Source organism: Arachis stenosperma, chromosome 10, assembly GCF_014773155.1.
Source record: "Arachis stenosperma cultivar V10309 chromosome 10, arast.V10309.gnm1.PFL2, whole genome shotgun sequence".
Lineage (NCBI taxonomy): Eukaryota > Viridiplantae > Streptophyta > Magnoliopsida > Fabales > Fabaceae > Arachis > Arachis stenosperma.
This window is the reverse complement of record NC_080386.1, coordinates 127,410,053-127,471,000: the sequence shown is the minus strand read 5'-3', so window position 1 is coordinate 127,471,000 and position 60,948 is coordinate 127,410,053. Positions and strand designations below refer to the sequence as shown.

At 33.7% G+C, this 60,948-nt stretch overlaps 5 protein-coding genes, 1 non-coding gene and 1 pseudogene across 8 annotated transcripts; 5 read left to right on the top strand and 2 right to left on the bottom strand.

Moving 5' to 3' along the window:
• Nucleotides 1-547: 547 nt before the first annotated feature.
• On the bottom strand, nucleotides 548-6,519 carry LOC130954902 (centromere protein C-like). The gene is made up of 11 exons (XM_057881676.1): nucleotides 6,173-6,519; nucleotides 5,548-5,771; nucleotides 5,351-5,439; nucleotides 5,154-5,265; nucleotides 4,886-5,046; nucleotides 3,210-4,723; nucleotides 3,058-3,130; nucleotides 1,954-2,039; nucleotides 1,538-1,643; nucleotides 1,347-1,454; nucleotides 548-877 (listed from the first exon to the last, which is right to left on the bottom strand). The coding sequence occupies exons 1-11, from the start codon at nucleotides 6,353-6,355 to the stop codon at nucleotides 753-755; spliced, it is 2,781 nt and encodes a 926-aa protein (XP_057737659.1). The 5' UTR covers nucleotides 6,356-6,519; the 3' UTR covers nucleotides 548-752.
• Nucleotides 6,520-8,789: 2,270 nt separating this feature from the next.
• Nucleotides 8,790-11,634, bottom strand: LOC130954648 (protein SPIRAL1-like 1). 2 transcript variants are annotated; one of them, XM_057881404.1, is made up of 4 exons: nucleotides 11,464-11,567; nucleotides 10,610-10,628; nucleotides 10,129-10,460; nucleotides 8,790-9,148 (listed from the first exon to the last, which is right to left on the bottom strand). In XM_057881404.1, the coding sequence occupies exons 3-4, from the start codon at nucleotides 10,426-10,428 to the stop codon at nucleotides 9,059-9,061; spliced, it is 390 nt and encodes a 129-aa protein (XP_057737387.1). In that variant the 5' UTR covers nucleotides 10,429-10,460; nucleotides 10,610-10,628; nucleotides 11,464-11,567; the 3' UTR covers nucleotides 8,790-9,058. The 2 variants fall into 2 exon arrangements, with proteins under 2 accessions (XP_057737387.1, XP_057737388.1); XM_057881405.1 differs by lacking the exon at nucleotides 10,610-10,628 and having other exon boundaries at nucleotides 11,464-11,634.
• An 11,775-nt stretch (nucleotides 11,635-23,409) lies between these two features.
• On the top strand, nucleotides 23,410-26,813 carry LOC130957683 (glutathione S-transferase T3-like). The gene is made up of 3 exons (XM_057884527.1): nucleotides 23,410-23,438; nucleotides 26,052-26,271; nucleotides 26,370-26,813. Exons 1-3 carry the CDS (start codon nucleotides 23,410-23,412, stop codon nucleotides 26,811-26,813), a joined length of 693 nt encoding a protein of 230 aa, XP_057740510.1.
• Nucleotides 26,814-26,895: 82 nt separating this feature from the next.
• LOC130957682 (uncharacterized) lies at nucleotides 26,896-28,779 on the top strand (annotated as a pseudogene).
• Nucleotides 28,780-29,758: 979 nt separating this feature from the next.
• LOC130957681 (uncharacterized) lies at nucleotides 29,759-31,538 on the top strand. Its single transcript, XM_057884526.1, has 3 exons — nucleotides 29,759-30,586; nucleotides 30,635-31,458; nucleotides 31,514-31,538. Exons 1-3 carry the CDS (start codon nucleotides 29,759-29,761, stop codon nucleotides 31,536-31,538), a joined length of 1,677 nt encoding a protein of 558 aa, XP_057740509.1.
• A 6,282-nt stretch (nucleotides 31,539-37,820) lies between these two features.
• Nucleotides 37,821-42,979, top strand: LOC130955867 (uncharacterized). 2 transcript variants are annotated; one of them, XM_057882852.1, is made up of 8 exons: nucleotides 37,821-37,882; nucleotides 39,394-39,467; nucleotides 39,632-39,920; nucleotides 40,020-40,101; nucleotides 40,336-40,402; nucleotides 40,883-41,068; nucleotides 41,178-41,238; nucleotides 42,593-42,979. In XM_057882852.1, exons 3-8 carry the CDS (start codon nucleotides 39,659-39,661, stop codon nucleotides 42,751-42,753), a joined length of 819 nt encoding a protein of 272 aa, XP_057738835.1. In that variant the 5' UTR covers nucleotides 37,821-37,882; nucleotides 39,394-39,467; nucleotides 39,632-39,658; the 3' UTR covers nucleotides 42,754-42,979. The 2 variants fall into 2 exon arrangements, with proteins under 2 accessions (XP_057738835.1, XP_057738836.1); XM_057882853.1 differs by having other exon boundaries at nucleotides 39,601-39,920.
• A 1,561-nt stretch (nucleotides 42,980-44,540) lies between these two features.
• Nucleotides 44,541-44,614, top strand: TRNAI-AAU (transfer RNA isoleucine (anticodon AAU)). Its single transcript has one exon. It is a non-coding gene; the product is annotated as a tRNA-Ile (tRNA).
• Nucleotides 44,615-60,948: the final 16,334 nt, after the last annotated feature.

The window sequence follows — 60,948 nt, the reverse complement described above, 5'->3', positions numbered from 1 at the left end:
CCAATAGGTATTGCTCAACTGGACCAAACATATTTAACCCATATAATTTTGATTCATTTAAGAGTCTATCATTGACCAATAGATATTGCTCCACTAGACCGAACATATTTAACCCATATAATTTTGACAAACTGCTAACCTACTCCGTTTTTTAGTGGGTGACCACAAGACAAGGCAGATAAACTGCTTTGGCACTATAAACAAATAGAGATGTATTTTCTTAATTTTTTTAATTAAATGTGTAAAGTGTAATTTCTAATTTTTTAATTTTTTTTATCTCTCATATTTCTTTCTTAGTTCCATTTATAGAATATATGGTAAAAGATCACATTTTAAACTCAAGTGAAAAAAATTAAAAAGATGGAATTCCGAAAAAAAAAATACCCAAGTTTGTCTCTGTCAATTTTCGCCAAAGATCACCTAACTTCTAACAAAAAAATAAATGATAAAACGATATAATCCTTTGCTTTATAAGACGTATCGATCTCTTCTAATCCAAAGCAATATACTTTTGTTTAATAAAAGAAAACACAGGACTATCGTGCAATTAACAAGTTAAGATCCATTTATACATGTCCGTTTTCCCAATGATAGTGTTTCAACAAAGGGGAGGGGTAACTTGAGAAGAGGGAAGGTCTTTCTTGTAATAGTAGCAAGGCGAATTAGATAGTATACATTCTCCCCTCTTTGTTACAAGAGCAAAGTAAAATTAAGGACGTTCGAAAACATAAATCGACTAAACTCGTATACTTTCAATATAGAGAAGCCAGCTCCAAAAGATCTTTGTGTTCATCGGATACATAAGATTTCACCTTCATAGTGGGTTTCCCATCGCTTCCTGGTGAAATGCACTTAATCCCAATGACAGTGGCCAAACCTGCACAGATAAATTTTTGTCAACCCAATGAACAATGCCAAGGACAAGTAAAAAACATCTAAGGACACTGACTTTCACAACTTCACCTCACACACAAAGCTAATTGATACAGCCAATAATAAATTCTCAGCTTTTTACCAATAATGCAGAATCTTTGACCCATTTGCTTGTTACTAATCAAAATAGTTAGTTACATACTAAAATGTTACACTAATTGGCAACAGACTATTATACGGTGATTTCATAACAATTTTTGGAAGCGAGCAAACAACCCAGTGCAGTGGTTACATTTGTAACTGTAAAATATTTTACACTGGAAATGTTTTAGATTAGATTGTGGACTTGACAACAAATAGTAAGGGAAGAAATCAAGTATAGCAACATTTCCACCATCAATAAATAAAGGATGAAGCTAAATTCCAGCTTCACCGAGTGTGCTCCCATGATAAAGCATTACGATTATACTCACTATTATGTACGCGACCATACACCATTCTTTCCCCTTTCCAATATTCCAGAGGCCTTGTCCTGATCCTGGTGCTTCTCCTTAGTCCAGCCTCCCATGATGTACCGGCAGCTGGGAAGATAAAGCATAAGTTAATGACTATAACAGAAATATTATAGAAAATAAATTGATGAGATCAACGAGCAGTAGAAAACCTGCAAGGGACTGCCTCCGAGAAAGACTTCTATCTATATGTTGTTTTCTCGAACACCTATCTCTCCTTTGTCTATTATCAGGCAAAGAATTACCATATGTCTTTTCCTGTAACCAGGGACAGAGATTCAGCTCCAAAACCATAACTTTTGTAATTATTATATTTAAATGCACCCTGTCTATTAATAGTCTTAAATGTATAGTACAATTTGGCTTTTCCTTTAAGATAGGGAAGAGTGTAGGGAAATGAAATTTCTGTAAATAAAGCCCAATACATCATTAGTTCAAGACAAGAAACTGTTTGAATAGAGGCTACTATCTACCTTGCTAATACATGATATAACGAATAATAATTGAAATGAGATTCAAATACAAAGACTGAAAGGGGAACAAAAAGGAAAGCAGCAAAGTTGTTAACCTGTAAACATTGTTCTGAACCATCATCTGATCTTCTGGAATCTTTATCACAATCATTGGCTTGAAACCCAGTGGTGTCTGACTGATCTGCTAATCCATACAAACAACTGACTTAGAACTATCAACAGTAAAGCTAAAGGTAATACACAAAAGATGTCCTCCCTTGATTTCAGATCAAAATAATTTATCAGGGAAGTACCTGAATTGTCATAATGTGTAAACAACAAAAATTAATCAAAACTTATCCCACTAAGACCAACGACATTGATAAAATTAATGGCAGCATTCAGCTCTATCGAAAAGCGAAAACTGGCAGTTTTCAACAAATCCACACACACACACACACACACTCTCTACAACAGGTAAATTAAGTCTATGAATCCTTAGAAGAAAAGATTAAAAAACCATAGGTTAAATGGTGAAGTATGACAATTTTTTTGCAGAAAACAAGGGATCAATAAAGTTGTTTATGCATTTAAGATAAAACTGGCTTAGTGTACCAAACTGCTAAAAAAAGGTGCATTTCATTTCAAGTGAATTGATTAAATGACTATGGCAAAGAGATCTCATGGGAAGAAAATAACAATAAAAAATATTTTTTTGAGTAATAGGAAAAGTAGATCTCTAAAGAATTTTGCAAATTTATAGGTCCTTAAATAAAAATAAAATACCAAGTAAATCTCTCAAATTTTTGTAATGGAATTATAGGTCTTGAGAAAAAAAAAAGTACCAAATAAATCCCTGGAGAAAGGAGAATTGAAACACTAGATTTATAAGTCCCTAGAAAATTGAAATATTAGACACAATTCATCCTTCTAACCTATAAGTCCACCCTTGCAAATTTTCAGGATTTACTTGGTAACTTTTTTTTCTCTCAGGGACTTATAAGTTGATCGTAATGTTTCTTTAAAAATCTACTTGATACTTTTTTTCCCTAGGGACTCAAGCCCATAAAAAAAAACTTCAAGAACATACTTGTCTTATTACTCTATTTTTCTTAATTAAAATAACAAAATGGAAACATTATAGAGATGGCTTGGGGTCAGCCATGAATTAACCAGCCATTGTGCATGTATATCAGAACCAGATGAAAAAATGTGCATACCTGGAGGATTCACCAGGTTAATATTAGAATCATCTGATGGCACAGCAGCTGCATGTGCCTGCATATTCTCTGCCTGTATCAAAACATAGATTGATTCAGAGCTACAAAATTTGCCACAATTCAGGATGAAAAAGCTTGAAATATAAACATACGTCATCCTCGATTTCACAGGGTCCATTTGTTTCAATATTTGGCATCCCTACTCTGTCATTCATACCACTGTCTCCAATACCCACATCCATGTCAACATGAGGACCATTTGACTCAGCATTAGCATCAAACTCAGGCTGCCTTGGGTTATCCTCCAGAGACTTTTGGGGTGTACTAGCACAATCTCTAATGGCGTCTTCAACTGAATGCATCTCACTGTCTCCAATATCCACGTCCATGCCAAAATGAGGTCCTTTTGACTCAATATTAGCATCAGGCTGAGGTTGCCTTGAATTATCCTCCACGGACTTTTGGGGTGTAATAGCACAATCTCCAATGGTCTCTTCCACTGAATGTGTCTCAATTGTTGCAATTATTTCTTCAAGTAAGGGTATATTCAGTTTAGTGGGTACCATCCCAGAACGATCTTCCTTGGATTCTCCAGAAGAACTGGAGCCATTCCTGACTGTGTCACCTGCTGAATTTGCCTTACTAATAGCAACACCATCATCAATTATGTTTGCAGAGTGTACTAGCACATTCATACCACTGTCTCCAATATCCACATCCATGTCAACATGAGGACCATTTGACACAATATTAGCATCAAACTCAGGCTTCTTTGGATTATCCTCCAGAGACTTTTCAGGTGTACTAGCACAATCTCTAATGGTGTCTTCAACTGAATGCATCTCACTGTCTCCAATATCCACGTCCATGCCAAAATGAGGTCCTTTTGACTCAATATTAGCATCAGGCTGAGGTTGCCTTGAATTATCCTCCACGGACTTTTGGGGTGTAGTAGCACAATCTCTGACGGTCTCTTCCACTGAATGTGTCTCATTTGTTGCAATTATTTCTTCAAATAAGGATTTTTTCAGTTTAGTGCGTACCATCCCAGAACGATCTTTCTTGGATTCTCCAGAAGAACTGGAGCCATTCCTGACCATGTCACCTGCTGAATTTGCTTTACTGATGGCAACACCATCATCAATTATGTTTGCAGAGTGTACATTTGACAGCTTCCCAGAAGCAATAAGATTGGGCTCCTGGTGTATCAGAGGGACTGGAGAATTTGTTCTGTTGGATAAAGGATCACTTCTGTCAGCTGCAAATGGATCCACTGATGGCTCTGCGCGTGAAATGTGCTGCTGCAACAAAGGTAATAGAGCAAATGGACTTCTTGGCGGGGTAGGTGAACCTGATTGCTGCAAGAGGCATCCTATGTCCTGTCTAATAGGCGTCCTATTATTAAATCCTGTCAATAAATTATCGAGGTTGGACAAAGGTTTCCTCTTCCTTGGCTTTGATGAGTTCCCATGCAATGATTTCATATCAAGAATTTGGCTATTATTTGGGAACTCAGGAACAACTAATTTCTCTAAAGCAATTGGTTTGATCTGTAAAGTCTCCTGTAAGAGAGTCATTGCTCCATCCCCTTCTAGATCTTCAGAATTGCATTGAAGCAATCTATCCAGTACGTCACTGGTCTTGTTCTCTTCAATAGCAGGTGAATCTGCAGCAAAATACATCATATCAATATCTGAAGTCTAGAAAACCAGAGAAATGTAAAGCAACTAATGCTAGGAGGGAAGGCCAAAACTCATTGACGAATAACATATACTCAAGAGAGATTATAAAAAATCAACCCGTGCTCTGTAGAGTGTCATTCACTTACCAATTACTTCATTTTCCAGCGGAGTAATACAAGCTCCACCTTCGTCTGCGCTCTCACCAACAGAGTCAAGACAAACAGATTCACTTGCCTCTTGAGAGGGTGGACCATAATTGTTATTGTCAAAAGTTTCTTTTGGATATCGATGCTTGTATTTGACCCGCCTGAGCCATATGATATTATGACGAATATTAACAAACTAAAAATAAAAGGATGACAAACATCAAAAACAAGGCAATGAGAGTTGATTATTTAACAATTAGCATCGTACCTCTCATTATTCCCTGAAAGTCCTGGTCGACGTTGTCGCGGATTAGTGGTAGTATCAGACGGATTTGACTCAAGTGACACACCCGTCAGCTTCTGTATCTCTCTTTTTGCATCTATCCATCAAATGCAGACCGAACAAGAGAAAACGTTAGAAACAACATCCAATGTGTGCACAGGAAAAGAAATATGGTGACTTACTTTCTAGCCGTTCATGGGCCAAGAAGAATTCCACTGGATCTTTCAGTTTATCAAGGTCCTGCCTTGGTATCAAACTCTCAACAGATTGACTGTCAAAACAATAAGAGAGAAACAAATTCAAAAAAAAAAAAAAAATCAGCATGACAAAATGGGGGAAGGGATGGGATTGGGGGTGAGACTGGAGAAGGTAATTTTACATTTTAGTTGGCTTTAAAGAGAAACGAGCACGCTTCAGGCCTAAAGCAGGTCTCCGTTTTCGAGGAAACTCCAAAACCTCTTCAGCAACAACATCATTTTCTTCATGACATGCTGGATTATCATTTTCTTCATGACATGCTGGATCACTCGAGATTTCAGAGTCAAACAGTCCAGGATTTTCACGTATCACAGCCTTCAACTCGTCAGCAGGAATCTGCAGTATCTGTGAGAGGCATGGATGGCAATTAAAATTATGGTTGCAACATCCATTACAACCACTCTAATTCTTCTGCTTTTTTCATTTTTTATAAAAACTCAAGTCAAACAATGAACTCAAATTTTGAAACCCAGCATCACACCATCTATTCATACATAAAAAAGTAGCAAAGTAACTTAATCCCGTCGAATTTCACCCAAAAGAAAGGAACAAAAATTGCCCACACACAATGCACTTTGGTGATTTACTCAAAACCCTAAAATTCCACTCTTAGCTGGAACAAAAGATCGGACACAGACACAATAATTGGAAAATTGACAACACTTAGTAAATAAATTCCGACCTGCGGAAAAAAATTAAAAATAAAAAGTGAAAATGAGCTGAAAGGAGTTGAAGTGGAATTGTACCGTGGATCGGAGATGGTTATGGATGCAGTCCAGATCGTAGTTGGGATCGTAGGGCTTCGAAGAGGAAGAAGCAGTGACAGCAGCAGAAGAAGATGATATTATTTGGGGAAAGAGGGAGAGACCCCAATAGTTGGCGAGAGGATCCATCACTTCACACACACAACTTTCTTTCTCCATTTTCATTCATTCTTTCAGTTCAAGATTTTCGGCGAGTCTGAAAGGTCTTTGTTGCTTTTGTTGTGGATTTGTGATGGCTGTGGCGGCAGTAACGGTGGCTGTGGTGGTGGTTGTGGTGGAAGGGTAATGAAGATGATGAAATTGGAAGGATGATGATGAGTGATTTTCAATGTGCTTTTTGAATGAATGAATTTCCCGGTTCAATTCCGCTACGGAAAACAGACACCAAATCCAGAAACAAACAAAATTCAAAATCATATTCTTCAAAATTTAACGACGTCGTTTCGTAGTATATTGATAGAAGCTGTTAATTCTCTTTTTCGCTATAAATTAAATTGGTGTAATTATTAAAAGAATTTAGTTTTTAAAAAATGTTATGTGTAGACTAAAATTAATTATTATGTATTTGTATATAAAAATATATATTGTTTAATTTATTTTTAGTATGAATTTTATATTTTTACATATATTTTACAAAAATATTATTTATACACTAAAATTAGTTATTATGTATTTGTATACAAATATATATGTTATTTAATTCGTTTTTAATATATATTTATATTTTAATATATTTTTTATATCAGTGATTGATTTTAGTATATATTTAATATAATTATATATTTTATTTTAATAACTGATTTTAGTGGTTAATTTTAATGTACATCTAATATGATCTTTAATTTTGATATATACAAATATCTAATTGTATATTGTCCCAAACATCCAATTATATGCACAAATATTTTAGTAGTTAATTTTAATATACATCTGATATAATTATTAATTTAGGTATATATCTAGTAATAATAATAAATACCTAGTAATAAATATATAAATTTGCTTGAAGTATCAAAATTAAACTCCAAATTTAGACAAAAAATATTTTTTTATAAAAATATAAGTATTTATGCTGATGACTAAGCTCTTACTTATAATTAAGTGTGTATTAATCTACCTTTAAAATTAATATAAATTGAACTCAAATAAGAACTTCTTCAAAGTAAAATACATAAAAAAACCCTGAATATTAATGGTAATAGTAATTCTGGGAGCTAATCATCGGTAGAATACTCAGACACTATGGTGAGGCTAGTCAATAATTCAATATTACATGGATTAACCAAAAATGGTAGAAGTGTAAAAGAACAAATTACAACCTTTTGCTCTCACTGGTGCACAACACCCATGGAATGGAATTTAATTATTTTCGTCGGAGGAGTATGAGGCTGAGGGAGTGAAAGGGAAAGATGAAAATGTGGACCATTGTGATTTTTTTTAATCTACTTTTTTTTTCCTTACCAATTTCGAGTTGCTTTGTTTGAGTGCAGTTTTACTTAAGAGTGACAAACGGACATAAATCTATCGGATCAATCCGTAAAATTTGTCAAAAATAGGTCGGGTTAAAAAATTGAGACAACCACACATCAAAAGCCTGCCTAATCGCATTGCTTAAACCGTGAGTTTTGGTGGAACGGACTTTTTCACCGAGCTCATGATTTTTTTGAAAATGCTCTAATTTAATGTTTTGGATTATATTTTACATTTGATTGATTATGTTCTAAATTTGTAGATGTTTAATTATATGTTTTAGACAATATTTATTTTACTTTAGACAATGTTAGTTTTATTATTTTATTTCAAAAAACTTAGTTTATGATTATGTTTATTACATATTTATAATTATAAAGACTTTAATATTTGTGAATTTAAAAATTATAATTTTGTTATGTCTTTAAAAACTATAAATTTATTAAAATAGTTGTAAAATTATATATATTATTTAATACTTAATAGTAGTAAAAAAAAAGATTTGACAAGTTTGACTCGCCAATCCGTTGTTAAGCAAGGCAAAATAAGATTTCAGGATCGCTTCATTAGGTAAGGCGGGACAGGCCAGCCCACTAAAGGGCGGGCTTTTGGCGGATGGGCTTTTCCGCTTGCCACCCATAGTGCTACCATAGATGAGAAAAAAGTTGTGGGTTGGTGTCTCTCTAATTGGTAGGAAGGGAACAATGATTGGGTTTAAAAAAAGAAAAGACTAAAATTTAAGAAAACTTTTTTAGTTTTAAATAAAAGAAAATATGATTCAAATCATAATTATTTTTCAGACTAAATTCAGGAGTCCAATTATCAAACACACTCTTAAGTCTAAAGCGGGCAGAGAACAACTAATTATAATCCTTAATCCTTGTGAACAAGAGATATCCAACCCTCCTCTATAACGGTTATTCAATTTATTTACCATTATCACATAGGAAAAAGTTGACACAATTTAAAACCAAAAAGGAGGGGGACCTACTCTTAACCCAAAAAAATTATATTTCCCCTCATTGCTGCTTTGCATAGCAATTTCACTATATCAGCAAGACATAAGGATTTGATTGCAATAATTGCGATGAAACTTTAAGATAGCCAAATAAAGATGAAGTTATAGAGGTAGGACAACAATTAGGGGGATACTATTTGCTCATAAGCAGAGTATTTTACATTAAATGACACACACATAATTGCACATCACAATAAACCTATGAATCACCATAGTTTGGGCCATTGGCCACTCCAACATTGTCAAGGAAATGGGTTTATTGTTGCACAAGAAACAACTCATGAGTCTAAACATAGGGAAATACTATCTATTTCACAAAAGGGTAAGTCACATATGAAGGACTTAACTCTTGAATGAAAAGCATTCTTCACAGTGATGAATTACTTGTTCTCAGGAGGAGGACCACCAAAGAGGTAATTCAAGGAAGACCCTCCACCTGGAGCCGCATGAACCTTGGTAGATGGTCGATCCTGCAACCAAAGGAATCCATGATCAACAATAGATGATAACTCAGCATATCGAACAAAGCTTATAACCAAGGAAGACAATGTACACTAGTATGGAAATTATCAATCTTCACTCCTAAAGATAATAAAATGAGATGTAATATTACTCATTTTGGCCAAATTCACTGAGCTGACCTCCACCATTAGATGGAATGTGAAACTTATATGGTGTATGAGATAAGCTTTCTCATATATAACTTATTGCATAAAAATGAAGAAGGAATTAGGGACACAACAAGGCAGGAAGAATTGATGTATGGTGCAAAAGCTACTACTAATATGTCAGTAATAGTGAAAACTATAATTGCAAATGCACCTTGAAACACATTGGCTGAGATCTTAAAACACATTAAGTGATAAAGTGTGTTTGAGGTCAGCAGATCAGCATCATACACAAATAATTCAGTGAAATACCATAAAATTTTATGGAAATGATATAATATCAAGAAAAGCACCATATGAAATTGCTAGTACAAAGATATATCACTATCAGAAAACTTCTTTATCATGTGCCACAAAGTGTAAGATACAACTCAAGCTCATGTACTGAGAAAGAAAGTTAAAACAATGCCTTATCTTATGAGGTGGGGTCGGCTATGAGAAAGAAAGTTAAAAATAAAATAAAGGAAACACAATACATATAAAGCTAAAGATGGTCAAGGATAGAGGGCAAGAAATGCCAATCCTTAATATGGATAATTCAGAATTGCATGATGAGATATCTGTCAATCGAAATCCCATAATTAGGATTAACGAAACAGCATAATTTTAAGAAAATTCTACAGCAGTTGGAAGTGAAACACCCTCCTCTTGGCCTTTGAAATACTAGAAAAGGCTAAAGGATATAGCAACAATATTGAGAGCATAAACAACAAGGAGCGCAAGTATGCAGTACAAATCAAATGACCACATCGACAACAAGAGATGTTAACATGGGTTAATACCGTGAGGAAGTTGCCACAGTTTTGTCCATCAGCACGATGGTAATTGTTTTTGAGATTCCCAGGAATTCCAGCTGGAATTTGCTTATCAACTGGTGATGTAACAGTAGCATTTTCGGTATGACCACCATCTGCAGGCTGACGTTCACGGCTTGCAGCTGGTGCAGCTGGTGCAGCTGGGGCATTGTTTACAGCCGGGGCATTGGCTGCAGCTGGAGCTGGGGCATTGTTGGCAGGTTCATTAGTGCCAAAGAGATAGCCCAAAGAACTCTGACCTCCACCGGCGCTGACACCACGACCCATTATCTGTCAGTTTAGAACTTGTGCGGCTAAACCTACATTGCAGCATTGCATGTAGCTTTAGTGGAATGACAAGAAGATAACTTCAAAGCAAATTGGATAACAGAAACCACCAATAATAAACAACGGATATGATAATCAAACCATTAGAATGTGTACGCAGTCCAAAAAATAAGTTGATTACCTCTTAGTGCGGCAGATAACTGTTTTAACATAAGAAAAATATGAAAAACATCAATCATATATAGCTAACACCGACAATGGAATCTTTTGCGGGCCAGCAAGTTCTTATTCATATTTATAGAGGCCACCATAAAAGTTTAAAAGCTTTTCACTCAGTTAACTAGAACATAACCCACAGAAGTTCCTCTCCAATTACCATTTCTTATGCATGAATCTTATGAGCAATTTCTGGAAATATACTTTAATTATGTAAAGAAATCTATCAAAATTTCATCTCTTTTGCTACTATCTTTAGACACTGTTCACAATACAGATCTAAAGAAAACGAAACAATTTCAGAGCCTGTAAACCACATCACACTCAAGGTACATGCAATCAATGATAAAGGGTATCAAATGGAATTAAAAAAATCTAAAAGCAAGTGATCCCATGAACAAATCAAAGCTAAATAAACCAGTAGCCAGTAATTTTTTATATTTCCTTTTGTGAATCAGAAACCAATAACACAGAAAATAGCAAGCCACGAGAGTAACTTTGCAATGTGATTTCAATAATAGTTAATCCAAATCTCCAACCCCACATTCACACAATTAACACCGGTTGGGCCATAACAAAAGCAAAAATTATAAGCAATGCCTTTTAATTATTAAAAAAATACCGATCAAGTAGAATTTTACAACATGTAATCAAGAAAAAAATAATAATCATGAACAATGTGAAACTTCACATCAAACTCAAAAACAACACATAAGATTCGATATTCGATTTGGAAACTCAGAAAGGAGAATTAAGCTCGTTCACTGTGCAGATCGAAATGGAGAAACAGAAACAAGTGAGATCAGAGATTTTGCTTACCTTTCTTTTTCCCGAGATCAATTCACCGGAAGATGGTAACAGAGTCGGTGAGGTAGTAAGAACTAAGAAGAGAGGCACACACTGTGACTTGAAGATAAAATGAATATGGAAATGGAATATTTAAAATGGAGCCTTTTTTTTTTAAACCTCCGAAAAATAATATAGTAAATATTAAGTTATTTCTTATTGTTATTTTGTTACTAAATGGAGGAAAAAGGCAAAAAAAGGTCAGTGAAGGGAGCTGGCCAATGGGTCCCACATTGTGTATATGGATTGATTGGCCCATGCCGGCCAGTTACTAAATAATTGCGCTCACGTGCATATGCATCGCTTGTTGTTAACGCATTTTACATTTTTTTATTTAATATTTAAAGTAGTCTCTCAACTTTCGAACGAATTTTAAAGTCGTCTCTAAACTTATTATAATCTCGATATTATTCTTGAATTTAACAAAAATGACTTATGATTGTTTCTGAAGTATTTTTCAACAGAAAGATGATTTGGATTAACATAAACCATGCTAGACTTCCAAAACGACGTCGTTTTTTATTTGGCATCCAAATAGAATAGAAATGTCGTCGTTTAATATATATAGAGGGGATTTAACATGTTTAATGACTATTCTTCTCTCAATCTAACGTCGTCTCTTCTTCTTCTCCTTATTTTCTTCAATGCACCACTTTGAGAGGAATTTTCTAAAGCATTCTCTCTCAAAGAAAACAACCGCACTATAATTGTCTCATCTCTATTGCACACGTAGTGGTCTGACGAAAAGTATTTTGGTTGTTAGAAGTAACTAAAATAAAGAGGAGAAACAAAATAGCCACTGTCTACTCCTCTGTTTTTCTTGATCATGGCTTTTCTCTATATTGTTAAGTCGATATTCATTCGTTCATCCCTTTTGTAGTGTTCTATTTTTTCTGGATATTTTTGTTTGGATTTTATTCGTATGTTGTTGTTTCGTTTTTTATTGTTTGTTTTTGTCCGTGATGATAATAGTTATGGTCGGAATGTGCTAAAAATAGAAGTATGTATGTAGTTTATGTACGTAATTTATGTGTTTTCATGGTGGGTTAGGGTTTGGATTTATTATGCCTTTCTGGTTGATGGTAATTTTGATGATCATTTGTTGTTTGCAGATGACTCTCATTACTATTGTGTGTCCCCATGGAGATCCTTTGTGACGAGTGAAAACGGTGTCGTCTCATACATCAGGAACTATATTTCAAAGATTTCGAAACTTGACCTAGATTGATTGTGTTTTTCATTAGGGAGTACTACAAAGAGCTTGGATGTGATAAGGTAGAACACTGTTGGTGGTTGGTTCCAAACAGGCCTTTAGAGACTGGTCTAAGGGAACTAAATTCTTATGCTGAGCTCGTGGAGATGTGCTTCTATGCTGAAAGAAACCACAGAAAGGTGCATGTGTACTATGAGCATGGAGTATCTGTTCCAACGTATTTGGAAGAACTACCATCCAAAAAAATAAGGAGGTGGTGGTTGAAATCCCTACCCAACCAGTTTTACTAAGAACATGACCAAACTCTAGGGCCATTCCTCCTAACTCAGTTCCAAACTCATGTATCAACCAACCTAAAACTACTGAAATTTTAAAACCCACCCAACAGCCAACCTCTACTATTATGAACCCAATTTTTATGGCTGCTACCCTTGCTCTACCCAACCAAGTTATGAATCATATTCAAGTACCACCTCCAACCACCAATTCAACCTAATTTCCAAATGTACTCCAATATTAGTGCCTAATTTAATTATTATTCTTTTTTCTTGTTGCTTTATATATATTTTTTCATCTAATTAAATATTGTCTTACAAGTTACAACAGCTGTTGTGCAACCCCAGGCAAGGCCAGTAAAGCTCCCACAAAAATGAAGTCAACCTCATCCTTCAACTATTTCACCATCACCAACTGTATAAGCTTCAATTCCTCTACCAGCCACCAGTGCTCCTCCACCAAATATTTCAAATGCTCCTCCACTACTCACTATTCTAGTTTCAAATACTCCACCACCAACAATTGCTCGTATTGATCCAAGGGTTGGTGCATCTGCAGCTATAGCTTCAAGGTTGCGTAGCGTTCTGTGATTTATACCAACCTTGGAGTTCAAACCACCAAGAAAATTCAAGAATTGAAAATTTAAATTTTTTCATTGAGATATTTTGGTTTTAAACATTGAACTTTATAGTTTTTGAGTTTCATGTATCAGGATGTATGTGTTTTGGTTTGAGTTAAATACTTTATGTTGTTTTTTGATAGTGTTTAGTTTGACACAGATAAATTTAAAAATAATTAACATAAGCTGAATGTTATAATTAAATGTTTAAAATTTTATTATTGTTCTTTACCTTCATATTCCTTCATTTCTAAATTACAATTAGCAACAACAATGACAAAATAAAATATTGTGTTATCATTTCTATTCATTTGTTCATAGGGTACAATAATCACAACCACCACATTTATGCTTTTCTATTACACAATATCCAAATGGTTTTTACTATTTTCATGCTACACAAACAACAATCACAATTACCAACATAACAATAACCAACAATAAACAAAAAGCCAGTTTAGTGTAAAATCCGAAAAATTTATAAAAGGATTAATTAGATAATTAATCATTAAATTAAAATAGTTAAAACGCGCCCGGACATGGTAAAAAATTAAAACCTAGGAATTTGAAATTTTAATGATAATAATTGGATTCGAAGAATTTTTTTGAGTGGAACATGTAATATATTTCGAAAAAATACATAAAAATGCATATTGGTATTTTAACCAGTAGTATCAGTTTAAGTTTGTCTGACACTGCAATTGAGACAATTAATTATGAGTGAAGAATGTTAAGAAACTAAAATTTATAATTTAGGAAGTAAAAATAATTGGAATACGAATTAAAGCACTAATTTTTAAAGGTTTTGACCTAAAATTAAGCCAACAGGTTAAAACAAATGAATCGGGACCAAGGTGGGCCACAAACCAACCCTTACCCTCACCCAAAGCTTATTTGAGAGCCATTTTTATTATTCATCTTCTCATTCTTTTGCTCATAACTTTCTCTCTGAAACTCTGATTGATGAGCCATTTGTGGCCACACGTTCGTCTCGAAATATTTTTTAATTTTATCTGAACAAAGTAGTAAGAAATTTCAAATTCTATGATCAGTTTTTATTATTTCTAATTTTGCATTTTTGGGGTTTAAATATTAAAGGGTTTGATTTTTGGTGTTTAGGGACGGTCCAACCTTAAGTGCTATTGAGGTTTCATCCCAAGGTTAAGTGAAGCAAGGTAAGAAATCTCAATTCCTCCTATTTTTCCTATTTTATGCGAAAATCCTAGGTTGAGACTATGTGAATTATGTAATTGGATGAATTAGAGCTTGTTGGATTGATTTTGGGCGTAAGGCGGAGCTTGCTCAACGTGATATTGGTACGGGAGTAATTACAAGGCTCCGAGAGTTTGGAAATCACGGACATTAAAGTATGATTTGAATTTCATTTAAATACCATGTAATGTGATATGAAGTCCTAGGCTAGGTACCCCTAGGAATAAGCTTCAATTGTGTAATTGGATGGAATTGATATGTTGTAATTGATGCATTGTTGAAATTGAATTTGGATGGTGATTGTGTGTTTATGATTCAGCAGTTAAATAGATGAATGTTGGGTCAGAAGCTGTGAATTTTGGGCCTAAGGCCATGACCGGGTAAGTCCGAGTAAGTGTGATAGAATGGAATGTGTGATTTATGTTTGGATTGGTAATTATTAAAATTGTATTGAATATGTAAAAAGTTTTTGGGTGATTTAGGTCATAAATTATTTTGATATAATTTGAGAATGATGATGGGTCATTGAGGAGGTTTAAAATGTGGTTTGAATTGGTTTTTGAAATGAATAAGTTGATGAAATGCATTAAATGATAAGGCATAAAATTGAGGTGTGAAAATGATGATTTAAAGTTGTAATGTGTAAATTAAGTAAGCTTTAACTTGGTTGATAGTAAAGGAGTGAATTGGGATCGTTGAGAGGTATTATATTGATAAAGAAACTGATATGGCTCGTGAACCCCTTGAAAATTGATAAATTTTGTAAAACTGGTTTTTGGCCAACTTCGGTGAGCCGTAATCGGTCCTTCGAGTTGAAAATTCAATGAAATAGATTTTTATGAAAATTTATTTAATGATATTTCCAATAGTTCAAGAATGGTTGAAAATGAGTTTTGTATAAAAATATAAATTCCTACCACATAGAGTCTTATGCTTAACACTAAAAACCTACCATATCACAGCAACACAACCTTATTTCCTACCATAACCAATCATACCTCAGTTTTAAACAATTTCTTACAAGAATTTCTCAATCAAACAATCAAAATCATCAATTTACCACCACATACATATCGTTAGCTAACACACCAATGCCAAATTTGCTTCCTTTAATCATTCAACAATTCACACACTCATTCAACAATTTCCTCACCTAATTACTCAATTATATATACTTCATATATATTACTCTATCTCCATCACAACCAACATCATACAACACTTCTTTCATTAAATTATCAACCTTCACAATTTGTTATCAATCATCATCAAAATCATCGATCATCAACGTTTATATTTAAATTACTAACTTTTAACATACATACATACTTCAACCTATCTTACGGTCAATTAGCCTAAATTTTCACACGACATTATATATTACATACGAGAAATCAAAACCATACCTTGGCCGATTTTTCAATAAACTCGAAACACCTCAAGTGTTCCCACACCACAAGTTTCTAAGATTCCAAAACCTTGCCAACGAAACCCGGCCTCCGAAACTTGACCTCAAGCTTCCAAATCCTCAAATTGGCTCCATCTAACACTCAATTTCAATCTATTATCATAATTACCACTATAATAAAAATAGATCTCACTAATTTAACATATATACCAAGGGTTTGAGGGTGCTTACCTGACCCACAGCTCAAACGAGCTAAACCTGATAATACCTGCAAGTTAACTTGAACCTAAACACCAAAATCATGCAAAATTTAACATAATTTTACATTGAGTTTCGAATTTGGGGAAGAGAAAATTGAAAAAGAAAATGTGGCTTTCTTACCTTACAATGTACTAGACTTTGTAGAGCTCGATACGCTGGTCGTGTGGCCGCAAACGGTGCGGCGATCGAAACTCCGGATTGAAAGTTAAGTGAATTTGATATTGGATTAAGGGTTTTGGTATTTTTGGCTTCTCCCATGCAAGCTTTAGCGTTTCTTCCTTGCTTTGGGAAGAAGCATAGCTGATGCTCTTCATATATAAAGGGTTGGATTGGGTCTTGGGCCTAATACATATCCGGTTCGCCCAGTTCGGCTTAATCTTGGGTCAAACTTTTTAAAATTAGTGTCAAAATTTATATTTTAATTAATCCTATCTCATTAAACTATAAAATTCTATTTTATAATTTCTTGGATTAATAATTAATTTATTGACTAATTATTTACAAATTTTGTGGGTTTTACATTCTACCCCCTAACAGAAATTTTTGCTCTCAAAAATTTATTTCTTTAAACTCCACATATACTTCCTTTTTTCCAATGAGCAACTCCATGAGTCCTCATTCGATAGAGTTCAATGGTTATACTAGAGGTCTCAGGCTCAACCTTTAAGTTCAACAACAAGGGTTTTTTTAGCTTTATCTGACATCTACATTCAAATTTTAGAATCCAAAGGCTACACACTTCTCACTATATTGATGCTTCAACCTACTTTTCCCGCGTCACTCTGATCATTTATCATTACGATCTTATTTATTAATCCATTCAACCGGAAACCGGCTTGAATCTCCTTCTCACACTAACTAGACGACATCAACCTTTACTTCAGCTGCACAAGTTTTAATTCCGTTAGTTGTCTCTACCACCAGGTTCATTACCGCCTCCATCACTGTTCCTAGTTTGCTCACTCCATCCCTTCAACAGAAGCTTGCACAGCAGTAGCAAATAGCATGTACACATAGCTGGAGTATGCTCAGAAGCATAGTCAGTCCATTCCTCAGGCTCTACAGGAACAAACTGTTCTGATATCATAATGTAACATCCTACCACACAGAGTCTTATGCTTAGCATCAAAACCTACCATATCATAGCAACACAGCCCTATATCCTACCACAACCAATCATACCTCAGTTTTAAACAATTTCTTACAAGAATTTCATAATCAAACAATCAAAATCATCAATTTACCACCACATACATATCATTAGCTAACACACCAACGCCAAATTTGCTTCCTTTAATCATTCAACAATTCACACACTCATTCAATAATTTTCTCACCTAATTACTCAATTACATATACTTCATATATATTACTCTATCTCCATCACAACCAACATTATACAACACATCTCTCATCAAATTATCAACCTTCACAATTCATTATCAATCATCATCAAAATCATCAATCATCAACCTTTATATTTAAATTACTAACTTTTAACATACATACATGCTTAAACCTATCTTATGGTCAATTAGCCTAAGTTTTCACACGACATTATATATTACATACGAGAAATCAAAACCATACATTGGCCGATTTTTTGATAAACCCGGAACACCTCAAGCGTTCTCGCACCACAAGTTTCCAAAATTCCAATACCTCACCAGCGAAACCCGACCTCCGAAACTTGACCTCAAGCTTCCAAATCCTCAAATTGGCTACATCCAATACTCAATTTCAATCTATTATCATAATTACCACTATAATCAAAATAGAGCTCACTAATTTAACATATATACCAAGGATTTGAGGGTGCTTATCTGACCCACAGCTTAAACGAGCTAAACCTGATAATACTCGCAAGTAACTCGAATCTAAACACCGAAATCATGCAAAATTTAACATAATTTCACATTGAGTTTCAAATTTGGGAAAGAGAAAATTGAAAAAGAAAACGTGGCTTCCTTACCTTAAAATGTACTGGGCTTTGTAGAGCTCGACGCGCTGGTTGCGTGGCCGCAAAAAGTGCAGTGATCGGAGCTCCGGATTAAAATTTAAGTGAATTTGAAATCGGATTAAGGGTTTTGGTGTTGTTGGCTTCTCCAATGCAAGCTTTAGTGTTTCTTCCTTGCTTTGGGAAGAATGAGAGCTGATGCTCTTCATATATAAGCGGTTGGATTGAGCCTCAAGCCCAATACGGGCCTAGTTCGCCTGGTTCGGCCTAATCTTTGGCCAAATTATTTAAATTTAGTGTCAAAATTCATATTTTAATTAATCCTATCTCATTAAACTATAAAATTATATTTTCTAATTTCTTGGATTAATAATTAGTTTATTGACTAATTATTTAAAAATTGTAGGGATTTTACAAAAAAGCTATGAAAGTTCAAAGTTTGGATTGAAAAATTGAATTTCTGAATCATAGCAGCTTTTCTGAAAATCTGCATTTGTGTGTATGCGACATGTCATGCGTACATGAACAACAGGTTCTACAAAGTGCTCTCGCATACGCAAACATGGTTTGCGTACGCGACAATACCATTTTGAAACTCATGCTTACGCAGAAGGCATACACATGACCACCCTGTTTTGCTAAAAATAAATTTTTAACTTCTCAACCATTCTTCTAACATTCTAAACCTCTATAAACCCCTGTTATGAGTCTAGAACCGGTGTAATAGAGGAGCTAGAAATGAGATTTAATGAGACGAGACAATGAATTGGAGAAAGATAGATTAAATGTAATGAGAGATATGATGAGGATGATTATGATAAGGAGAAATGATGATGATTGATATTGATTGAGGATGATGATCATGATTAAGATAATGAGAGATAACAATGATTGAGTTTGAATATGATTTTGAATGAAGTGAAATGAGATTGAGGGTGAATTTGATAAAGAAATTGACTATGATTGAGATATACCTACCTGGGTAGATGCAGTGGCATTGTTTCACTTGCTTCAGGTTAGGGTTTGAGCTCCCAGGATAAATGCAAAGGTGTGGTTCGCCCCACTTGCTCCTGGTTGAGAATGATACCTCTGGGATAGAGGCAAGGAATTATGGTTTTCTCTTGCTTGCTCCCACTTGGTAATTGAGATACTGGGTAGATGCAAAGATTGTGGTTTTATCCCGCTTGCTCTCAGTTGATGTTTGAGCTTCTGGAGTAGACGCAAGGATGGTGATTTTGTCCCAATTGCTCCCAGTTGGAATGTTGACCCTCCGTCGCAAGATGTGGTCGGGCACTTAGACTTTCCCGAATGTTTCCCTATGATATTGATATATGATTATGATATCAGGGATGCGCGCATGCAGGGACCATCCAGGGTTAGCTACCGAACATGTTGGGTTTGACTGTATAACTGACAAATGATATCATTGGCCATAGGACAGGCATACATCATTTGCATTTGATTGAATTGTTTGGGTTTTCTACTTGTCTTGGCTTGTTTAACTGCACATATTATTTGACTAAGTGCTAGTTGTGTTACCTGAATTTACTTGTGTATTACTTGTTTGCCTTGCTTGTGTTTGAATATCTGAGAGGTCTCTCATGCTGGTGTCAGTTGACATCTAGGGTTGTTCTGTTTGGAGTTTGGAGAATTGTGGAACTTTGAAAAAGGTGAAGTAGATTAGAATCCCCTATGATAGCTACCTAATTACGAATTAGTGAGAACCTAGGATGGAACGACTGATGTATGGGAGTTTAAGATTGCTTAGAGAGTTCCTCTTAACTTATATTGTATATATTTGGCATTTTTACCGTACTGAAAATTCATGGGTTGTGGTTCTCATTCCGTATGTATTCTTTGTTTTTCAGATACAGGTCCTGGTACTCCGCAATAAGCTGGAGTTCGTCTAGAAGACGGCAAAGTTTAGTTTGAATTCTATTTTGTATTTTACTTATAGAGATTTTTATGTATATTTGGGAGAGATAGGAACTATTATCAACTATTTTGTTGCTGTAACCCTAGTCGACCTAAACTTTACAGGTCGTGACTTTAAGTTTTAAGTTTTTATTTTATCCCGCCTTTCTGAATGTGCTATATTCGATACGTGTGTGTTTTCGCTTGCTATTTTCTTTAATTCCTTTTCAAGCTTTTCATTTAATAATTTCTTCTAACTATGTATATATTACGACTCCACCTTGAGTCATACCACCTTGTCATTGACTTATGACTCGGGCAGGATAATATGAAGGGTAGGGTGTTACATTTAGAGCCCTAACTTCAGACTCCAAGCTTCCAATCTTTCAGAAAAATTTCATTCTCCAATCCTCTATTTCAAATATAGGATTATCTCTGCCATTTACTTCTTCTTCATCTGGAACTTTGTTAGCCCACATAAAGAGACCACATCACCTCTTGCCAACACTTTGCAATCACATTTCATGCCCATGGAGAAGAAATGATACAAATTGAATGAGCAACGACACCAGCTATATGCATTAACAAAAATCACCTACATTACAGTTAGGACAACCATAAAATAGTCTTCCTGGAGTCAACTCTGTTCCTGACCATGTGAGGACGGGTCGGCTACCACACCCACACCTATCTAGAAGTTGTTCGTAACTACTTCTGGTGGTTCTTCTCCCACAGCTTCCCTTGGATCATCAGTTACTAGAGCTACCAGCAAGGTTGCTGCCTCCACCCATCATGACCCATTCAAACCACGCTTAACAACGGTAGATAAGAAGGAGAGCAGAGAAGAAGAAAGAGAGTGGTTTCTAATGGTGGACACAACTATTTGGAACTCAAATTGAGAATTAGGTTATAAACCACTTTAGGGATTAAATTGAGTTAAATAGCGATAACAGCCACGTCATATAGTCGTTACCTATCCAGCATGGCGTCTCTCCATACACGTCATCACGTCGTTAAGGTATATTCCCAGAAAATGCTTCAAGGACAATCGTGAGTCACTTTTGTTAAATTCAGGGACAATATTGGGGTTAATGTTAGTTTAGGGACGACTTTGAGGCTTAATTGCAAGTTCAAGAACCACTTTGAGTATTAACTCTAGTTTTTTGCCCCACGGTACCTGACCTGACAGGATAATGACTAATCTGTCACAGATCTGAGCTCCATTTAAGGGTCTACATTCAAAATCCCGACACTTGTTTAAACAAATGAGTGAGCTGACCACTTGACCAACCCAAATTAATTACATTTTACATATTTTTGTCCTGGTGTCAAATGCACTAACCCGCCCCATTTAGGCCCATTTGTTATGTATGTTTCCCGTTTGTCTTTGGATTAGACTCTGCTTGGCCCAAACTCTAACAAAAAATAGGCAGGCCGATGCAGCAAGGCTTTCATCTAATAGTGATTATTTTTGTCTTGCAATATGTGTATTCAAGTTCAAGATTCAGCTAAGGCTAAGTAGATGAAAATTCTTAGTGTTGTGTGTGTGAATGGCACTAATGGTTGGAGTTATCCAATTCGTTATTCTGACAAAAAAAAGATGAACCAATTATATAACTATTTTGTACTAGGTTCAAACCCATAAACTGAAGTCATAATCAATTTTGATCCCAAAAATATTCGAGAAACAATCTTTGGAGATTTGCATTAGTATGCAAGAATCATGGAAAATATGGCAGCGTTTGTTTAGTGTCCATATCTATTGACATACGTCCACTATTTGTTTGATGAAACACAAATTTTAATAGACACGGTGGTACACAAGCATACATGAAATACATGTATTTGGTGTCTCTCTTCTCAGCTGAGACACTAATCTTAGACATAGACATAGATTTTTGTTTACATTTTTTCCCTCTTCCTCTTTCCAGATTTCCCTTCTCCATCTTCCCTCCTCCTTCCTCCCTCTTCTTCTAACACTGCCTCTCTCCGTCACTGCTTCATTTGCGACCGTCACCGCCATCGCCACTGCCTTTGTTGTCACTATGCCCTTGTATCTTCATCTTCTCCTTCTCGGTTGATTGTTCTACCCTTGCTTCTGCGATTTTACTCTCTGAGCCACTACCGCCAGTGCCACCGATGCGATGTTGCCTCTGCTCTTCTTCTCTCTCGTCCGTCTCCTCTCTCAGACATTTTTTTCCAGATCTAGCTAGGCCAACTTTTTTTTATCCATCTCTATCACTTTCTTTTTTGCTTCTGCTGTTTTCTTAACTTGGCCTTTTCTACATTGCTCTCAAGTCTCACTTTCTTCTTTGTTTTTACTATTTTTCAGATCTATTTTTTTTATTTTGCATCAATTTTTGTTATTAAAAGACAATTGTTAAACTGATGATTAAATTTTATTGGTGATATTCATTTGGATTGAAGGTTGAAAAGTTAGTTGTGGTTGAAGAATTCAGAAATAATGACGGTGGTAGTGGTAGTTATATTTAAGATAAAATAGACATTTGAATTAGATGACTATGTCTTATATATCATCACTAAACATGTTACACAAATTTATGTATATTTGTGTCTATGTCTATTTGTGTATTTGTATTTATGTCTTTGTGTTCAAAAAACACCAACCAAGCAGAGCCTATCATAACAACTACATAATGTCTAAACGTATAACCGATATATTTGTTGTCACTACTACCATCACTACCTTCTCCTCTTTTTCTTTCATTTTTTTCATTTAATTTTTTGTTTTCATTTGTTTTCCTCCTCCTTCTTCTCTATCATTATCATCATCATTATCATTATTTCGTCATCGTCATCTTCTTTATCGCTATCGTCGTTATTATTATTGTTATCGTTGAATTTTTGTCATATTAATGACGTTGTCTGATCCAAAATTAATCTGGATGTGTTTTTGTTCATGATTTAGTCTTGTTTTGAACCGAGTTTGCGTGTCGCAATCATTAAGTAATTTTGGTGTAAAAACTAAAAAATTTATGTGAATTTGTTAAGAAATTTTGGTGTCTTTTATTCTGCATAATGCAAAATTTAACACAACGATGAGGGGTCCAACCCTTCCTTCTTCAAGGTAAGGGAGAATATAATCTACAACCCGACCAAAAAACACACAATTTATCCGATTATTCCAGCACATTAACTTGCTAATGAGATGTCACAACACTAAAGTGTTAATCATTTCATAACTACTTGCGTTAGGCCATGATAAATTATTCTAGGTCTCGCCAAAAAAATATAGCATTAAAAAATATATTTTTGTGCTTTTGTAACAAAGTTTTCGTGTAAAGACTAAGAAATTTATGTGTATATAAATTTCGGTGTATTTTTATTTTGATAAGTTTTGCATAATTTAAAACTCTTTCTTTTCCTGCTCATCATCTTCTACTACTTCTTCTTCTTATTTTTCATCATCATCTTTTTTTCTTATTTTCTTTTCTTTCTTGTTTTACCTTCTCAAGTTTCTTTTTGATGTTTTACTCTCTTAATAAGAATAAAAATAATAAACCTACATTCATTTAACTAAAAGAAATAAATAAATAAAAGAAGAAGAAAAAATGCAGCATTAAATAAGATATTTTTATGCTTTTGTAGTAAAGTTTCGATATAAAAACTAAGAAATATATGTGTGTTTGTTAAGAAATTTTGGTGTATTTTTATTCTGATAAGTTCTGCATAATTCGAAACTCTCTCTTTCTCTTCCTCATATTCTGCTTCTTCTTCTTCTTTTTCATCATTATCTTCTTTTTTTATTCATCTTTTCCTTCTTATTTTACATTCTCAAGTTTTTCTTGTTTTACTCTCTTAAAAAGAATAAAAACAAAAAATCAAATAAATAAGAAGAAGAAATACATAATGCTGCAAAATTATTAGGAAGAGAATGGACCTATATTCATTCAACTAAAAGAAAGAAAGAAAGAAAGAAAGAAAGAAGAAGAAGAAGAAGAAGAAGAAGAAGAAGAAGAGAAAAAACTAAGAAATTTATGTGTATTTATTAAGAAATTTTGGTGTATTTTTATTCTGATAAGTTCTACATAATTCAAAACTCTTCCTCTTCCTCTTCCTCATATTATGGTGCTTCTTCTTCATCTTCTTCTTCTTATTTCATTTTCTCATAATTCTTCTTCTTTCACTCTCTTAAGAGGAATAAAATTAACAAAAAAAGAGAAAAATAAATGCTGCAAAATTACTAGGAAGAAAAGGAGGAAAATAAAAAATGTAGCAACAACAATAACAATAAAAAACGACGATAAAGAGAAAACACATGAAGAAGAAGAAGGAACGCGACGAAAAAGAAAGAAAAATGCGAAAAGAAAGAAGGAAGAATGCGAAGAAGAAGAAAGAACGAAGACAAAAAAAATATGTTTGCATTAGTGGAGAGCGCGTATGTATACGCTGCGTGTAAGAAAAGTAGTTTTTGTTGGTTTTGTGCCAACCTAGTTATAAAAAAAATTGAATATATAACAAGACTAATAAAAATCCATCAGACTAAATGAATTAGTTTCTTTTTTCGTATTTTATAATTTTATTTAAATAGTCTTTATAAACAGTGACATACTGATCTGTTAAAAACGGTTTAAATTAATAACAGAAATTTTTTATTTGAATAATTTAAAATCGGTTAAAAATTTTAAAATTGTAATAATTACCTTGTCTTTCAACAAATAGTCAGAGATCAAAAAAATATTTACTCTTATAAAATATATATAAGATCATTTGAAGCAGTGTTGTCCATAGACAATATAGAACATTCTTTAATTTCTTTGAGATTAACAAATTAAGAATATGCTATTATGACGATTATAAGAGCAAATCCAATGCATGAGTCTTAATTCTATTTTTTCTGACACAGCGAGGCCCTTATCATCAGAGAAAATGAGAAGAAGGTCTCCACACGGATTTTAAGAGGAACCAGGCCCTATGAATGAAAATTTTGAGATGGCCAATAATAATTTGTCAAATGGTAAGTTATTATTTAAATAAATAATTATATAAAATTTTAATTAATTATATTATAATAAATAATTATATTAAATAATTATATTTTTATTTAATTAATAATTTATATTAATTATTTAAATAATAATTAAATTGTAATTAATTTATTAATAATTAAAATAAATTAGATTAAATAATTAAATTTTTATTTAATTAATAATTTATATTATTATATTAAATTAGCCATTGCAAAACTAGCCGTTGTAAAATTAGCCGTTACTATGTTACCCTTATTATTAATAAATTAATATTTTGTTACTCTATATATACCATTTAGATACACTTCTATATATTCTCACACTTTCTACTACTCTTCTTCATCTTCTTCCAAGTTTACAAAATCAAAGTTCTGCTAATATTATTTTTTGTTCGAAAAAATGGATCCAAACCAACTAAACTCTTTCTTCAATTACTTACAAAACTTTTCTCAAATTCTAAATACCCAACAATCTCAAACCTCAAACTCTCAAGTCCCAAATCAAAACTTCACACTACCGAATACATTTCAAAATCTAAATCCACAAAATCTTTCTAATTTCAATTTTCAAGCTTCTTATAATAATCAATTTCCTATATTCCAACCGCAAAATCAAAATTCACAAACACCACATTTTCCAATTTAATCCATATTTAATCCCTCTATTGGAAATGTTACTCCAACTTTTTTGCCATTTTCAACTCAATTCAGTGCATCAAGACATAACTCATCTGGTGTTGGTGGTTCTTCTAACCCATCCTCTCAGACTCCTATACAATCTAGTCCAAATTCGCAATATTCAGATTTTGCCAATCCTCATGGATTAGATGCTATCGACCTCAACGATGATGATATTGAAGATCAGAGGCAAGATAGTATTCAACACTGGCATTGGAAAGAGGATGAGATGTTGATCAGTGCATGGTTGAATGTTTCAACTAACCCTATAATTGGTACCGATCAAAAGGGGGAAATATTTTGGAGTCGAATTCATAGCTACTGTGTAAAATTTTACTCCGACATGTCAAGGGGGTAGTTGCATGTAAGAAACGATGGTATAAGATCAACAAGATTGTTGCACAATTTGCTGGTTGCTACGATCAAGCTAGTCGAAACATAAGGAGTGGTTCGAACGCTGATGATATAAAGGAGTTGGCCTATAAACTTTATTCCACAAATTATGGTAAAATTTTCACTTTTGAGAGGCATTGGAACATGCTTAGGTTGGAGCAAAAATGGAGAAGCCAACTACCTACACAGAGTGGCGGCTCAAAGAGAACCAAAGTTAGTGCAACTAGAGCATACTCATCCTCATCAAACCTAGAAACACCATTGGCTGACGAACCCGGTGTGGACTCTCCCGTTCGCCCACAAGGATCAAAGAAGAGCAAGCGAAAAGGTAAGGAAAAAGCACAAATGTCTGAAGATTTTAGCGAAAAAATTCATCGGTTGTTAAAAAATTATCTCTCATAAAAGATATTAAGAATGTTAGAGAAAATGAACTAATGGATAGGGAAAAAAAAGAGAAGAGGAGAGGGAACATAAAGCAAAGATTATGGCAATCAAAGAGAAGGAGTTACAAATTCAAGCGGCAATGAAAGAACAAGAATTACAAGCTCAAGCGGTAATGAAGGAACACGAATTACAAACTCAGAGGTATATTAAAGAAATGGAGATAAAAGCAAAAGAAAGGGAAATGGAAAGGATGGCCAAGGAAAGGGAAAGGAAAATGGATATGCAAATACTTAATCCTGACATGTCTACAATGAGTGAAAAACGACGAGCTTTTCATGAGATTGCATGTGAGAAAATAATCGCCAAGTGGTTTACTTAATGGTTCCTTGTATTCGTAGAGTTATGTAGTATGTTCTTATTTTTATTGCGTATTACTATTATGTGATGTAGTTTGTTTTATTTATTTCTGATGTACTTTTTTAAATTAGTCAATATTATTGTGCCCTTATTGTTCATGAAAGTGGCCGTTGCAAAACTAGCCGTTAACTAGCTGTTAAGGTACTTATTGTAGACACACTTATAAATATCAACTATCAATGACTCCGCAACTCCACTTCAACTCTTGTTTCTCACCTCGAAAGAGAACTAAAAATTACATTCTAGGTATGGCTAGAAATTTTGATGATATGTTTAATGAGACTTTGTATGGTAAAAGAAGACAGCAAGATAACACACTCATAGATAATTGGATCGATGAGTGTTTACTCGAAGATTCAGAAGAAGAAGATATCGATAGAAGCTCTATCTCAACTACTCGTAGATAGATCAATAGAGATCGAGAAGCAGGACATGATCGCCTTTTCCAAGATTACTTTGCAGATGAACCGGTGTATAATGCTGACATTTTCTGACGGAGATTTCAAATGAGAAGACATGTGTTCCTTTGGATAATAGACGCTCTCTCAAACGTCTATCCGTATTTTCAACAGAGGGATGATGCAACTAGAAGAAGAGGGTTGTCACCATTCCAAAAATGTACTGCTGCGATACGGATGTTAGCATATGGCGTAGCATGCAGCTGATGATGTTGATGATTATGTGCGCATAGGCGAGAGCACTACAATTGAATGCTTGAAAAAATTTGTTGAAGGTGTCATTTCAGTGTTCGAGGATGAATACTTACGAAAACCCAATCCAAATGACATACGACGCCTGCTACAAATGGAGGAGGGTCGTGGCTTCCCTGTCATGTTGGGTAGCATTGACTGCATGTATTGGTAATGGAAAAATTGTCCAAAGGCGTAGAAAGGTATGTACATGAGTGGTTATCGTGGGGTTGCAACCATAGTACTTGAGATTGTAGCATCTTCAAACCTTTGGATATGGCATGCGTTCTTTAGAGTTTCTGGTTCAAATTACGATATCAAAGATCGTTGTCCAGTGTTTGATGATATTCTAAATGATCGTGCTCCGGCGGTAAATTATACTATTAATGCTAATAATTATACTATGGGATACTATTTAGCAGATGGGTATTTATCTTGAATGGGCCACATTTGTCAAATCAATCTCAAAGCCACAAGGGGAGAAACGCAAGTTATTTGCACAATACCAAGAAGGGAAAAGAAAAGATGTGGAGCGAGCATTCGGAGTGTTGCAAGCACGCTTTGCAATTATACGTGGTCCAGCTCATTTTTGGGAAAAGAAGAAGCTTGCCAACATAATGAGAGCTTGTATTATATTGCATAATATGATTGTTGAGGATGAAAGAGACACTTATGTAGAAAATTTTGCTCAAGGCTTAGAGTATGATGATGTCAAAAATGGCTTATCACAACCTCAGCTGGGAGAAGAAGATTTTGCACCATACCATCAATTTCTCCAAAGAAATGCCCAACTTCAAAATAGGCAGCATCATAGACAATTGAAAGAGGACTTGATTGAACACATATGTCAATTTCACAATGCTTGTCGTCAACTATAGAGTTTAATTATGTTTTTCTTTTTATTAAGTAATTTTACAAATTAGTGTAATCCCGAATTATATATTGTGTATTATTGTTGTAGATGAATTTATTTAATATTAATATCTTTTAATAGTGTATTATTTTTAAATTTATAAATTTAAATTACACATTATTCAAAAAAATTAATTACATTAATTTCAAGTATTTTAATTAATTAATTAAGTGGGATCACAACAAAGACTAAAGTTAGTTCTTTCTAATAGAAAAAAGAGAGATGTTTTGAATTCCTATTTACTGTTTATGATATAAAAACTGACATAAAGTTATATTTATAACAGATAAATTATAAACAGAAATTGTGATGAATTCTCTACTAAAAATGGCCTAAGAAATCGAGAATTCAAGTTCCTGCGATAGTTTCGATGCAGGTGAAAGATAACGAGGAAATGGAAATTAAGTAGTGGAATATGCTTGCTCGCTGGTTATGACTTATGTGTGTTGTTATTCTCTCTATTATAGTATTGGAAGGTTATCAAGTGTACCGGAAACATCGGTGTTCCAGTTGTTTTAACCGTTGATCTAAATTATAAAAAATATATATAATATAGGGTAAAAAACCATAATAAGCCAACTGACTCAAAAAATTACGTAAATACGCCAAAGCAAAAATCGTTTCAGCAATAAGCCAGATCGTATTTTTATATAATTCGAACCAGGTTGGTTCGAACTCTAATTGTTAGTAAATCGAACTAGGTGAGTTCGAATTAGGTTTTTTTGGTTGGTAATAAATCGAACCAGCTTGGTTCGAATTAAGAATGAACGTAATTCGAACCACGCTGGTTCGAATTATAGAGAGAGACGCTTTCCGTGTAATTCGAACCGGGCTAGTTCGAATTACACAAATCATAGTTCGAACCAGACCGGTTCGAATTAGTGTGAGACTGAGCTGTATATATATGGTTCCAAACGTGAGTTAGTCTCATTAGAGGGAGTAAGATGGCTAGTGAGGAGAGTTTTGTGGTTTTGGTGCACCACAGAGGATCTGTTAATAGAAAAACTCGTTTCGGAGTAAAGTTCACAGATAAGAATCCTCTATGTATTGTCGTAACATCTACGACGAGTTATGATGACCTTGTTAGCGCTGTACTAATGAAGCTCGATCTGGATGGTGCGAAGCGGGTAAAGAAATTTTTCTATCGCATTCCAGTCACGGTGCTACAGAATACCGTGAAGTATGATTGCTTCACGATTAATAATGATGTGGACTTGCAAGTAATGTTTCTTTGTCGGCGGCAGTTTCCAGAAGTGAGGACACCGGAGTTGTTGGCACGGCTGGTTGATGTTGTATCCAGCTCCGGCGGTTCGAACAGGAATACGAACACTATAGCGAATCCAGCAGGTTCTAGTTCCCGGCCTGCCGTTGCTTCCTCCTCCGTCCCTGTGTACGAACCAGTGGTCCAACCTGTCGCCTCCCCGTCTTTTGCTGTTGACCTCAATGGCACCGAAGGCGACGAGGTAGTGGAAAGGGAAAATTTGCCGAACGCTTTAGTGGGAGTTGCACCTGTTGGCGTTGGAGACGGTTTTTTGGGTGATGAAGAGGAGGATGACGTCGAGCCGGATATGATTGACGATGACAGCGCTGATGATATTGGAGCGACTGGGCCTGCATTGGAGGTAGGTGGTTCTAGCTCTGGCACACAGCAGTATCCACCACATTTTTCCTCGTTGGACTTGGACGCCATGAGACATGAGGGGGTTTTAGGGCACGCTGTTGGATTCGGAGCTAGAGATGCGGAAGGGACTACTGGTCTGACAGAGTTCCAGGTTGGTTAGCAATTCCAGGATAAAGATGAGGCCCTTTTAAGTGTGAAGACTTACAGCATCCGGCGAGGGGTACAGTACAAGGTGGTGGAGTCCGATCACCGCCGGTATGTGGGCAAGTGTTCCGAGTTTGGGAATGGGTGCACATGGTTGATTCGACTGAGTCTCCGGAAGCGCAAGGGCATTTGGGAGGTCAAACGGTACAATGGACCTCACACTTGCCTGGCCACATCCATCTCGAGTGACCACAGGAGTTTGGATTATCATGTGATTTCGGCGTTCATTATGCCAATGGTTAGGGCCGATGCATCCGTGAGCATAAAGGTGCTCCTGAACGCCACGGCAGCGCACTTTGGTTTTAGGCCGACTTACCGGAGGGTTTGGATGGCGAAGCAGAAATCTATTGCCCTCATCTACGGTGACTGGGATGAGTCCTACAACGACCTGCCTAGTTGGGTGTTAGGTGTGCAGCTGACGATGCCTGATAGTGTTGTGGTCCTTAAGACGAGCCCGGTTCGAGTTGGAGGACAGGTGGACGAGTCTCAAGCGTACTTCCACAGGCTTTTCTGGACATTCCCGCCGTGCATCGAGGCATTCCGTCATTGCAAGCCGCTAGTCAGCATTGACGGCACACATCTGTATGGGAAGTATGGGGGGACGTTGCTCATCGCGATTGCACAGGACGGGAACTCCAACATTCTACCTGTCGCATTCGCACTAGTAGAGGGTGAGAATGCGAAATCCTGGACATTCTTTCTCTCACACCTTCGACAGCACGTGACCCCGCAGCCCGGTCTGCTGGTTATATCGGACAGGCACAACGGCATCAAGGCTGCGCTTGAGGCCCCTGACGGCGGTTGGTTACCGCCATCTGCGTACCGTGCATTCTGCATACGACACGTAGCGGCTAATTTTGCCCTAACCTTCAAGGGCAAAGACGCTAGGAGGCTACTAGTGAACGCGGCGTATGCGAAGACCGAGACAAGAACCTCGCTCCGGACCCCGCTGTGAGGCCTCAACTGGAATAGGAACTGCTCTAGGATCCTCCAACTGCGTCTCCGGAGACAAGAACCTCTTCCCATGCTGACTCCACCAGTCAAGGAACGCATGCGACGGTCCGGAGTCGGCAACAACATCGAACCTCAGCACACAGTCCTGACGAGAGTCCCAAAGGAGATGCCACTTCTGCAAAGTAGACGGGAACCATCGATCGCCGCCTCTACCGTCCTTGGACATCAAAAAGTCAATGTTCAGGGCGGGATGCGGAGGGGGCTGAACCCCACCAAACTGCGGAAGAACACGATCTATCTGATGCCACTCTATCACAGCAAAGTAGATCAGCGCGGTGACAGAGCGCCACAACGCCATATGCCGAGGCTCCAAAACCTCTGGATGCACAACCTGAAGTACGTCGGGACTACTGTACGGCATCCATATAAACTGCAAAAGGAACTCACCCTTGTCAGGGCAACTGTAGCACACAACTAGAAAAGCTTGACTATAAAAGCACACTTGTTAACTAGCATACTCACCTCCCTATCCTGTAACCGGTCTATCCTGAGCCTCCACATCTGCACTCTAGGACCCTTCTCGCTCCCGGAAGGGTTGTAACCTGACCATCTGCACCATACACATGTGTTACATCTACTGAAATATGTGTTCAAATTATGCAATAGAATATTAATGACTACGCAGTTATGTATGTCAAATTGAAATAGAGAAGGCCTAGTATAGTACCTCGAGGCCAACGGCCAGCTCAACTCCTCATATCCTGCAGGCCTAAACCGAGGAAAGCACCAAAAGATCCAAGACTGAAGTAGCTGAAGCGGGCCCGCTAACTTGACGACATGTCTGTTCGCCACTCGGCACATGCACCAGTACAACCAAGCCAGTGCGGCAGAACCCCAGCTGTAGGTACCCAGCTCCTCCAGCCTCGCTACGTACGGAAGCCATCTGATGTGAATCCGGTTCCCTGACTTGTCTGCAAACAGCTGCGTGCCCAACAACATCATGATGTACGCACGGGCATATCGGCGCATAGTCTCATCATCTGCATCCTCAGGGCACTCACCGAAAGTCTCCTGAAACCAGCTGCAGTTCACTGCGTACTTCTGAACCTGACTGGGAGGAGGTATAACTCCGAGCAACTCCTGGAACCAGACCCAGGCTGGACGGCCACCCTCGATGTATATATGGAACTCTGACAAGCACCCGCTCACGTAACGGCCGTCCACTGGCAAACCCAGCTGGTATGCCACGTCCTGGAGTGTGATGGTGCACTCTCCGAACGGCATATGGAACGTGTGCGTCTCGGGACGCCATCGCTCTACGAATGCACTGACAAGGGCCTCGTCTAGCCGGAACCATCGGTCGTTCAGCCTTGCAAGATGGTATAGACCTGCCATCTGCAAGTACGGAACGTATCTGTCATCAAGTCGCATGCCCTGCTGCCGCCGCATGCTCCTAATGCATCGTTGGGGCTGCGCACAAAATGAACCGCATAGTTAGAACCAGCTTAAAAACCAACCACAACCATAAGCAGCACGATAAATCATCAACATACCATTCTGCTAAATAAAACCGCATAACATTACATGAAAGATAAGCAACTGGAAAACAAATCCATAGACCGCACAACTAAACCGCTAAAATAAACCAGCCTAACGAGATCCACTAACAAGAAACAGCTTAACTAAACCGGTTTACGTAAAAGAGCTAGGGTGAAACAACTACCATAAAAAAAGTCAAACAAATCACCAACATAAAACCACTAACGAAAACCACCTACCCTAAACCACTAACATAAACCGTTTGCATAAACCACTCGCAAAAACCGCTAACATAAACCACCAACATAAACCACCAACAGAAACCACTAACTTAAACCACTAGCATAAACCACTAACTTAAACCGCTAACTTAAACCACTAACATAAACCACTAACATAAACCACCTACATAAACCACTAACATAAACCACTAACATAAACCACCATCTAACCCACATGCAAAACCACTAAGGCACAAATACCGCTAGAATAAAAAATATTTCCGTACTAACCTCCTCGTTGATGACCCCGGCTATATGAGCGACTCCGTCCAAGCGATATAACCGTGCCGGATCGTCCCCCATGAGCAGAGTATTCCGTTCAGGTATTATTCGGAGAGAATCTGGGTCGTTTTCTCTGAGATTTTGTGGGGTAGGGGGGAGGAATAATAGTTCGAATGAGGGTGATTCGAACTCCTTATATAGCCGAATCACCCATAATTCGAACCACCTTGGTTCGATTTATGAAGGAGCGCTCCAAGGGTAATTCGAACCAGCTTGGTTCGAATTACATGCATTGCACACTTGGCTGTAGTTCGAACTACCCTAGTTCGAATTACATGGGATTGGAGTTCGAACCACCTCGGTTCGAATTACGTTGAAATCTCCACTTCCCTAATTCGAACCACCCTGGTTCGATTTATTCATGTTTCTAGTTCGAACCACCCTGGTTCGAATTACATAAAAATAGCGTCTGGCTTATTGCTGAAACAATTTTCAGTTTGGCGTATTTACGTTACACCATTCTTATTGTGGCTTATTAAGGTTTTTTACCCTATAATATATATTAATTAAAATCAACGGTTAAAACAATTGGAACACCAATGTTCTTAGGTACACCTGATAACTTTCCTATAGTATTATTCCAAGTTGGCGATGACACAAGCCTTTATTTAGCTAATCAAATTTAAAATGATAATTTGAGTTATTATAAAATTGCGTGTTATTTTGAAAGTGTTTCTTTTGTTAAAACTTGTTGTCTTTTTTTTTTTCAAAGGTTTTTGTGTTTGTGTTTTATATTATTTTTACAGAATTTAATTTTTATATTATATATATGTCCTATTTTTTTGTGTTTTTTTCGTGCTATTTTTAAAGAATTTCTCTAAAGAAAGAAATAGAAGAAAAATCTTTATCTTTTAGCACTTAATTAAAAACACTAATGAAACTAAAAATATTAATAGATTTGGATAAATAGAAAACAATTTACATTGTGTTTGTTCCTACCTGTTTCGTCTTTACACTTAGTGGACATTATTTTTCCTTTTGAGAAATTCTCAGTCATTTCGCTCTATTATAACCACGCTTCAGTTTTAGGCGTTTTTTTTTTTAAAGAAAAAAAAGTTATTTGTATATTAAAATTAGTCATTAAATTAGTTATTAATGTATGTATAAATATATATAGTTTAATTTATTTTTTAATTTATTTTTAATATATATTTATATTTTAATATGTATTTTATATTAGTAGTTAATTTTAGAGACTAATTTTAATATAAATATAGTATAATTTTTTTTAACATATTGACAAAACTTTGGCGCGCGTAATTTTTTATTATTAGATGTTGGTGTTTCTCGAAAATATATATGGAGGCAGGACCATTCGTAGGCAAATTGTTTTTGCAGAATTTTTTTTAAAGTTATCCAAAAATAATTAAAAAAATAAGCATATTGTATTATTTTAGAGTAATATTATATGTATATTAAAATTAGTCACTAAAGTTAGCTATTAATATAAAATATATATTAAAATATAAATATACATTGAAAATAAATTAAAAGTTTCATTATTTTATTAGTTCCTATAATTTTGTAAAATTTTTAATTAGGTTCTTATATTTTTTTTAAATTGAGTTTTTATACCAATTTTTTTTAATTAAGTCTCTATATTTTTTTTCTCTTTTTTATTTGGATCTCTATATCATTCTTTTTAGTGGGGTCCCTATAAAATTAAGCCAATTACTGTTAAAAGAAATCTAATTAAAAAAAAATTATTGCAAGAACCCAATTAAAAGGAAAAAAAAGTATAGGGATCTAATTAAAAAATTTTCGAAACTATAGAGACCAATAAAATAATTAATATACAAATATATTAATAACTAATTTTAATAATTAATTTTAGTGTATAAATAATATTTTTTATTATTTTAATATTAATACCACAATATTCGGGAGAGTATTGACAATAGTATAACACAGAGAGGATATATTGACAATACACAAAAAACGTATTGTATTTTTTTTATTTAAAAATATAATTGGAGTATTATAAAAGAAAGAAAGGATTTCTCATTTACGTCGAGAGTGAATATGAAAGTGTTTTATTTTCTTTAGAGTGTAATAATATAGAAATAGAAAGATGTGTTACTTTAAAAATATAGGTTTAATTACTCAGTTGATTTTATAGTTTTGTAAAATTTTTAATTAGATCTTTATATTTTTTTTTTAATTGAGTTTTTGCACTAATTTTTTTTTAATTGAGTTCTTACATTTTTTTTCTTTTATTTGAGTTTCTGCACCAATTTTTTTAGTTGGATCTCTATACAATTAAGCCAATTATTACTAAGAGGGACCTAATTGAAAAAAAAATTTGATGCAGGGACCCAATTAAAAAAAAAAAAATATAGAGACCTAATTAAAAATTTCACAAAACTATAAGAACTAACAAAATAATTAAACCAAAAACATATTATAATAATCAAATTTTTTCTAATAAATATTTGAGGGTCAGTTTTTTATACGAAAATTTATGTGATATTGTTATTTTTTTACAATAATATATGAAGAATTTAAGAATATATTTTATCAATATATTGATAATCAAATATTAAAAAAAATTACAAATATTTTTATAAATAATCTGTATTAATATTTGATAATTTAGTTCAATTTTAAATATATATAGTTGACGAATTAAATATATAGTTTTTGATTTATCAACAAACTCAAATACAAATGTTATATATTAAATTTGAAAAATTAGTTGAGGCTGATTTACCAGAATCTAACATCGAAGGAACGATTTATAAAACGAATCTAGTAACACAAAACCCTAAATTAAATAATAAGTATAGAACAAAACCACATATTCTAATAAGTCTGCAATTACTATACAGCTTCCCATGCATCTTTTTCTTGGTGTGTAGTGTGTAGATCATGTTGCGTTGTCATTTGTGTGGTTTCTTGGAGGCATCATGGTATCTTCATGGCACCGTGGAGTAGTGTTCACGTAACTCATCTGTTTTATAGAAATTTTACTTGTAAAATAATTTAAAAAAAAAAAAGTTGTTTAGACTTATGTAAATATTATGTTATTTTAATGTTAAATTTCGTTTTTTTTTTGTCATTAATTAGTCTAAAAGTATTATCATGATCTCAGTGAAATAATCAATTTAAAATTTCTAACTCTAATGAATAGAGTTTATTATAATATTTTAAAATAAAACTAGTGGACAATTTTTAAATTTTAATTATAAAAAAGTTGGTGATTTGCTTAATCCGAAATATGCTACTGAGCTACGTATGGTTTGGCACTTTCCACAATCATGGTTCGTGGATGCAATGTTGCTGCAACTTCTTGCCATTATTTTAATTTGAATTATGTCAAAAGTGGATACTACAAGTTTAATAGAATTTATTAATTTTAATTAGTAATTAATCAGTAATATATAAAAATATGAACTAAAAAAGTATATTATTAAATTAATAAATTAAAAAAAATTAAATTAATAATTAAAAATATTAATAAAAAATAATAAATTTTACTAATTTTTTAATTAATTATTATGTTTTTTGTATTAAATAAAGACCTACCTTGCATGAGTCACGATGACAATGATATTATATTTTAGAATTTTTGGTACACGAAATTCATATATATACAGAGAGAGAGAGAGTGAAACTCTAAAATAATATTTAGAATTAGATACATGCATTATAATATTTAAAGTCACTCACATGACTGTGTTGAGTCATAATAAGTGGAGAGGTGTAGACTCCCTTAGTTGTTAATGACAATGTCGAAAATAATAAATGAACTTTTTTAATGTTATTATGTTTCTTTTAAGTTGGTTGTTAATTTTGTTTGTCTACTCCACTGTATTGTGTTGAGTTCTTTCTTTAAAAAAAAAATTTTTTAAAATTCTAATTACACTCATCTTAAGGATAATTTATAACTTAAGTCTATTTTACAACACAAGTTGAAAAACTTAAATTTTATAAATAATTTTTTTACAGAATATATTAAATAAATGAAAGGTAATGTGATTCTCGTTTAGTCGTTTAAGTTGAATTTCAATTTATGGTTTTTATTAATTCTTTATTATTATTATTTTTTGGATTCCACATCATTTGTGTTCTCATACATATGGATATATAAATCCGTAAGAAGTTGCAACTTTTTGCAACTATATATATATGAGTCTTGCTTAATAAGCTTACCTACTGGGCGTGTTCGAAGTGTTCATACGCTCCTAGTAATTCTTTCACACTCTAATCTATTCCATTTAATTATCTGCTCTAATTTATTTTTCCCTTATCTTCGATTATTCTTCAATATATATCTTATATATTTCTGGTTTTTCCTCATCTAATTTTATTTGAGTAATTCTAAGTTATTTGGAAATCTTTGTTTTTCTTTTTTATTTTTGGACTTTAATTTTCTTATGATCTTAATTTATGCCGCTCTTAATTTATGAGCAAAGATTTGTAAATATAAAGCTCTTAATTATTAACGGTATTATACTTTTATGTTTTATCTATCAAAAACAACATTTGATATGTACTTTGATATTTACGAATTTTTGGTATGTACTTTTATCGATTCCAAACTATTTCACGTGTATTTTTATCTATTTATTTTTATTTTATTTTATTTGTTTATTTATTTATGGTTTGAACTAAAGTTTGAGTCGAAGAATATATAAACTGTGAGCAATGCTTCATCGTCTAATGGCTTCACTTTAATTTAGAGAATAAAATAATTCAAACTTTGAATCCACCGCAACAAACAGCACTTTTGTGATGTTTTTTTTTTTCAGTGGTTGTAAATTGTGATGATTTTAGAAGTATCAAATTGTCGTTAATTTACAATATTTTACTGGAGTGATTTTTTATTGTATTTCAAACTGTCGTTATATTATTAGTTGTAGTTACAATTTTTTGCTATATTTAGTAATAATTTTAAACCGTCGCTAAAATAACGAAACACAATCTTCTCAATAAATCAAGGTGATTTTTACTTTTAATTTTATTATTCCAATAGTAAACACTTTTTACTTTTTTCTGAAATTTATAATAAATATCATCCATCTTAAATAAGTCTTTTCTTCTAAAGTTTGAAAAATAGATTATAGATGATTTTATTCGTATTTTATGTTAAAATTGTATTGTATTTAAGAACTCGAAATAATAAAAATTAAATTTTATAAAAAAAATTTGTCATAAAAAATTTAAAATTATACTCTTAATCATCTCTCCTAATAACTTAAGCCGTCTAACAAAATCAAATTTGGAAATCATAAACTTATCTGAATACAACTTCTTCAATTTACAGTGCTGATAGGACCATTACCTTATAAGATATAACAACCCTGTGACTAAAGTCAAATAATTAATGTTAGTTAATGTTTCTCACGCCTTAACAAACAAGCACTAGAAATAAACAAGTGCCAACAATTTTAACCATAAGATTATAAAGACTTTGGTATTTTAAGTTGACTTTCATATACGGAGTAGGTAATTCCACCCAAATAATTATATTATAGCTGGAAGCTTAAGATTGAAAGCATTGATTATTATTATTATTAATTTTTATTTGGTCTTCATTGATTATTATTATTTAGTTGAGTGCAGGCTGGAGACTAAGTCCTGCTCTGCTTTAAATTAAAACATTGAACAGTATTCATATTTTATTTATATAGATAACTTGTATTATGTAACTTGTTACCCTTTTTTGAATCTTTTTGTTGCTTACATTTATTTGCAGGGTACTTTATTTGATATCACAATTATAGTCTCCCTCTGTTCCTAGAAATCTCCGGTTCTTTCTTAGTGACCAAGGTGTGTGTTTTTTTTTTAAATTATTTCTTTTTAATTTCATAATTTTGTGAAATGAAAAAATTTAAAATAAAAATGATTTTCTTTGTGCTTACTTTTTTTTTCTTTTTTACAAAATTTAAAAAATAAAAAACAGAAAAATATTTTGGCTAAAATTTTATTTGCAGATTCAGGTGGATAAAGTGATAAATAAGATGGGATGCCATGCAGCACAAAGCAACAATACAGATTGTGATTCTCCAAAAGAATGTGAAGATGAAATAAAAAGTGACAAAGAATTTTCCTCTAATGAAGAGGCCAGTTCAGAAATCTTGAGAATTTGTTCTTGTGTTGGGGGCAAAGTTGGAATTTTGAAAAAAAAGCTTCTTGTTCTTGATATTAATGGATTGCTTGTGGATTTGGTTTATCCTCCTCCAAATGATCAAAATCCAGATACAATTATTAGAGGGGTAGCAGGTGACATAATAATAAGATTAGTGTTATTCTACAATTTTAATTAAATAATGAATACTAATTCATATTTTTTCTGATTAATAATTTTTGCTTTATCTTCAGTATTCAAGAGGCCTTTTTATCTGGATTTTCTTAAATTCTGCTTTGAGAGATTTGAAGTTAGTATATGGTCTTCAAGATCAAGGTAAATGATCTTCAACTATATTGTTCAATTAATAAATTAAATATTATCTCACCTAGCACAATAACTTTTTTAATGTAAGAGTTCTTTTTTTTTTTAAAGCATTTATTTTGAGACGAAAAACGTGTAACTTAATATAATTTGTGTCTTGTTTCCTGTTTAAAAAATATTATATTTTAACAAGCAAGAAGATGCAGTATAAAGTGTAAACTTCTGATTTTTTTTTTTTTTTTGTAGGAGAAATGTTGAACCAATTGTTGAGTATCTGATGGGAGAAATGAAAAACAAGTTGTTGTTCTGTTGGGTACATACTTGTTGATCTTATCTTCTCACTTTCCCAATTCCTACCCAAAAAAGTTGCAAATATTTAGATACCAATTATATTTTATGTTATTTCATTGATTATTGTAAAATTTTTTTATTTTAATCTATTATTTTTCACTGTTAAATTTAAAAGATGTTTAAAATAGACATCAATTTAGATGTGCAAATAGCATTTTTATTAGAAATTAAATTTAAATAAATAATAGATAGTTAGAAATAATTATATTAACTCTTATAAATCAAAATTATATATTTATTTTTTGAATGAATTTCCATGATCACAAAAAACAACATAAAAAACTATTTCTTATTAATTATTTAGGAATGTAAATTATAAAGTAAAAACTCAAGTACAGTTAATTTCACGTGAAGTTGACAGATAAGAATCGTTAAATAAGTCGACAGGTTAAACTAAATTATCATCTAACGACTCTCAACTAACATATTCTTATTTATTCAGGACTATTCTCATTGTACTGGAACAAGCTTCAAAACATTTGAAGATAGTCACAAGGAGCTGCAGTTTAAGGATATGAAGAAAGTTTGGGATAAGCAGTTCCCTAATCTTCCTTGGGATAAAGGATATTACAATGAATCAAATACATTATTATTGGATGATTCTCCCTACAAAGCATTGCTTAATCCTGTAATTAAACAAACTCTTTATAATTAAGCAGACTTTCTTTATCATCAATATTATTATAATAATGTCAAAATCTGATTTAACATTTGAAACTTTTGTTCAATTTTTTCAGCCATACACTACACTCTTTCCTCATACATTCACTTACAAGAATAAGAGTGACAATTCATTAGGTATGGTATATATATTTTTGTAAATACATACCATTCTTTTTTTATACAATGATTTATAAAGGATAAATTGTTATTTTTTATATTTTACTATATATAAAAGATTTTAGATAATTTTAAAGTGGAAAAATGAACAAATTTAATATCCATAAAAAAATTTAGATTTGTTTGACAAAATTATACAAGTTAATGAATATTAAGTTTTTTTTTTAACTATATCAAGTTAATTTATATATTTTATTATTTGAATTATCGATATTCAGATTTTTTTTTCAAAAATAGTAATTTATTCAATTAATAAATAATATATAGGCTTTGGCCTTTGAGGCTTGGCAAGACATTTCTTAATTTTGTTCACACTTACATATACTTGATCTTTTAGTTCTTTTCTTTGCTTAAAAGTTTGTCCTAGAAATATGTTTCATATCTTGACCCTCTATCTTAATGCATGGAAATTACTTTAAAATAATATTGAGACAGAGACAATTTAAATTTCTTTTTTCTTATTTTCCAAATACTCTTACATTTCATGCCAATTATATTATTGTCTCTGATTTTTAAAATCATAAATATATATATATATATATATATATATATATATATATATATATATATATATATATATATATTGAGTAAAATCATTTTTTTTACTCTTATTTTTTTCAATTTAAACAACACATATCTTAGTGATTGAAAATAACAATTTTTTTTTTTATTTTTTTTGTTAGATGCATGAGTTGTCTTTTATAAAAATTCCTGACAAAATGTGACAGAAATTACTTACAAGTGACGTTAACTTGTATGATCTTGTCTTTACCTGTCTTACATGGAAGATAACCATTTGATTGGGATTGTTTATCGTCTATACAATCATTAAAACAACATTGTAGAGAGATGATAACCATTTAATTGGAACATTATTTTCATAATTACGTAGGAGTTAAACAATCTCAATAAAATAGTTATCATTCACGTGTAATTGATAAAGACCATGTCATATAAATTAGGTCACATGTAAGCATCTATCTTCTGTCATCTTTTACCGAAAATTCTCACAAAAAAAAGTTTATGCGTCTAATGAAAAGGAAGAATAAATGATGAATTGTCATTTTTCAATCGTTAAAGTGTGAATTGTCTAAATTAAAAAAGAATAGGAGTCGAAAAGGGATTTTACTCTTATATTTTTATACTTTTATTTATGTTTTTTTTATAAAGATAAATTTAATTTTATTATATCATTAAAAAATTTTAATTATAAATGTAATGTGATTATTTCGTATTTCTATACATAATATCTAATTGACAAAAGTGTTTACCTAATTTGATTGATCCAAAAATTGTGATTTATGCATGGCAGGTGCTGGTGGTGACCTTCGAGAATATATAGGCGAATTGGTAAATGTGGAAAATGTCCCAAAGTATGTTGAGGAACACCCATTTGGCCAAGAACCAATCACCAAAACAAGTCAATCTTGGAACTTCTACATCCAAATTATTGATAGTCTTTCTGCCTCTTGAAACAACCAGACACCTTCAATTATTGTTTTAAACATAATTGAGATCAGATATAAAAGCTAAGGCGTTGTTATTGTTGTTAAATTTAATTATTGAAACTTTTTAGAATATAGGTGTAATAACACCTTTCATCAAGAAGAAAAGTTATGACAAACCGAACGTTGGTTGGCAATTTAAGTAGTATAAATTAAAGGAACACAACAGGGTGCATTTTTTTTTTTTTTTTGTCACTATATTTCTCAATTCAAGAATGATATTTACATATTAAAATTAGTCATCATATATTTATATATAAATATATATTTTAATTTATTTTTAATGTGTATTTTATATTTTAATATATATTTTATGTTAATAATTAATTTTGATGACTGTGTTTATTCTCAATCCCTCATATTAAAGAATAAATTATAAATATTTTAGTATATACCTAATAGGCTAATATATTTATTCCTAATATGTACATTCAATAATAAATTAAAAAAATAATAATTATAAATATTTTCTATAAATTATTAAAAACTCTCATTATAAATTAAAAATAATTATCAAATTTAAGATTTAGAATTTAGTCTTTAATATTTAAAATTAGTGAAATATTTGTCAAAAATATTATATTTTATTAATCAGTTAGCATTATTAAATCTATTGACCACAATAATATTCATATCATTGATTGATTTTCATATAAAAATATTTTTATTCTATTTAGCATTTAATTTTGGTAAAATATTAATTAATTTTAAATTTAGTTATTATAAATTCTAACTTCTAAAAATACATGTTAAGATTGTTATTAATAAAAATTTTAAATTTTTTATTTTAATAAATGCTCAACAAATCATTAAAAATTTAATTTTATAACTTTACCAAAAAAACTTGTTTAATTCTAAATTTAACTTTATTAAATTTATCTTATTTAATATTTATTAATTATAATGATAATTAATAATTATTAAATAAAATAATTATTAAATATAACAATAATTAATAATTTGAATATTATCATGGTCAATAAATTTAATAATGCCAACTAATCAATAAAATATAATATTTTTGACAAATATTTCACTAATTTTAAATATTGAAGACTAAATCCTAAATCTTAAATTTTATAATTATTTATAATTTATAATGAGATTTTTTAATAATTTATAAAAAATATTTATAATTATTATTTTAATTTATTATTGAATGTACTGTTTATTATATTCATTATGGTATTAGTAAATGTACTTTTTATATACGTTTGGACCATAATAAATGAAATTAACTTACATCCACTTATATATGTCGTGATAAATCGATTTGTGCATATAGTTTATACTAATTTAACTTTGTTTCGATTTATTCTGATCATTTTTGTTTATAAATTGAACTTGTCTCATTAGATTTACTAAGAACACAAACTTCCAATTAATTATCGTTGTGCCATGTAATTCGAATCAGTTACGTTCGATGTACTGCTTCCTTTAGTAAATCGAATTGAAGTTCAATTCGATTTATGCAAAAAAAAAAATAATAATAACATTCCCATATAATTCGAATATCACCAATTCGATTTATATAGAAATATGGTTTGAGAGATTAATATAACATTTTTTAATTTGGGTGAATCACGTAGTATTAGACTAACTTTAGTTTATTTATGTGTTTTGCCCAAAAATTTATGTATGCCTTTAAAATATAAAAGAAATAAATTTTTACTCTAAGTTGATAGCTTATGATTTAAAACAAAAAAAACTGTCTACATGAAACACAATAGATGTATTGATAATTAACATACACCTGGCCTATTAGCTCAGTTGGTTAGAGCGTCGTGCTAATAACGCGAAGGTCGTAGGTTCGAAACCTGCATGGGCCATTTTATTGTTTTAATATTTCTACTTTGATTTGGTTAAAATCAATATAACACCTTAAGAAAGCAGTGAAGTTATTTCGTAATTAAGGAACTAAGTTGCCTGGTCATGAGAAAATAAAATAATAATTAATGGTAACAATAATAATAATTTTTTCAGAAATTCTTTCTTCTTTTTATAGTTGCATTCTATTTTAAAAGTTATTGGATTTTATCTCGTGTAATACTTAAATTTTGCGCTATTAAACTCAAATAATAATACAATATAAAAATGAAACACATAAATTTTATTATTGTAAGGTTACAAAAATTTTTTATTCTGATTAGAGAGAACAAATTATTTATTCTATAAACACTTAAGAATAATTTAATTTTTTAGAATTTTGCTTATCATCATCTAGTTGAAAATAAATAATGAAAGAACTCTTATAACGATGGAAAAAAAATGTTTCTTAATCGTTTACATAGTGGATAATTTTGAAGTCGTATCTGTTCTATATAAGATATATTAAGGAAAAGTCTAGGAGGCCAGCAATTCTATTGAATTTTGGCCAGCATGTAACCAGCAGAAAAAGGTGAGTCATTGGATGAAATCTCATACCAATCCCACACCATCAAATCATCATTGATAGTTAGTTGATGGCTAACAATTACAAAAATTGCTGTCCCCCTAGCATTGTTCATATATTAATGCATACGTATAGAAAGGAGGAATATAAATAAATTAGATACGTATATATATAATTAATTATTAATAAGCCCTCATATACAATATACGATGCATGTCCATTATTTAGTATTAGCTATAGCTTTGCTTTGATTTGATGCATCAAGGGCTTATTGTATTATTAAAATGGTGGCTTGCCAGGTGTGGTCGGTGGAATTGGATTATGGCGATGGCTTGGTCCTGATGGTGGGGTTACTGCTCCCTTAATTAGAACACTACCGAATGCACCTTTATTATTACCTGACCAACCCCTTAACAATGTAGAAGCTCCACCACCTATTCCCTTATTTTCTTGTTCCATAGAAGTAAATAATTTTTCTCGACTTGCTGAGACTCCTTCCCCCAGCAACATCAGTATGATTATGAAACAATAAAGTGACTGGATTGTGGCACCTAATTTAGCCATATCAGTATATCACTATTACGACCAAATTTGAGAAAGCTGTTGTGTGTTTATCGTGAAAAACATGATCCAACATATAATCTATTTATAGGTGAAAAATAAATGATAGGACAATCAAAATAATAAATACCTAATATTTTATTATTAATAACAAGAGATAATATGTAGTATTATTTTTTATCCATTACTTAAGCTATGATTCGACTTGATCCATTGTATATGCAAGATGAGAATAATTTGAATTTTTATTATACATAATGAGAAATAATTTAATTTTATTTACTTTAATTCTAAGTTTGTAATAGACAAGTTAAATGATTATTATGATTAACTTAATTATTAAACGGTTATAATATTAATGTTATAAATCTCATGAAATTAATAAATAATTAGTTAATAAATTAATTATTATTTAAAGAAATTAGAAGATTCAATTTTAAAAATTTAGAAGAGTAGAAATATTAAAAATATGAATTTTGACACTAATTTAAAAATTTTGGTCTAAAATCGAGTCAACGGACTAAACCAATTAAATCGGATCCAAACCAGACCCAGCGCCCAACCTATTAAACACCAACGGAGCTTTCTTTCTTTCACTTCTACCTTGGAGTCACGTTGCATAAGAGAGAATTGGGAAGAAAAATTCCAAACCCTTGTCAAACATTTTAATTTGGTATAACTTTTAATTTGGAGCTTTGATTGACGAGCCGTCAGCAGTCAAGTATTCATCTCGAAATTCTTTTCAATTTTATCTGAACAGTGGTAAGAAATATACATATTTCACCCAGTTCTCCTTCTCTTCAATTTTGTGATTTTAGAATTGGAATATTGAAAAATTGAATGATTTTGATGGTTTAGGTGAACTCTAATAGTGGATAATCACTGGGTTTTGTCCAATTGATCTATGGGTAAGGTAAGAAACTGTTGAACTCTTGTGAATTATTGAATTATTGAACCCTATGATGATTATAGTGATATTGTGTGAATTAGATTGTGTTCTTATTGATTTGGAGTTCAATTGGATCGTTTGGAACGAAATCCAAGTGATTAAGCTTAAGGAATTGACGTTTGGAAACTTGGAGCTTGTGAAAGGAGAGAATTTCGAGGTGTTTCGAGTTTAGGGAGAAATCGGCCAAGGTATGATTTTGGTTTCTCGTAGTTAATGTTTAATGTCATGTGAAAACTTAGGCTAGAAGACCTTAAGATAAGAATGAACTGAACGAATTATTGATGGGTTGTGTATATGGTATATGATGTGTAGTTTGGTTGTTATAAATGATTTGCTATTGGAGTTGGTTGGTTTTGAGAAAAGATTTAATATTGGTATTTATTTGATTTTAAAATAATTTCATACTGGAATGATTTGAATGATCGAGAGGTGTTTGGTTTGGTGGTTGAGACCCTTGAAAGGTGAAAGAAATTCGAGTTTTAGAGGAGACACTGTCGAAAATTCTATAAGAATTGGAGTTTTGATTTGAAGTGTTATTTTAAAAAGAAAAAGATTATTATGTGGCTTCTATATTTGAGACTATTTGTTGATCCTTTGTCGAAAGATGTGACTGGACACTTTAACTCCCCAAGTTTATATTATTGAGTTTAGAGTTTAACTCTATGAAATATTATATTTGAGCTTAGAGTTTGACTCCATAGAATATTATATTGTATGTGTATATTTTCTGAGAGACCCCTCTTAGAGGAGGTGTGAGGGAGTTGTTTCACCGATGACTTGGAAGATTATATTAGAGGAGACAGAAAGTGAAGCGTTAAGTTAAAGTTAGATTTAAAACTTGAATACCTTAGATAACTTACTTAATTTCTGGTTTAGTTGGATCTTTAAGCTGAAATCTGAGTGTCAAAGTTCTAGAAATGCCTCTGGCTTTCCTGAAATCTTTTATATTAACTATGCGGGCACATTTACCATGCTAAGAACCTCCGGTTCTCATTTCATACATATTTCTGTTGTTTTTCAGATGTACGTTGAGAGGCACCTCGTTGAGCGCTTGGAGTTTCCTGTGCAAGCGAAGTGTGGTTATTTTGGAATGTTGTATTTTGTATTTATGCTATATATATGTATATAGATTCTCCTCTGTATATATTTTATGTTTGTCCCTCCTAGAGGTTAACTTGGAGAAACAGATGTTTATTCTGTAGTTTGAGTTTTATTTTGAGTTATAATATATATATATTCTGGCCGGCCTTAGTTTCGTAGGTCGAGTTTAGAGGTTGATATTTGTGTTTTGGAATTCTGATCTCTATATTGTGTTTTCAGTCTTCTTTTGATTTTACCTATCCGTTTTATGATTATCCATGCGAGTATGAAATGATTTTTGTTTTTGCTTTCTCTTAGCTTCTTATTCAAGGCTTCTAGATATGAATTCTTTTAACTATATTTATATAAGTCTTTTCTTTTAGAAGTTGTAATACCTCACCACCTTTACTTTACAACTTAAGCGTAAGGCTCTGTGTGGTAGGGTGTTACAAATATCATTTATAATTTAATTAGAATAAAATATCATTTTTGTCCCCAACGCTTGGGGTAAGTTCTATTTTGTGTCCATAACGTTTAAATCGTCTTATTTGTATCTCAAACATTTGTAAAAGTGATTCAATATCATTCTGTTATCAACTACACATTATAAACTCTAGTTGGAATTATAAAAATATCTTCTTAAAATTAGAATACAAATGTCTAGGACAAAATCGATGATCCACTCCGGATAATAGCTCATCAAAAGTTGAAACTAATCCTACAACATTTACATAATTCACGTTTTTTGGGATATGATTGAACCTAAACACAAATAGTAAGTACAATATTAAAATCGAGCACATCTAAGTGAGAATAATTGAAAAATACAATATGCTCTGTTAGTATAATCGATGGCAAGATAACATTAAATTACTTTTATAAACGTTAGGGATACAAATAGGACGATTTAAACGTTAGGAATACAAATAAAATTTACCCCAAATGTTAGAGACAAAAACGATACTTTACTCATTTAATTTCTATATAAGTTATCCTTTATTTCTAATTAGAGATAAGTCCTGTTCATTGAATTATTTTATTATTCTCATACATTTTTGATACTGACTTGATTGTGTTGTGTAATGACTCACATTTTTTAAAATCTAAATATAAATAAGTTATAATTTATTTTATAAATTAGAATTTTTTATTTTTAGAAATTATTTTATTATAAGTAATTAAATTAATTTTATAACTATTTAAGTTTAATTAAATTTAAATTCTTATATATATATATATATATATATATATATATATATATTATGATGAAATAGTTTATATAATTAAAACTATAATTCTAACAATTTATAAGTAATGAAAATTATATGTATATTTTAATTTGGGTAATTGATATTTTTTATTTAAAAATAAAATTTAGTTAATAATATTATTATCAAACTCGATATCCGCCAATATAAGTAAATATCGATATTTTTCGGTAAACTTAGTTTTGCTAATATTTCACCGTATATCTTTTATTATTATATTACTAATATCATTTATATTAGTAACTCATATATATTATTAGTTATGTTTTAATATATCCAATTTTCATTATTATCCATTTAGGATATTTATTATAACTTGAACCGCTAACTAAACAATTTATAAATGCCACACATGTTCCATAAAAAGACACCACTTTATTACCATTTGATTATATTCTCTTCTTCATTCAGCCGAAGCTTAGAAAAAAAAAAGAGAGAGAACGTGAAAAACTTCCATGGAACCTGAAAGTTTTTTAGTTCGATTTCTTGAGATTCGTAACTCCAATAAAGAATCTAATTCGATAAAAGTATTCATATTTTCTTTCTCTACATATTGGCATTATTTTTGTCCGATAGAAGTTAGCGACAACTAGAAAATAGATTAATACAGACAGATTTAGTCTTTATTACAAACGGATTTTTAGTTACCAATAAAATTACCGACAGATTTTGTCCCACTGTAAAAGCTCCGTTGAAAAATTTTTTCTGTCGAAAAATTACCGACAGATTTTTACCAGTTACCGACGGATTTTTTCTCTGTAAATTCTCCATCCATTTTTCGAAGGCGACGAACTTTTCGACGGATTTTTCGTCTGTAATTACAGACAGATTTTTTGTCTATAATTACAGACGGATTTTCTGTCTGTAATTACAGATTGATTTTTAGACAGATTTTCTGTCTGTAATTACAGACGAATTTTTTGACAGTTTTTTTGTCTGTAATTTGAACTTTGGAAAATTATCTCGCTCTGATTACAGACAGAAAATTCGTCTGTAAATCCGTTAGTAAGGTAAAATAGAATTTTTTATTTTTCTAATTACAAAATAAACTTGTTTTCATACAAAATAAATATAAATTTAATACAAAATTTTTATCTAATTTGTATTCGAGTATTTATAATATTTCAAAAAATAAAAAATTCATCATATTATCAAACTAAAAGAAAAGTAGTAAGTTAATATAATTCAAAACATAAACAAAATGTATTGATCATCAACTACATTTTCTAGTATATTGTTCAACCATACTAAAACTATCAACTATAGTCTTCCGTGTCATCTTCATCCTCATCATTATCATAGTCCTCATCCGAAGACATTGAGGGTGGCGACGGTGGCAGTGGTAGTGGAACTGCACTAGAACTACTTGACGCTCTAACCTTCTCATAATAGCTAACATAAGCCTCATTCCATCTCTTCTGTTTCAGCTTTCCCTTCTTGGCCTTTCCAATTGCCCATTCCAACTTTTCTAACTTCTTTTGAGTCTTTTCCAAAGGAGCCAAGCGTGTATCTAACAACTTACTAATACGCTCATCTGTTTGTTGAGTAACACGTTGAAAAAGATCTTCATTAAGATTATGAATCTGTTCTCGCAAATCAGGAACATAATTTTGATTTATTGGTGCTCTTCCAGATACAGAATTGGCAGAAGTGGTTCCAGACTTGATAGAGCTAGAAAAGAATGACCCTTTTCCGTAAATTCGATTCTTCTTTTGCCCACCACACTTCCTCCCAAATGAAGTCTTCATCAATTGATTGTAGCTCCATTCCCTGTGCTTGAGCCTTGACAAACCCCATTTGTAGGGTTTATCTTGTATTGATTTTAGGGGATTTTATCACCTTTTACCCACATTTACTCAATGAAATAGCATGGTTTTGTATATTCCCCTTTAATTGTGCTTAAGAGTGAAAACATGCTTTTTAGGTCTTAAAATAGCTAAATCTAATTCTTCTTGATTCCATTAGATGCCTTGATATGTTTGTTAAGTGATTTAAGGTTTAGGAGGCAAAGATTGGATCAAGGAAATGAAGAAAGAAGCATGAAAAGTTGGAGAACTCATGAAGAAATGAAAGAACCGGAAAGCTGTCAAGCCGACCTCTTCGCACTTAAACGACCATAACTTGAGCTACAGAGGTCCAAATGATGCGGTTCCAGTTGGTTTAGAAAGCTAACATTCGGGGCTTCGAAACGATATAAGATTTGCCATAGTTGCATTGCGCATAGGGGCGCGCACGCGCACGGTACGCGGACGCGCCGATGGTGGCACATGACCCACTTAATGCAACACGTGGCCAGCGATTTTAGAAGCCTTGTGGGCCCAATCTAACTCATTTCTGATGCTATTTAACCCAAGGAGTGAAGAGGGAAACACATGTTAGTTACCATTAGTTTAGTTTAGTAGTTAGAAGTAGTTTCTAGAGAGAGAAGCTCTCACTTCTCTCTAGAATTAGGATTAGGATTAGGTTTAGTTCTTAGATTTAGATTTAGATTCATCTTCTTCTACTTCTATCTTCTCAATTCCTTGTTGTTACATTCATTCTTCTTCCATTCTTTTATTGCAATTTCCTTTATGTGTTCTTATATTTTGTTGTAGATCTAGTATTGTTTCTTCTACTTTCTTCCAATTCAATAAAAGGTAATTCATAATAAATGTGTTTCTTTTGATTGTTGTTGTTAATTCCTTTCAATAAATGTTGTTAGATTCTATTCTTGTTGTCAATTTGCTTTGCTTTTCTTTTGTGCCTTCCAAGTGTTTGATGAAATGCTTGGTTGGATTTTAGTGTAGGTTTTGTTCCTCTTGGCTTTGGTAGAGTAATTAGTGACTCTTGAGTTATCTAATTCTTTTGTTGGTTGACAATTAGAAGTTGCTAATTGATTTGAATGCCTCTAAAGCTAGTCTTTCCTTTAGGAGTTGATTAGGACTTGAGGAATCAAATTGATTCATCCACTTGACTTTCCTCCATGGTTAGAGGTTAACTAAGTGGGAGCAATGGACAATTTGTTATCACAATTGAAGAGGATAACTAGGATAGGACTTCTAATTATTATATCTTGCCAAGAGCTTTGTTAGTTGTTAGTTTATTTTCTTGCCATTTATATTTCTTGTCCAAAATCTTAAAAACCCCAATCATAACTCACAACCAATAACAAGACACTTTATTGTAAATCCTAGGGAGAACGACCCGAGGTTCCAATACTTCGGTTTATAAATTTTAGGGGTTTGTACTTGTGACAAACAACTTTTTGTATGAAAGGATTATTGTTTGGTTTAGAAACTATACTTTACAACGAGATTTCATTTGAAAAATTCTAAACCGTCAAAAATCCATTCGTCAAGCCTCGGCATGTTCGGCCTGAACTTCTGCCAACTTTTTTATAAACTTCTCCTGTTGCACAATGATTATATCAATTATATTATTATTAAGACAAATATCCATGCATATCACAGTGCAGCAAATGCAGATTATAGAAAATCAAGCTGATGATTCTGCTGACTTCTGTAATTGAGATAGCTTAGTTATAAGCTTCTTCAATAAGGATTGATGAATATAATTATGGTTCTTGAAAATATTTGTGAAAAAGATGAATGAAATGCTAACTAATATTTAGTATTGGAACATGGTTCATTACTGAGTCTCATGCACGTACAATATATATATGCATAAGAGATACTAAAATAGAGTTGGTGAGTTGGTCAACAAATCAAGCCTAATTAACATAATAGATTAGGTCCTAACTGCACTAATCCTTTTCTATAATACAATCTTGATTTTCTATATTAATCCTATCAGTTCTCTTAAACTTAATTTACATATAACGGGAAAAAGAAAGGAAAAAGGTCATTGAAATTGCAATAGTGGATGTGTCAGTAATTATTTCAAAAACCCAATTTATTCTCTAAATCAGGTAATTAGCTTCTCCTCTGTTCCCTGTGAGAGGGAAGTATAAGCCGTGGAAAACATGACCAAAAAAACAAAAGGGTATATAAATATTCAAATGGCAACATGTACATTAATTTAATATTTATGATATATCTCACATGAGTGTCTTGAGAGTGCTTGTCCACTCATTTAAACTTGTCACTTTTAAGTATGTGGGTTTCTTTGAAGACCTCCTCGTGGGTTGGTGTACGGCCCAATGGTGGACGAAATTGTGATCACTGTTCTTTGATTTGCATTTATTGTAGAATTGTGGAACTTAGGATTTTTGGCACGAGTGGACACAACTCCGTTCAACTAACCAGCAAGTGTACTGGGTCGTCCAAGTAATACCTTACGTGAGTAAGGGTCGATCCCACAGAGATTGTTGGTATGAAGCAAGCTATGGTCACCTTGCAAATCTCAGTTAGGCAGATTAAAATTGTTTATGGTTTCGAAAATTATATAAAAAGAAGAAATAATAAAAGGGATAGAATACTTATGCAGATTCATTGGTAGGAATTTCAGATAAGTGAATGGAGATGCTGTATGGCTCAGGGACGCCTGCTCTCCTACTGCTTCTACTCAATCCTTCTTACTCCTTTCCATGGCAAGCTTTGTTTAGGGGTTCACCATCAGCGGTGGCTACTTTCAATCCTCTCGGGAAAATGATCCTATGCGGTTGTCAATCGCACGGCTAATCGTCTGGAGGCATCACCCATGGTTGATGGCTACATCCCATCCTCGCAGTGAAAACTAATGCTCACGCACTCTGTCACAGTACGGCTAATCACTGGTTGGTTCCCGCTCCTACTGGAATAGAATCCCTTGATTCTTTTGCGTCTGTCACTAACGCCCAGCACTTGCAAGTTTGAAGCACGTCACAGTCATTCATTACCGGAATCCTACTCGGAATACCACGGACAAGGTTAGACTTTCCGGATTCCCAGGATCCTACTCGGAATACCACAGACAAGGTGAGACTTTTCGGATCCTCATAAATGCCGCCATCTATCTAGCTTATACCACGAAGATTCTGTTGGGGAATCTAAGAGATACGCATTCAAGCTCTGTTGCATGTAGAACGGAAGTGGTTGTCAATCACGCGCGTTCATAAGTGAGAATGATAATGAGGGTTATCTAACTCATCACATTCATCATGTTCTTGGGTGCGAATGAATATCTTGGAATAAGAATAAAAGAGGAATTGAATAAAAGAAAGTATAATTTCATTAATACTTGAGGTACAGCAGAGCTCCACACCCTTAATCTATGGTGTGCAGAAACTCCACCGTTGAAAATACATAAGTGAAAGAGGTTCAGGCATGGCCAAATGGCCAGCCCTCTCCATGATCAAGTGACCGAATATTCCAAGAGATTAAACTGTCAAAAGATGTCTAATACAATAGATAAATGTCCTATATATACTAGACTAGCTACTAGGGTTTACATGAGTAAGTAGTTGATGCCTAAATCCACTTCCGGGGCCCACTTGGTGTATGTTTGGGCTGAGCTTGATCAATCCACGAGCTGAGGCATCTCTTGGAGTTGAACTTCGAGTTCTGACGTGTTTTGGGCGTTCAACTCCGGATCATGACGTTTTTCTGGCGTTTAACTCTAGAAAGCAGCATGTACTTGGCGTTCAACGCCAAGTTACGTCGTCATTCTTCGAATAAAGTATGGACTATTATATATTGCTGGAAAGCTCTGGATGTCTACTTTCCAACGCCGTTGAGAGCGCGCCATTTGGAGTTCTGTAGCTCCAGAAAATCCATTTTGAGTGCAGGGAGGTCAGAATCCAACAGCATCAGCAGTCCTTTTGTCAGCCTTTTCAGAGTTTGCTCAAATCCCTCAATTTCAGTCAGAATTTACCTGAAATCACAGAAAAACACACAAACTCATAGTAAAGTCCAGAAATGTGAATTTAACATAAAAACTAAGGAAAACATCCCTAAAAGTAGCTTGAACTTACTAAAAACTATCTAAAAACAATGCAAAAAAGCGTATAAATTATCCGCTCATCACAACACCAAACTTAAATTGTTGCTTGTCCCCAAGCAACTGAAAATCAAATAGGATAAAAAGAAGAGAATATACTATAAATTCCAGAATATCAATGAATATTAATTATAATTAGATGAGCGGGACTTGTAGCTTTTTGCTTCTGAACAGTTTTGGCATCTCACTTTTTCCTTTGAAGTTTATGAATGATTGGCTTCTCTAGGAACTTAGAATTTCGGATAGTGTTATTGACTTTCCTAGTTAAGCATGTTGATTCTTGAACACAGCTACTTATGAGTCTTGGCCGTGGCCCTAAGCACTTTGTTTTCCAGTATTACCACCAGATACATTAATGCCACAGACACATAGCTGGGTGAACCTTTTCAGATTGTGACTCAGCTTTGCTAGAGTCCCCAGTTAGTGGTGTCCAGAGCTCTTAAGCACACTCTTTTGCTTTGGATCACGACTTTAACCACTCAGTCTCAAGCTTTTCACTTGGACCTTCATGACACAAGCACATGGTTAGGGACAGCTTGATTTAGCCGCTTAGGCCTGGATTTTATTTCCTTGGGCCCTCCTATCCATTGATGCTCAAAGCCTTGGATCCTTTTTACCCTTGCCTTTTGGTTTTAAGGGCTTATTGGCTTTTTCTACTGCTCCTTCTTCTTTTTTTTTTTCGCCATTTTTTTTCTTTTTTTTTCGCAAGCTTTTGCTATTCACTGCTTTTTCTTGCTTCAAGAATCAATTTCATGATTTTTCAGATCCTCAATAACATTTCTCTTTGTTCATCATTCTTTCAAGAGCCAACAATTTTAACACTCATAAACAACAATATCAAAAGACATATGCACTGTTCAAGCATTCATTCAGAAAACAAAAAGTATTGTCACCACATCAATATAATTAAACTAAATTCAAGGATAAATTCAAAATTCATGTACTTCTTGTCCTTTTGAATTAAAACATTTTTCTTTTAAGAGAGGTGAAGGATTAATGGAATTTATTCATAGCTTTAAGGCATGGTTACATACTAATGATCATGAAATAAAGACACAAAACATAGATAAACATAATAATTAAAAACCGAAAAGCAGAAAGAAATAAAGAACAAGGAATGAATCCACCTTTAGTGGCGTCTTCTTCTTGAAGGACCAATGATGTTCTTCAACTCTTCTATGTCCCTTCCTTGCCTTTGTTGCTCCTCCCCCATTGCTCTTTGATCTTCTCTTATTTCTTGGAGAATGATGGAGTGTTCATGATGTTCCACCCTTAGTTGTTCAACATTATGGCTCAAATCTTCTAAGGAGGTATTGAGTTGCTCCCAATAGTTGTTGGGAGAAAAGTGCATTCCTTGGGGCATTTGTTGATGATGAACTTCCCCATGTTCTTCTTGAGGGCCGTGAGGAACTTCTCTTGTTTGCTCCATCCTTTTCTTGGTGATAGGCTTGTCTTCTTCAATGGAGACATCTCCATCTATGATGACTCCAGCTGAGTAACATAGATGGCATATAAGGTGGGGGAAGGCTAGCCGTGCCATGTGTGAAGGCTTGTCGGCTATTTTGTAGAGTTCATTGGAGATGACTTCATGAACTTCTACTTCCTCTCCAATCATGATGCTATGAATCATGATGGCCCGATCCACAGTAACTTCAGATCGGTTGCTTGTAGGGATGATGGATCTTTGGATGAACTCCAACCATCCTCTAGCTACAGGCTTGAGGTCCAGTCTTCTTAGTTGGACTGGCTTGCCTTTGGAGTCTATTCTCCATTGGGCGCCTTCCACACAAATGTCCATTAGGACTTGGTCTAACCTTTGATTAAAGTTGACCCTTCTTGTGTAGGGGCGTTCATCACCTTGCATCATGGGTAAGTGAAACGCCAACCTCACATTTTCCGGACTGAAATCTAAGTATTTCCCCCGAACCATTGTGAGATAGTTCTTTGGATTCGGGTTCATACTTTGATCATGGTTCCTAGTGATCCATGCATTAGCATAGAACTCTTGAACCATCAATATTCCAACTTGTTGCATGGGGTTGGTTATGACTTCCCAACCTCTTCTTTGGATTTCATGTCGGATTTCCGAATACTCATTCTTTTTGAGCTTGAAAGGGACCTCAGGGATCACCTTCTTCTTTGCCACAACATCATAGAAGTGGTCTTGATGGCTCTTGGAGATGAATCTTTCCATCTCCCATGACTCGGAGGTGGAAGCTTTTGCTTTCCCTTTCCCTTTTCTTGAGGAAACTCCGGCCTTAGGTGCCATTGGTAATGGAAAAACAAAAAAAGCTTATGCTTTTACCACACCAAACTTAAAATTTGCTCGTCCTCGAGCAAGAAAGAAAAGAATAGTAGAAGAAGAAGAAGAGAATATGGTAGAGAGGGAGAGAGTAGGTTCGGCTATATAGGAGAAGAAGGGGTTTGTGTTGTGTGAAAATGAAGAAGAATGGGAGGGTATTTATAGGGAGAGGGAGGGTGGGAGTTCGGCCATTTTGGGTGGGAAGGGGTGGGGAATTGAATTTGAATTTTATGAGGGTAGGTGGGGTTTATGGGGAAGGGGAGGTTGATGTGAATGGTGAATGGGGTAATTGGGAAGAGGACTTGAGGTGATTTGGTGAAGGTTTTTGGGAAGTGTGATATGGGGAAGAGTGAAATGAGATTTGGATTAGGAGAGTGTGATTAGGATTAAAAGGTAAGGTGGGAATATGGTAGGTGGGGATCCTGTGGGGTCCACAGATCCTGAGGTGAGGATCCTGTGGGGTCCACAGATCCTGAGGTGAAAACAAATACCATTCCTTCACCATATAGGCATGTAAAATGCCTTCATGCATCATTCTGGCGTTCAAACGCCCATTGATGCATGTTCTGGGCGTTCAACGCCCATGTAATGCATGTTTCTGGCGTTGAACGCCAGTTTCATGCTTGTTTCTGGCGTTCGGCGCCAGTTTGTCCTCTCTGTGCACATTCCTGGCGTTTAACACCAGGTTGTTGCTTGTTTTGGGCGTTCAGCGCCAGAATGGTGCTCTGTTCTGGCGTTGAACGCCGGCCAGATGCACCTTACTGGCGTTGAACGCCAGTCTGCGCTGCTTCCAGGGTGAAAAATTTTTTTCCTCTGTTTTTGACTCTGTTTTTAATTTGTTTGATTTTTTTCGTGACTCCTCATGATCATGTACCTAATAAAACACAAAAATAAACAAGAAACAAAATAAAATAAAATTAGATAAATAAAATTGGGTTGCCTCCCAACAAGCGCTTCTTTAATGTCAATAGCTTGACAGTGACTCTCATGGAGCCACATGGTGATCAGGTCAATTTAGTGTGTAGTCCCAACACCAAACTTAGAGTTTGGATATGGGGTTTGAACACCAAACTTAGAGTTTGGTTGTGGCCTCACAATACCAAACTTAGAGTTTGACTGTGTGGGCTCTTCTTGACTCTGAACTGAGAGAAGCTCTTCATGCTTACTCTCTTTTGTCACAGAGGGATGGCCATGTGCCTTAAACACAAGGTAGTCCCCATTCAATTGAAGGACTAACTCACCTCTGTTGACATCTATCACAGCTCCTGCTGTGGCTAGGAAAGGTCTTCCTAGGATGATGCATTCATCATCTTCCTTCCTAGTGTCTAGGGTTATGAAATCAGTAGGGATGTAAAGGCCTTCAACCCTTACTAGCACGTCCTCTACTATTCCATAAGCTTGTCTTATGGACTTATCTGCCAATTGTAATGAGAACAAGGCAGGTTGTACCTCAATGATCCCCAGCTTCTCCATTACAGAGAGTGGCATAAGATTTATCCCTGACCCAAGATCACATAGAGCTTTTTCAAAGCTCATGGTGCCAATGGTACAAGGTATTGAGAACTTGCCAGGATCTTGCTTCTTTTGAGGTAGAGTTCTCTAAATCCAAGTATCTAGTTCATTAATGAGCAAGGGAGGTTCACTTTCCCAAGTCTCATTACCAAACAGCTTGGCATTCAGCTTCATGATAGCTCCTAAGTATTGAGCAACTTGCTCTCCAGTCACATCTTCATCCTCTTCAGAGGATGAATAGTCTTCAGAGCTCATGAATGGCAGAAGGAGATTTAATGGAATCTCTATGGTCTCTAGATGAGCCTCAAATTCCTCAGGATCCTTGATAGGAAACTCCTTCTTGCTTGAGGGGCGTCCCAGGAGGTCTTCCTCACTAGGATTTTCGTCCCCCTCCTCCCTTGTGCATTCGGCCACATTGATCACATCAATGGCCTTGCACTCTCCTTTTGGATTCTCTTCTGTATTGCTTGGGAGAACACTGGGAGGAGTTTCAATAACTTTCTTACTCAGCTGGCCCACTTGTGCCTCCAGATTTCTAATGGAGGATCTTGTTTCATTCATGAAACTAAAAGTGGCCTTTGACAGATCAGAGACTATATTGGCTAAATTAGAAGTGTTTTGTTCAGAATTCTCTGTCTGTTGCTGAGAAGATGATGGATATGGCTTGCTATTCCCCAGCCTATTACGTCCACCATTGTTAAAACCTTGTTGAGGTTTTTGTTGATCCTTCCAGGAGAAATTTGGATGATTTCTCCATGATGAGTTATAGGTGTTTCCATAAGGTTCACCCATGTAATTAACCTCTGCCATGGCAGGGTTCTCAGGATCATAAGCTTCTTCAGAAGCTGCCTCTCTAGTACTGTTGGATGCATGTTGCAATCCATTCAGATTTTGAGAGATCATGTTGACCTGTTGAGTCAACACTTTGTTCTGAGCCAATATGGCATTCAGAGCATCAATTTCAAGAACTCCTTTCTTCTGAGGTATCCCATTGTTCACGGAATTCCTTTCAGAAGTATACATGAACTGGTTATTTGCAACCATGTCAATGAGTTCTTGAGCCTCTTCAGGCGTTTTCTTCAGGTGAATAGATCCACCTGCAGAATGATCCAATGACATTTTCGAAAATTCAGAGAGACCATAATAGAATATATCTAATATGGTCCATTCTGAGAACATGTCAGATGGACATCTCTTGGTCAGCTGCTTGTATCTTTCCCAAGCTTCATAGAGGGATTCACCATCTTTTTGTTTGAAGGTTTGAACATCCACTCTCAGCTTGCTCAACTTTTGAGGAGGAAAGAATTTATCCAAGAAGGCAGTGACCAGCTTATCCCATGAGTCCAGGCTATCCTTGGGTTGTGAATCCAACCATATTCTAGCTCTGTCTCTTACAGCAAAAGGGAAAAGCATGAGTCTGTAGACTTCAGGATCAACTCCATTCGTCTTTACAGTCTCACAGATCTGCAAGAACTCAGTTAAGAACTGATAAGGATCTTCAGATGGAAGTCCATAAAACTTGCAGTTTTGTTGCATTAAAGCAACTAGCTGAGGTTTCAGCTCAAAGTTATTGGCTCCAATGGCAGGAATGGAGATGCTTCTTCCATCAAACTTGGACGTTGGCTTAGTGAAGTCACCAAGCATTCTCCTTGCATTATTATTATTATTTTCGGCTGCCATCTCTTTCTCTTGTTCGAAAATTTCTAAAAGGTTGCTTCTGGATTGTTGTAATTTAGCTTCTCTTAATTTTCTCTTCAGAGTCTTTTCAGGTTCTGGATCAATTTCAACAAGAGTGCCTTTATCCCTGTTCCTGCTCATATGAAAGAGAAGAAAACAAGAAAAGAAGAGGAATCCTCTATGTCACAGTATAGAGATTCCTTTATGTTAGTAGAAAAAGAAGGGAGTAGAAGAATGAAGAAGAATTCAGATTTTTAGATGAAGAGAGGTGAAGAGAAGTGTTAGTGAATAATTAATTAAATAAAATAAGAAAAGAGAGGGAGAATTTTCGAAAATAATTTTGAAAAAGGGGTTAGTAATTTTTGAGAATAAAAGATAAGATAAGATTAAAATTAAAATTTAAAACAAAAAGAATTTTTGAAAAAAGAGGTGAGATATTTTCGAAATTAGAAAGGGAAAATTAGTTAGGTGGTTTTGAAAAAGATAAGAAACAAACAACAAGTTAG

Coding starts and splice junctions, on each gene's coding strand:
- LOC130954902 (XM_057881676.1), bottom strand. CDS start 6,355: ATGAAAATGGAGAAAGAAAGTTGTGTGTGTGAAGTGATGGATCCTCTC. Junction 5,772..6,172: donor ATAACCATCTCCGATCCACG/GTACAATTCCAC, acceptor TGCCTCTCACAG/ATACTGCAGATTCCTGCTGA. Junction 5,440..5,547: donor TCTTTAAAGCCAACTAAAAT/GTAAAATTACCT, acceptor TTGTTTTGACAG/TCAATCTGTTGAGAGTTTGA.
- LOC130954648 (XM_057881405.1), bottom strand. CDS start 10,428: ATGGGTCGTGGTGTCAGCGCCGGTGGAGGTCAGAGTTCTTTGGGCTAT. Junction 9,149..10,128: donor ACTGTGGCAACTTCCTCACG/GTATTAACCCAT, acceptor CTTTGGTTGCAG/GATCGACCATCTACCAAGGT.
- LOC130957683 (XM_057884527.1), top strand. CDS start 23,410: ATGAGGGGTCCAACCCTTCCTTCTTCAAG. Junction 23,439..26,051: donor CCAACCCTTCCTTCTTCAAG/GTAAGGGAGAAT, acceptor AACTCAATTCAG/TGCATCAAGACATAACTCAT. Junction 26,272..26,369: donor TGATCAGTGCATGGTTGAAT/GTTTCAACTAAC, acceptor CGACATGTCAAG/GGGGTAGTTGCATGTAAGAA.
- LOC130957681 (XM_057884526.1), top strand. CDS start 29,759: ATGGCTAGTGAGGAGAGTTTTGTGGTTTTGGTGCACCACAGAGGATCT. Junction 30,587..30,634: donor CTGGTCTGACAGAGTTCCAG/GTTGGTTAGCAA, acceptor TTAAGTGTGAAG/ACTTACAGCATCCGGCGAGG. Junction 31,459..31,513: donor GGTTGGTTACCGCCATCTGC/GTACCGTGCATT, acceptor CTAACCTTCAAG/GGCAAAGACGCTAGGAGGCT.
- LOC130955867 (XM_057882852.1), top strand. CDS start 39,659: ATGGGATGCCATGCAGCACAAAGCAACAATACAGATTGTGATTCTCCA. Junction 39,921..40,019: donor AATTATTAGAGGGGTAGCAG/GTGACATAATAA, acceptor CTTTATCTTCAG/TATTCAAGAGGCCTTTTTAT. Junction 41,239..42,592: donor TAAGAGTGACAATTCATTAG/GTATGGTATATA, acceptor TATGCATGGCAG/GTGCTGGTGGTGACCTTCGA.